This window comes from Diabrotica undecimpunctata, chromosome 4 (genome assembly GCF_040954645.1).
Source record: "Diabrotica undecimpunctata isolate CICGRU chromosome 4, icDiaUnde3, whole genome shotgun sequence".
In the NCBI taxonomy this organism is placed as follows: domain Eukaryota; kingdom Metazoa; phylum Arthropoda; class Insecta; order Coleoptera; family Chrysomelidae; genus Diabrotica; species Diabrotica undecimpunctata.
The window spans coordinates 32,072,841-32,144,929 of NC_092806.1; the positions used below are offsets into that span (position 1 = coordinate 32,072,841).

Genomic DNA, 72,089 nt, shown 5'->3' on the forward strand with positions numbered 1-72,089 from the left:
AAATGTAGATGCATGAAAAATTAAAAACCCAACTTCTAGGAAGAAACAAAAAGAGGCAGTTAAGAAAAGACTGCAAATACAATATGATTCGTTCTTAACAGTATTTTATAAAATTATTCATAAATTTTAGTAACTTACCATTTTATGTCTGTGCGAACTTACATACGCCATAACACTGATGCAATGACGCCTTCAATATGTATTTTTGACGGACTGTTAACAGAATCTGATCATTTAGTTAAATAATAGTTTTTTATACTCGCGTACATTGTTTGCTCTTTTAATAATACATTAGAAAGCAATGATGTGTTTACAATATCCTGCGATATTTGGATAAATTATTTTCCTCTAGTTGAAGTACTCTCTTACTTGGAAAGCTAAATCGGTGGATTATATAATCAAACTATTATAATTTCAAGTTATTTAACAAAATTAGGGAATTTTACTATAATTTTAAAAAATATCGTGTTAAGAATGTTTAGATGCAGATTAACCATCATAATTATTCAGGTTATAGGTTCTAATGTTCCATAGTTCCGGAAGCTGTAGCTGTTTTTACTTGAAAATACTTTTTTTATTTTGGAGATAAGCCTATAATGAGTTTTGTTTTAGAATATTTTTTGTGCGTTCTTGTTTACTAGTATCCTCTACACTTTTCTTTCGTTCTTTCTATTTCATATCCCCCTATTTTGTATCCTCTTCGTCCTAATCCCTAAATTTTATCCTTGGTCTGTTTCTCGATCTACTCGTATTACAATCAATTACTATTACTATGTAATCTATATAATTTCTGATGCAATGTTCCTCATTATCTTTTAGCGATTTTCTTCTTCTTATTTTTATGTAGACATAACTGTGTCTCTTTTTCAATGTGCTTCCACTAAGTTATCGTTCCATCCTTTTCGTGGTCTTTCTATTGATGGTCGTTCTACTGGGAACCATCTCTTGTCGTCTTTACTACCCTATTTTTGATGTCATTTGGCTTAATATGATCTTTAAATTCTATTCTTTTATTTCTTACACAGTCTTTGATGTTCTCCACCTTGCATCTACGTCGTATATCTGTACTTCTAGCTCTGTCCCATTGTGTCTTACCATCAAGTTTTCTAAGTGTTTTTATCTGAGCTGTTTCAACATCATTTTTCTCCTTTCTGTGTCAAGTCGTGTTTCTGCCGCATATGTTATTATTGGTCTGATGACTGTTTTGTAAATTCTGCTTTTCATTTCTTTCCCGATATTTTTATTTCTCCATATTGTTTTATTCAGGCAACCTGCGGCCCTGTTTGCTCTATTTAATTGATCTTCCACTTCTGTTTCGATCTTTTGCGTATCTAGATAATGTGATGCCTAGATATTTCAACTACATCACTTGTTCTATTATCTGACGTTCCAGTTCCAATTTACATCTTAGTAAATTTGCTGTTATAACTACCCATTTTGTATTTTTTGGGGAAATTAACATGTTAAATTTTCTGGTGGTTATATTAAATTGGTGCAGCATACGTTGTAAATGTACATAGAAAATTATTTAACGTTGTTTTTCTCCCATTTGGTATACTTTTTTGGTTATTACTTTTTTTATTTTTTCATCCATAATCAGGTTGATCAATGGAGGACTCGGGGAATGTCCCTGTCTTAGCTCATTGCCAGCTTCAATTGGGTCAGTTAGTTCTTCTTCTCCTTATACTTTTATTGTGTTGTTTTGGTAGATATTTTCGATCGTTTTGATTATGCCTAAAGGTATTTCTCTTGTGTACAATAACGTACAACAATACTTCTCTTCTTGTAGTGAATTTGTGATTTGTGGTTGTTGTGTTGAATCATGTACATAGATTTTTCAACCCGGAAATCATTTGCCTTTCTGGTCCGCGTTTTCCTTCCAATAAGTGGAAACCGTCTTTTAATTTGACCCGGTCAAATGCCTTTTTAAGTTCCAAGAAATATGGATATGTTTGTTGTACTGAAATGATTTTTCTTGCACTTGCCTCATTATAAATATAGCCGGTTTATATCTTCCCGACCTAAATCCTTAATTAATTTTAGTGTTGTGTTTAACTAATTAATTTCTCTGTAATTTTCCGGGTCCGATTTGTCTCCCTTTGTGAAGAGAGGTATTAGGATGCTTAATCTCCATACTTGAGGAATTCTGTATTGTTCTATTATTTTTTGGATTAGTCTTAGTAGTTGTTTGGTCAGATAGGGTCACCCGTACTTTATGAGTTCGATCGGTATTTTGTCCTCTACTGGTGGTTTTTTAATTTCCTTAATGCTTCCTTTATCTCTTTCACCTCAAGAGTTATTTCTTCGTTTGTCGTCACATATGGTGTTGATGGTTCATTATCGTTACCTTTAGCAAATAGGGATAGAAAGTAGTCTGCCATGTTTCCATCTAAATGTGTTTCTTTTTTATTATTTTGCTCATCTCTTTCCTTTGTCCTCTGATCATTCTCCATATCACTTTCTGTGTCCCGTATAAGTCGTGTCCCATCTGTTTTGAAAAGCTCTGCCAGTGTCCCCTTTTTATTTGTCCAACTTAAGTATTTGTTTCATTTCTAATTCGTTTATATTGGTTGTATGACTGTTGTATTTGTTGTGTTCTGTGTTGTAAAAAGGCTTTCTTCTTTTCTTCTAGGCTAGTAAGTTGAACTATATATTTATAATAGTTACATTTGGTTTTTGATAAATTTTAAGAGATCTCTAATCAATTTTATTCCATTACCCTCATGTATGGTCTTGAGTGTAAGAACCCTCGGGCGTGAACATAACCGCGCGTGAATCTAAGCATGCCTTACGACAATTCGCAATTAGATGCTCCTCTGTCTACATTACGGGACTATTATAATCCCAGTTATTTTTTGCCATATTGTCCCGTTGTCAGGATGAAATCGGAAGAGGAAATTGAAAAAGTTGGGGCGAATTTTATATCTTTCTATGTGAAGGAATTTTCAATAGGAGTTATTCAAGATTTTGCACGGTGTATTCACAGTTCTAAAATGCTGCGATATCTTTCCAAAAACGGAAGAGTAAGTCTCTTAGGACATAAATGTTCTCAATAATATCTTACCTCCCTTGAAAAAATTTCCAATTAAATCACTGTCATCTTTTAGATAGGAAGTAATCATTAAGCAACATTTAAATTTCATTACAAAAGATCTTCGTTCACTGAACATAACAGAAGATAATTTTTATTTATATTTTTTTATAATCTATTTTCAACTTACGTAACTTTTTATGTGACGATTTCATAATTTTTTTCTTTAAGAGTTAATCAATGTTTGTGTAGACTTTAATAAACATAAAGTGAAAAATATATTAGCTTTTAAAAGAAATTTAGCAAAAAATAGATAAAAGATAAGCGCAGTATTGGACGAAGTAGAATTCAATTCCCTAAAAGAGCTGTGAACAAAGTTAGAATCGCAGTTAAGATTTTCAATCTGCAATAGAAAAAGGAACTTAAAAATAAGAAGTAATTGTAGAAGTACTATACCATAACAGTGATAGATTATGTTTTGATTCGTGATTTCTTTCGATATATCCATAAGATGAAGATTTTATTCCAGTGCTGTTTATTAACAATATATCTCTTCATCAATTCCATTCAATAAATAGTGTCTGAAAAATTCAGATTGGTCTTTTTATTCTTCTTTAATTTTACATAAATTTTTTTAGTTGGTACAGCTATTCGATACTTATATTGATTAACTCTAAAGTATTCCATTTCTTACAGTTTTTAACGCGCACGAGTCCATAGGTTTTTCAAAAATTGCAAAAAAAAACATGCTCCAGTCCCATAGTGGAATTCTGATTGTAAATCAGCAATTAAAGAGTCAAAAAGGGGTTTTATAAATTTAGAAGGCACCCAACTTTAAATAACAAACTGGAATTCAAAAGATTAAGGGCCTACTGTGGATACACTTTAAAGAAAAATAAGAGAGAAGCCTGGAAAAAATATGTATCATCTTTAAATTCATCCACCCCTACTGGTTTGGTAAATGATAATCAGAATGTGCGGGAAAAATTATTTAACACCATCCATTACCTAGAATGTGATAACCATATTTATTCAAGAAAGCAAGAAATAGCCGCTGTGCTAGCAAACCTTTATCAACAACATAGTAGTGATGAAAATCTATCTATAAGTTTCCTAGTTTATAAAAATAAATTTGATAATGCCTGTATAAATCTTGATGTCCTATCTACAATGCACCAACTGTTAGAAAGTTTAAAAAAAGTTAAAGATACTAGCCTAGGGCTTGACAACATACCTGCTACATTTTTAAAAGCTATGCCAACAGAAGGCAAACAATATCTTCTGGATCTCTATAATTTTATTTGGACAAAGAATACTTTCCCAATTAATTTGTATGACTCAATTATGGTACCAGTTTATAAACCGGGCAAGAATAAATCGGACCCAGAGTCTTACCGACTAATCTCTTTAACTTCTACCCTGTGTAAAGTACGTGAAAAAATGGTAAATAAAAGATCAATAGCTGCTTGGCCCTATAAAAAATTGATTTAGAAAGTCCAGATCTACACTAGACAACCTAGTGGATGTTGAATCTGTAATAATTCATGAGTCATTTGGATGTGGTCAAGAATGTTTGGCTATCTTTTCTGATATAACGCGAGCATCTGATACAATTTGGAGATTGGTTAATATAAGAATTCTGTCAAGTTACTTGATTCAAAAAAATATCAAATTTATTAGTAATTTCCTATATAGACCAAACTTCAAGTTTCGAATGGACAACGTTCTTTCAGAATCGAAAATCCAATTAAACAGCATTCCTCAAGAGTCTACTCTTAGTATTGTACTTTCGCTTATTGCCATTAATGACATCGTTAAATCATTCAGCCCATTAGTCAAAGAAGGTCAACTCTACTTCAAACAATCCCCTGTAGAAAGAGTGACGCACTACAACTACCTCGGCACTATAATAAATGAAGAATGGACCAACAACCAGGAGATTAGAGCACGCATCGGAAAAGCTAGATCCACCTTTAATCGGATGGGGCCTTCTTCAAGAGTCACAACCTCTCTCTTGATACAAAAGTAAGAATGTTGCGATGCTACGTCTTCTCTATCCTTTTTTATGGAATCGTGGACCTTGAACGAAGATATGTGCAGAAAACTAAAAGCATTTGAGATGTGGCTATATCGGAGTATGCTTTAGATCCCGTGGACCGAGTCACAAATGAGGAGGTCCTCAGAAGAATGAATAAGAACCGAGAGGTACTGACCACCATCAAATCTCGAAAGTTACAGTTCTTCGGATATATTATGAGAAATGAATCCAGATATGCTCTCCTTCAAGCCATCCTGCAAGGAAAAATATTTGGAAAACGCGGACCAGGAAGAAGAACATCTTGGTTAAAGAACCTTAGAATATGGTTCAATACAACATCTGTGCAGCTTTTCCGCGCTGCAGCAGATAAGATAAAGATTGCCATGATGTTCGCCAACATTCGTAACGGATAGGCACATCAAGAAGAAGAATTAGTCAAAACTAATCTATTTTCTGATGATCTTGTTATATTCTGTCGAGGAAAAATTTATCAATAATGACGACCCATATACAGCAAGCCATTTACAAACTAGAGAATTGGTTGAACACTACTGGCCTAAAATTTTCTTCCACTAAAACGAAAGCAATCATCTTCTTGATTTCTTAAGAGTAAAACTGAATAATCGACTATCTTGTCAAGACCATATCCACTCACTCCGACTGTCAGCTCAAAACAGCCTTAATCTAATGAAAAGTATCTCTTGTAAACAATGGAATGCCGACTTCCAAACTTTTATGACTGTGTTCAAAATCTTAATTAGTTCAAAATTAGATTACGGTGCTATTCGCTTCAACTCAGCCAAAGATTCACTAATTTAAGTGCTAGATCCAGTGCATTTTGAATCAGGCGAACCATCCCTTTAACTGAGGAGAGAATGCATTAGCCTCATATATGCCTCAAGAGTATCAGCTAACCCACAGGTACCTGTTTATAAAAACACATTTACAGATAGATTTCGATCGATGTTTAATTGTGGAAAAATATTGGATCCTCCGTTTTATCATCGCTAGACACAATAATTTCACCAACTTACAATATTCCAAAAGTCCGTTAACACATATTACCATATACCATTGCTTTCCGTAATTGTAATACAAACCTTTCTACATTCAAGAAATATGACACACTAGCCAAAATGTTCAAACAGAAAGTACTAGAGATATTAAATAGTTTTAATGATTACATACTTTTTTTTACCGACGCATCCAGATCTGCATACGGAATAGAAGCGGCCTTCACAACAGATAAATATAACAGTTCGTACCAGCTCCCTTCTCAAATCTCCATATTCTCCCATGAACTATTTTCCATACTCCAAGCATTAACATTTGTCAACACACTACATTAAAGACTATCAAACAAAGCGTGCTGCCGTGGAAACTTTCTACTAAGAAATCTCCAAGATATCCCAGGATTTTATATTAATGGAGGAACATTCTCCGATGTGTTATGTGTGTGATAGTGAACCAACAGTGCACCATATATTAATAGGCTGTCCTCTCTATGTACTAGAACGACAACAACAGTTACCTAATACCTTTAAATAATGTTTAAGTAAGCATAATACATCCAAAATTCTCTATTTTTTACGTGCTTAGGACTGAGTATTTAAATTTGATATTAACTTTTTATTCCTTTCCCACATTTCATGCATGCTAATAACCTTTTGCAACAAATTGTAAAAAAAATATGCTAAAATAAAAATGTTTCATATATTTATTTTATTAAATGCTAATAATTACAAAATATTTTAACCTATATTACTAACTGTTCACATATATGTATATAAATACACGCTAATCAATATTTAATTTACGAAAACTACCATTTACACTACCAGTTTCAATATTGTCCATGGAAGGGTTTTTTCTCCTTATTATTCCTTGATCACTGAGCAGTTTTATGTTATCGTACGAAAGAATCCGTTCTCTTTTGGATTCCAGTTCTTCTTTAAATAATTCTACCATTTCTTGTAAAGGTACAACACCTCCCATCTCTTTAGGTAGACACTGGGTGCCTAGTTCTTTTTTGATTTTTTCAGCAGTATCATCAAACTAAAAAATTAGTTTTAATGAATATGAATAGAACAAAAATCAAGAGAATGTAAATAAAAAACAATGAAAGTCGATCAAAAAGACAAATAAATAATAATATTTTGATATTAATAAAATAATTTTTAAAAATATAGAGAAATAATATACATTCAGTGATTTGAGAATGGTTTTTGGTACGATAAATGGAATGAAAATTATTAGAAAGAATGTATTTAATGTATGTATGTAACAAAGTAAAGGTAAAGATAAGGTAGAGAGTCAAAAGTCTGGGAACTATATATAAAAGTTAAAACAGGTTTATTATCAAAATCAAACGAATTGTAAAGGATATAAAAGTTTATCCTATAAATAAAATAACAGAATATAAAGAGATAAATAAAACATAAAAAAATCAAGGAAACTCACCAAAAGACGAAAAAATTGAGAAAGCTATATACCGAAACAAAAAATGTATAAAATTACAGCTTGGAAAATACATATTAAGAGTATAGACGAAAGATGAAATAAAAACAGATTACATCCTATGATTTAAAATGAAAATCAGAAAAGGAAATCCTCAGCTAATTAAAAATAAAATAAAAATATTAACTAAGAGTCTACATATAATGACAGCAAAGACTCGATGAATAATAAAAGAGTAGTAGAAATATTAAAACCCAAAGAGAAATAACCAAAGAAAGACTGGATGACATACAACATATTATTTATTCTCACGGAAAAGACGAAATCTCAAGGTTATCATAAAGAATACATAAGAACGCATCATTTATTTTGCATAAATATAGAAGAGGCAAGAGAGATACGGCTACAGGAATCTGTCAAGAAAATTGACCACCTCCAAAACATTCATGATGAGTTTAATTTACACAAAAAATCTAAAGTCAAAAAGAAAAAGTAAAAAATGTATACAGGAATAGAAAAGTATCGACGCTTTGCAAGGACTAGTGGATAATGGACTAAGGACTAATGTATAACATACTACTAATATTTTCAACTATGTATACTTACATGAACTCGTGATCTTAATTTGGGGCTTATTAAACCTTTTACAATTTCATAAATACGTCTAATAAATGGTGAGATGTGAGTAAGATATATCAGTCTATGCCTCATTGGAAAAGATTGCTAAAAATATAAATATTATTAATAATGTACTACAGGTTAAAATTACACGTATAAATATCTCGGAGTAAAGCAAGCGCGTAAAGTTGAGCATAAACAAATAAAAATCGAATTTACTTCAGAGTTCATATGACGAGTAAAACAGCCGCTACGCTCTTTTCTTAACAGTAAATTTGTTTAAGGCAATAAACACCTACGCATGTTCCGCGCTTAGCTATTCATTTGGTATTGTTAAGTGGATTAAAACGGATATAGAAAATCTTAAGCGAAAAGTACAAACACACGTCACAAAGGCACAAAAACACGTATTTAGGAGAAAGATTACTAATGGATATAAGTAAGCAATTAGAAAAACAGATTACTAATTTATGAACTTATTTTCAGATGCAGGCTGAAACATCTACTTTACATCGAGCGATTTGCGCAGTAGATGACACAACACCGCATAAACTGAGGGAACCAGAAATGCCAATAAACCATTTTTCTAGGGACGAAAAAATGCACACCTGGTTGGGTAAACCTCTGCACAGGCGACATTCCAATGAGGTCAGTCAAGATCATGTCGACAATATAGCATCGAACTATTGTCTGACATCAGAAAAGATGTTCCCTGAAACAGAAGGTTCATTACTCGCTATTCAGGATCAGTTTATACCAACCAAAAATTACCTGAAATATATCGTCGTCAAAGACCCTCAGGTCCAAAATGACAAATGCCGATATGGTTGTCAAATCATATAACATCAAACCGGGACTGCCAGACATTTGCTGCAACTGAATATAACGAACGGCATGACTCAGTAGGAAAGATATTTCATCAAAAGATAGCCATCAAACTGGGACTTCTCCAAGCAAACCAGCTTCCATATTATCAATACGTTCCTAAGAGTATACTTGAGAATGACAACTACAAGCTATACTGAGACGCCACTGACTTCACAGACCAAAGAGTGGCGCATAATAGACCAGATCTCATACTGTTTCATAAACTAAAGTGATAAACAACACTAATTGATGTGGCGATAACCAACAACAATAACCTTTGTATTAAACAAAACGAAAAGATCGCCAAGTACAATGATCTGGAAATTCAAATATGAAGAGAGTGGAGAATGAAAAGTACACAGACAATACCTATTATTCTCTATACTACTAGAGTCATTCCGAAGAACCTCCTAGAAAACATAAAAAAGCTAGGTCTAAATGAACATCTCTACGAGGCCATGCAGAAAGCTGTACTACTCTCAACGTCCAGATGTGTACAAAAATTTTTGGAAGATACTCCAGCATACCAAGTCAGTCACCTAGGGCTCGATAACACGGAAAGCGTTCCATCAGAGCTCAATTATTTTGATATCGTAGCTATCTGGGATGAGTGATTTTTCCCCTTTGAGGGAGTGAGAGTCGTAAGGCTAAATCTGGATGAACTACAGTAAAAAATATTGCACAATATATATGAATACAAGAAATTTTTCACTTATCTCTTTAAAAAAAAGCACAATATTGGTATCCTCCTTATAAGTAAATTTTTCACTTATCTCTTTAAAAAAAAGCACAATATTGGTATCCTCCTTATAAGTAAATTGGCTTTAAACTATTATGAAATATATTAATAAAATCATTACGTAGTATTTGATTATGTAAAACAGAGATAGCTGAATTATCTGAAAAAGTAGGAAAAAAACAAGGAAATGATTTGATACTTAAATAATGTCAAGAAAAACTATCTAAAAACAGACAGGAAAAGCAAAAGATTATAATCCAACCAAAAACAACTGAAACAAAAGAAAATTATGCAACATCACGACGAGAAACAAGAAAACGAATTATAGAGAAGAAAGAAAATATGAACAATAGCAATATGAGGAAACGGAAAGTAATAGACAAGAGTAACAGTCGGGAATTTTACAAATCGCTATCTAATGAAAAAAGGCTTTAGACCTGACGTCTTTACTCAGGAAAAATAAAGATAACCTAATAATCAATGAAGAGGAATTACTACCAACGTGGCAAGAATATTTCAAACGTTTACTAAAGATACATCAAGAGGAAGAACATGGAGAAGAGATATACCTTAGGGTGGACCTATCGGCTCCAGGATCCAGAGAGGATCCAAAGATAGATTAAAAATTGCAAACAATTAACAAGTTGAAGAACGCAGAAGCAACAAAATGTCAAAAAAGTGTACTAGTCCCTATACATAAAAAAGGACACAAAACCAAGTGCTCCAATAATAATAGATCAGATTTTTATCCTAAGGCAGGTACTTGAAAAAGGCTAGGAATTCAATAGAACTATCCATAATCTCTTATTAGACTTCCGTTAAATATACGACAGCTATAAAAGAGATTAATTGTGTAATGCAATGACGGAATTCTCGATTCTAATAAAGCTGATCCAGATTGTTAAAATATGTGTAATAGCTGTAGATCCAGAGTACGGATAGACAATCAACCCACAGAGTCGTTTGAAATAAACAATGGCCTAAAACAAAGAAACGCACTGCCATCTCTCCTCTGTAATATAGTCCTGAAAAAAATAGTAAGAACAGCACAAATTAAAACAAAACTGTTGACAGTAAATGGACCAAAACTACTATTAGCATACGCAGACGATCTTAAAATTGTTGGAAACACTGTTACCACTGTAAAGAAAACTTTTATAGCAAAATAGATATAAACGCAAAAAACGGTATTATGGTCAATAAAGAGAAAAATAAATACATGTGCACTAACAGACAAAAGGGACGAGATACAATAGGGCAAAATGTAACAATAGACCCATGTAACTTTGAAAGAGTGGAGTGTTTTAAATATCTTGGAGCGACGATCAACGCAGATAGAGATATCCCTGTAAAGATACAAGGGAAAATTCAGCAAACAGATGTATTTTATACATCCATAATACTATTACATCTAATAGAGCCTAATACAAACCTCAAAAATCAAGATATATAAAAGAGTGATTAGACCTGCGCTCATGTATGGAATAGAGACACTAACAAAAGCAATGGAAAACAAACTTATGTTTGGAGAGGCAAATCTTCAGAAGATTCTTCGGAACCTATCACGACCCGAATACTGACCAATATCGAATAAGCACAAATGCCTACATCAAACAGATATATAACACTAGTGACACCATCCAAGAAATTAAATCTTAACGCATAAGATGTTTCATGTCCACACATTCCCTAATAATTATCAGGGACAACCATGTTAGATAGAAACAAATTTTGCGTTGACCTGCATTAGTAACTGAAAACATGATGAGGAGTAGAAATATTTCGAAACCCTTTAGTACATCATTCAGCACTGGTGTAATATCGTTTAAAAAATGTTTATTAAAAAACCCTTTAAAAAAGGTATATATATTTAAGATAACCCTTACGGGCTAAATCATAGAACGTTTTCGACTAATAGTACATCTTCAGTGCTGCTACTAGGCATGTTTAAAGCCACTTAATATAAAAGTGAAAATTCTTTAAATGTTATTTAATTGGTATTAGATTAAATTGTTGTTGATAAATATGTAGGATTATAAAATATTAAATAGATTCACTTTATGGCAACGTAAGCTCTCAACGAGGATTACTAGTCTGGAATCGTAGGCTCTAAACTCTCTAAAGGACTTAAGGTAGCAACTCGCCTACCCAAGTTGGACATTTTAGGACTCTGCGTTATGTCATTATCTTATGAAATAATATTGATAAGCAATTTATTTTTATAAAAGAATTTTACTTTTTGGATGTCATTTTGATCCATATGTATGCAGTTTGGTGCTTTGAAGTTAGTTGGATATTGCCATCACTTGATCTAAGTTCTTGTCCATTTGGGTGGCCTGGAACATTGTCGAGTACAAGTAAATCTTTTATGATCAAGTTGGATTTTTTCATGACCTTATTCACTCCTGACACAAAGACTTTATGGAAACATTCATTTAATACCTCACTCGTGATCCAACTTTTCAATTGGAACTTTTTAATCTGTAGAAGACTGGCAGACAAATACTTTTGAAAGCTCTGGAATTTTTAACTTTACCAATCACTAACAAATCTCATGTGTGTGTTCTAGTAGCATTTGATCACAACATAAATGAGATTCTATCTTTACTCACTTTGCAAGGATGACGCGGGCGGAAATTGCCGAATTAATAAACGTGTGGGTTTATTGAAGTGCCAGATTAGTGAGACTACTTATTTCTAAATACCATCAAGCATGAGCAATTTATTTTGATACAAGAATTTTTGGATGGCATTTTGATCCATATGTATGCAGTTTGGTGGTATGAAGATAGTTGGATATTACCATCTCTTGATCTAAGTTCTTATTCATTTGATTCGCCTGGAACATTGTCAAGTACAAGTAAAGCTTTTATGATCAAGTTTGTTTTTATATAACCTTATTCACTTCTGGCACAATGACTTTATGGAACTATTTTAATGTGTGTGACGCGGGCAGAAATTGCCGGATTATTGGACGTGTCGCTTTATTGAAGTTCCACACTAGTGAGATTCTACTTATGTCTAGAAATTTATGTCTAGAAATTTTCAAGCACACGAAGACTTTCAGCATTTCAAGTAATTTCGTAATATTTCACAATAGGTTTCATGCAAATGAATTACACTGACGTAGGTAAAATGTTCAAAATTGTTAATGACCACAAAAAAGAAAAAATATGTATTTCAACTTAATTATTTTTAATACTTTTGCTACTTACTGACTTATTACTTTCTTTTTGTTTTATTTTGTAAATCATAAAGATAGTTGCTTACCTCCCCCCATTTGATCAAGTAACCAAATTCATTTGCAGTAAACAATGGTACATACGAAGCTCCAGCTCCTTGTGCACATATAACATGTGTAACACCCATAACTTGGGTTTCTTCCTCGTCTACCAGAGTCTCAAAAGTAATTGCGTCTGCTCTTTGCACATCTAAACTTGACATTTTTTGAAGATCTACCAGTCCTATAAACATAAGTATTGGAAGAGTTGACTAACTGACGTACCAGCAAAACATTTATACAACATAAATTAAAAAAAAAATTTATTTAAAAATTCCTTTATAAAAGGTATAACGTTAAAAACCGGGGCTACATCACAGAACGTTTTCGGAATTATTATTTAATCATCAGTGCTCTCTGGATGTACATGTTTCTTCTTCTTTTTCTTTCTTCTTGTATGTAGGCTTTAAAGCCTGTTTTTTATTTAAGATTAGCCTCTTAAATTGTTTAAAGTATCGCACCATCTATTTCTTGGTCTGCCAATACTTCTTCGTCTATTTGGTGACTTATCTTGTGCTATTCATACTATCCTATCCTTTGCGATTCTAGTAATGTGTTCGTTCCACTCCTGTTTCCGTTTTGTAACCCATATATTTATGTCTTCTGTATTGCATGCTCTTCTTATATTTTCGCTTCTTTCCCTATCCAACAGACTTTTCCCTGATATTCGTTGAAGTATTTTCATCTCTGTTGTTTCCAGTAGTGGTCTCGTTTTAGATGTGTCAGGTCTTGTCTCCGCCGTGTATGTTAATATAGGTCTAATTGCTGCTTTATAGATTCTTGTTTTTGTGTCTTGTCTTAGGTGTTTGTTCTTCCAGATTGTGTCATTACTTGTTTTTAAGCTTTGTTGTCGTACTTCTTCTTCAACATCTCCGTAACTAGTTATATCTTATATCTATTCCCAGATATCTAAACCTTGCTTTCTCCTTTGTAATTTTCCCAATAATTTTGATTTTACATCATAGTGGGTATTTAGATGTTGTCATACGTTTGGTTTTTTCTGCTGATATTATCGTATTGTATTTCTTTGCTGTTGTATTGAAGATGTGTGTTAATTTTTGGAGCTCGTCTTCTGTGTCGGCGATTAATGCAGCGTCATCTGCACAACATATTTGGATTTTTTTGTTCCCCATTCTGTAACCATGACCAAACATGTACATGTTTGAAGCCACTAAATATATGGGTAAAATCCCTTTAAATGTTGTTAAATTAACTTTGAGTTACTTAAGTTTTTACTCATGTATTTAGTAACTTCAAACATGTACAATCCAGATAGCACTGATGATGGAATATTAATTCCGAAAACGTTCTGTGATGTAGCACGTTCTGTGATGTAGCACGATGTGATGTAGCTTCTCGCAGAAGGAATTTCGAAAAATTCTTTGTGATACATGGTATACAGCTAGCTACAGGAATTTAGTTTCCTTGTGGATTATAAATTAAAATATTTAAAAACAAATAGCTACATGGTACATATAATTATTATACATACATTTAGATTGAAAATTATTACAACAAAATATTATTTAGTAATAAATTAATTTTGCACATCAAGATCACCATAGAAGTTTTCAGAAACTCCAAATTAATTCCACAATGCACATGATGTCAAAAGTATGGAAATACACAAAATTATTGTAGAAGGGAGCCGAAATGTATGCTTAGAAAAAACATTTAACAAAAAGGTTATGAAAAGCCACCAAATAAAGAACTCAAATATGTATAACACTGTGGTGGTGCCCATCCAGCTAATTATAGAGGTTTCACTATTGCTATAGCTCATCAAGAGCTACGAAACAAACAGAATCCTACAACCATACCACAAAATAATGCAGCATACATGGAGAATCTTATACAAAACTAACCAAGAGAGGTTAACCAAATCCAAATATAAGCCCATATAGTATGTAACGAGCCAAAACAAATTGTAGAGAATGGCCTCAATTTGATATCAAGCATCCTACAAATATTAATATAACTCATGAATAAGCAAAAAGAATTCAGTAGAAAATCTTAAAAAGACTAAATAGCATAGAAACTATCAGATCATAAAATGAAGGAACAGTTAAGAATATTACATTGGAGCGGATAATTGAAACGGAAATGGCCTTCTACAACATCAGTATCAGATACTGTTTTCCTTACAAAAAAAAATTGATATATGTTTAATATCGCAGACACACTTCACAAAATAAACATCATCAAACAGACAAAACAAAAAAATATGACCTAACAATACAAGCTCCATATTTTCCACCACGACATAATCTAAAATAAAAAAATTACGTCCAGTTGCTCAACACGCTTGGAGAAAAATTTATCATTGGTTCAGACTTTTATGCTAAAAAGACCGTATCAGATTCAAGGTTAATCAATGTAAAGAGTAGAGAATTACATGCAATAGAAAGCTACATGCTGCAATAGAAAGTATCCCAATCCCAAGACCAAGTTTATGATCCCCGATCTGATTACTCTTGAATACTACTATTAATCAATCAAAACTAATGAACTAAGAAAGTTCAAAATTATCCCAAAGAAATTTAAGAACTGGTGCAAAGTTGAACAAAAACCAGGAAAACGTGGCAAAAGAAGAACTACCCCAAATAATCAAAAACAATATTAATCCCAAAAAGGCTCCGGTATATTTGAGTTAATAACAGGATAAATACTACAAAAATTATCTAGGAAGGCCATCGCAAAACTTACAAACCTTATAAATGCAGTATTCAGGTTACAAGATGTATCAATTACGTGGAAAACATCTGAACCAATCATGCCTCCCAAACACGGGAACTCAGTAAATAAAGTATAATTATGTATACCAATACCGTTATTTGACCAATTATTTGAAAAGATATCGCTAATAAGAATAAAACCCATACTCGGCCAAAAAGAAATTATTTCTTTTTATCAATTTGGATTCCGTAATAAACACTCAACAATATACCAAATACATCTTATACTTGACACTTTTAGATTAGAACTTGTACACTAAAAACTTAAACATATAATACCTAGACTGCGTGTTGCAATCTAAACCCGTTCACCAAGTAAGACAGAGAAAAAAAACAGGAGCAATCCATGCTTCTCTTTCTAATAGTTGGGATTTTTCGACCTCGTGACCTTCTAACTGGAGATTGTTTGGTAATTGAAAGGTCACGTCGTCGATAAACCCGGGCCAAAGGTATGATTCCAGCAATGACTGCAGACTATTGATTTGACTGATTTGCTATCGTATTGATTCCGAAGTCAGCAGCAGCTACTTCAGTTATGTAGCGGCATAAAACAGTTTAGGTTAGGTATTATATAAAAAAATATGGATTACGAAATGATGCAAGAGTTCTTGCAGTTTTACTGCAAGAAAAAGAAGATGACGATTTGTTATTGTATTATTGCTTTAGGAGAAATCCTACATAACCAATAACCATTTTACTTAGCTAGACTGGCAGAAGGCTCTTATGAAACATTTATCGAAAGATTTTATTCACTTTTTGGAGAATCCCCCTTTCAAAAATTTTTTTTTGAGATGTGAATTTTTATATTTCGCATTTTTGCAGTCGAATAAACAGGGATATTTAGACACTAGATCAATAAAATAATCACTTTCTTCGACTGTTAATACTTCTATGTTGTTCAACTTCACGACGACATTAACAGGAATACTGTGTTGTTGTGTGTCGTTTGCCGTCGAGCGGCACAGCAACTGACTTTTTACCGGGCAGCAGTTTCAGGCAGAAGTTAGAATCAGTCTCAGACAAATTAATACTGCACCTGCTGATGCCATCTACAGTTGCTGTCTGTCGTCTGCAGTCGTTGTCGGAATAGTACCTTTAGAAAGAGATGCAAGGACTGCCCGTATCTTTTTTCTCGCTGTTTAGGTATTATATGTCTGTTTTCCCGATGAATGTGTGGAAGAAAGAATTGAAATCGGATGATAGCAGGTCATCAGGAGAGATATTTTGCCTTAACCAGCCCTTCCATCTTAATGTCTTGAGTGACAGAGGTGAGGTTTTTATTTGGACGCCGACCATCTCGGACTGGTAACGGGACCAAGTGTCAACGGTCTAGCTCCCTCGGGCATTTCGTCTTAGCACAACTTCGTTAGGATTCTAGGAACCTAACACTACCTGGGTGAGTAACAGGTGTTATTTCTTTTTACCTATTTGAAATGAACTCACACATGCAACATATTCAAGATTTAAAGCTAATAAATTAAAGATCTTAAATACTTACTAAAATTATAAAAAATGACTCTTCTTCCATCTCTATCTCTAAAAGGACTAACAACTATGTATCTGGAATAAAGCAAAAATTATTTTTTATTTGTTTTAGTAGTTGTTAATTTATTAATATTGTTTCAAGAAGTGCTACGTAACTCAAATAGGGTCAAATATAGCAGGATATAACGAGATACTTCGATCCGTTTAGAAGTTGTTCTTGTTTTAGTAACAAAAGTTCGTAGATATTTCGATGAAACATTATTCACTCATTTTTATATGAAGTATATGAGTTTTGTATAAAAACGCTTTCTTTAACTAATATGGCTAGTACTCGCTTTACTTACCACATAGTAGTAAGCTGAAGACTAACTGGAAGACAAAAATACAGGCAACCTACTAATGGTTTCAACTACAAAGTGTACAGAAAATTGAAAAAATTGGTTTTTCCCAATTACGTGCGGGCCGCTAAAAGTCTTAGTAAGTCAAAATGTGTGATAGGTCTAGCTCAGTATTTATGTTACTAGCCTACCAAATCGGACGGCCCGGGTTCAATCCAGCACAGGTACCAGAAATTTTTCAATTTTTAGGTTAACTGAGCCGCCTATGTTTAGGCGGGCACCTAAAGCCGTTGGTCCTGGCTACGTAAGTACTATAACCTCACGTCAAAAGTTTTGGCTGACTAAAAGTTAGCTGGTATCTTTGGTCAAATTCACACGTGATCACCGTTTCAAGAAATGGTAAGTATATATTGTCTTTCATTTATATCTAAAAACATCTACTTTATGCGCATCAATTTTAACTTTTAAAATATTTCTAAAATGTAATCCAAAGGTCTTTACACCTTTCAAAGTGGCCATTTGCAAATGCTAAAGTTTCACTGTTGATGCTATGACAAGTCGGAAAATGTTCCGATGAAAATTTTAATCATTTTAGATATTTTTATTTTAGCAATTTTATAAATATTCCATTTACACCAGAAGTGTTTACTTCATTATAATTTTTTTACAAAGTCAAAACTTGACTAGGTAAGAAATAATTTTGACCAGAAATATTTGGTGTAACTAAATTATTCAAAACAGCACACAACACATTTAAAACTCAAATTGCTTTGTTATTTATAGCTAAACCTTTGTGATTTAGCTAAACTATATTAATGTCGCTGCAATTGCAGCTAATTAGCAATTATCTGTAATACTGTCAGCAAGCTTGCAGATAATTACCTAAACTATAAAAACTTTAATACTCTCCTTTTTGTTTCATTCATAAAAAGAACAAATTAATATAGAATTTAATCTCATGCACTCCTGTTTGCATAAGAAATTTGGCGATTTATTCTACACCTATATTAACATACAGTTATTTCATCATACACGCCTTACAGAATGATTAAGTATGGTTACCGTTAAGTACCAATAAAAGTAAACCATTACTAAGGTTAATACTTACCCAGCATCAATTAATTCACTGGTTTTTTCTTCTTTATAATCCAAATTGCACAACACATGACTGAATTTTTGCCTAAAGTTAAGGTATTTTAAAAGAGTCTGCTGAGCCATTGGAATACTGTGTTTTTTGACACGAAGAAACCTTAATAGGAAACTGTCATCTAAAAATAAAAATTGTTATCCCTTAAGGCTTTTTTTAATGGTTAACAAATACATAGTAATTATCAAGACAAATATACAATTTATCATATATTCGTATACAATTCAAAGTTCAAAACTTTGGTATAAAATATTGATAATTATAGTTAATACACATCAAACAGAGTGATGCACCTCATCCATATGTGAACTTTGAGTATAATACAATAAATGTCTAATATAATTCTTATCACAATTATTTATTAACCCTACATTTGTCGCGTGATAAATTTAGGATACTCTGGTTGGTGCGGTCCCTGAGACCGGTTGTGCTGGGTAAAAACATTCTGTAATTACAAATTATGTTAATTTTTTAAGATTAAAAATTATAGCACTACATATTTTTAACCAGTTTTTATTTAAATTAAAAATACACCCTCGCAAAAGGACAAACAAAATGAAAAGAGGCAGCTCTAAAACTGAGTTGTAAAAAAAATAAAAAACATTTCTGTAGCAAACTACTAAAAACAGCACCACAAAGATAAACTAAATTATTTACAGTCCTTATGCCAAATAGGTGTTCTAAATATAATAAACCCCGCAATATTCGCATCTTTATTTCGTTTATCGGTTCTTCTGAAATTCACAAAATTTGTATCTGCCAATTTGCTTTATTTCAACTGGAGCTTCGGTAGTATCTTGGTTTAATAATTCTTTTAGACGTAACCGCACCAGTCTTAGAATATGTGGTGACTTGAACCCTTTTTAGCATATGTGGAGTAAAAAGGTCATATGATTGATTATGAATGAAATTTCTTCTTAACATTTCATCATTCGGATTATTAGCTGCGGTAATAATTTGGCTGTTTATACCAGCAATAGTCGCATACCGCATAAAATATTACTACAGGCCACCTTCAGGTACCGCGAGCACAGTTATAGTTCACCTTTAGCTTGGCCACTATATTAACACCACTGTTTGTGGAATTATAATCCGTTATTATTATTGGTTGTTTCAAAAGATCACCTGTATCTAAATCTGAATGAGGCGTTAAGCGCAATAGTGGCCCAACCCACAAATTTTCAGAATTTCATTTTTTATCAGAAACGGCCTATAAATATTGCAAAGTTTGTAAAACAATAACAGCCTAACCCTAATTTAGTTTCCTAGCCGAGAGATGTCAGTGCACTTCACTGATGCATTTGCATATATCATTTAGATAATTTCTAGTGCAAAAACAGCCCAAGCCACTTTGGGCCCCTTTTGCATTTGGATTTAATCTGTAATTCAGAATCAGTAGTATTTGAAAGTTTACAGTGTTTACGGAAAGTTTACAGTGCAGAAATCAGTAAACCGTTTTTCGTGTCAAGTTTTCTTATAATGCTTTCTAACGATGAATATTACTTAGGTGTTTAATGAATACCTAAATGTAAAAGCACGCCGCGAAACTATATTAAAAAAATTTTACAATACCAGTTTTTGAAAAAGAGCGTTCGTATTGCACACTCGATATTAAGAAAAAGAAAAATACAAGATACTACTTCTTATCAGAGGAAAATGGACAAGAGCATAAGGTTTGCAAACAGTTGTTTAAAATTTTATTGGGGGTTACTGAGGAAGAATAACTAGGGCAGTTATATCAAATAAATATCTGAAACCACTTTGTGGTAAAGCAACGTCGGGAAATAAGACTTGTACTTTAAAAATTGACGAAGTTAAAAGTTTCATTAACAGGTTTCTCAACATCTCCAGACCTTAAAGCCAGACGACAAAAAAATTAGCAAACAAATTCATTTCAGTATTTCTTAGTACCCACATGAATATGGATGAATATGAATGGTGCCCACGAATTGAATATCACAGGTTTGAGCCACTATTGCGCTCAACGCCTCAAATCATCATTGTGATGCATCGTGGACAAAAGTATCATATTATTTTTTTTTGCTTTAGGAATGTATGATAGAAATGAACATTTACAGTAAAATCCAAACATGCTAGATTTTACTGGTCTGGTTGCAGGAACAGTAAACTACAAGGGTAGTTCTCGCTTATTTTTGCGGATAGTGCTTACAGCTGTCACTTTTTTTAATAAAGTGGTCTAAATAGTGGCAATCTAGTAAACCAATTGTCCATTGTGATATTCCCATTGGTTCTTTGAATTCCTTGTGAGAGCCTCGTGACAACATCTTGAACGCTGTTTGATAGTATAGTAAGATCCTTCTGGTTGAAGACCAACATACACTTCCAAATTACTGTAATAGTACATTTTAGAAACTTTTATACGGTATTTTCTTGGTTTCGACGGAATATACTGATGGTAATTACATTTCCCACAAAATCCCAAAAGCGTTTCATTAATTGTAACAATTAGTGAAATGAATTATAATATCCTTTACGACATCGTTCTACAAACAAATCAAAAATCGTTTCAATTGAGGTGACTCGCCTTGTACTTTCCAGTCAAATACAGTAAACTCAGAAGTGCATAAATTTTATCTGGATTTGTAAAATTTGCATCCCTGTCTCTTGCAAAATTTGCTTGAATACTCTCAATCATTTAGGTAGTATGTAAAACGTCTGTATTAGTAATTTCTTCTGAATAGAAATGTTTTCAAATTGCAATGGGAGTTTTCAAGTTTTTCGTATACCTATACTTGGTACTTTTATATTATTTTCAGATCATCAGATATTTTTTTTCCATTTTGTTTGACTATTTTTACCCAAAAAACTTAAAGTATTGCTAACTAACGGCTCGAAATATGCAATATTAGTTTCTTCCTCTGAGTCTTAAACTTCTAGAGTGTCCTGAATGCAATCTGCTTCATCACATTCCGACTCGGAATCCAAATATTCTTCATCTTTTTCGACAATTTGGTTGGAAGAACAATTTGCTAGCTGGTGACTGGAAATCTTATCTTGGTCAGAATCATGGTCCAACTGCTCAGTGTCTGTGGCGGCAGATTCTAACAAATATTGAAGTCGCTGCGGATCCTTTTCATAAGTATTCATCTACAAATACCAAAATTATAAGAGATTGGCATGTAATTACGGTTATAATTTAATTGCGTTCTTTGCCTTGTTTGCGTTCGGTGTTTACGATAGTGTGTAAATAGTCTTGTCGATGCTTGAGACTAATATTAACTGCTGACCGAACAATATCACACTAACTAACAGTGTCGACAGTCTCGATGAAACGAATGAGTCAAATGAAGCAGGGGAACTACTACAGCAGCGGACTTTTGCAAGCTTATTTTGGTTTTTATGGATATTTACAGTGTCTGTCGGTCTGTGAGACTATACGCAACTAGTGGAGGGTTAAACAATAATTAACTTACAATAAAATAGTTAACTTACACATGCCACAAGAAAACAATTTCAGAACCTATATTGTTATTGTCTACAAACTAAAAACTAAAAATTAATAGTACGTACCTAATATACAGTTTTGAATATCTCGGTTTTGTTGAATCCAATTTCTAAACTGAACTAAACTCTCTTCTTTAACGATATCCGTTTCTCGTAAACTATGTTTTGTCTTCTCAAATTTTTCACTTGATAATAAATTTTCTTTATCCAAAGCAATTTCCTTTTTTCGAGCTATGTAATCAAGTGTATTCCATATACCTGACATTTTAGTTAATTTTAGTACTAAAACAAATAAAAATACTGATAATATAAATATAAATACTAATGAAATAATATCTGTATAAATATATAAAATGCATTTTCCAATATTACTACTTGAGGTTTTTGTGGTCATTGAACATAAATATCATGACAGCGATGTTCTCCTAGGCACCCAGTGTACCTGTACCTCGTCTGGTGTTTTTTGGAAATTCGATACAAAATCAGTGCAAAATAATTACTCAGGAGTTTTTGGGGACGCTGAACACTAATATCATGTGGGGGATGGTCTGCAAAGCACATTATGCTCAGGACGGGTCTTGCCTCCTACAGTTTTGTAGAAATTCGATACACAATCAGTGTAAACTCGTTACTCAGGGGGGTTACTAATATCATTTCGGCGATGGTGTCTGAGGCACCTTGAGTTCATAACAGGGCTGGTCTCTTAAAGTTTTTGCATCGGAATATCGTTATGATATTCGTAGTTAGCGACCTCAAAAACCCCTAGATAATGTATGTGGACTGATTTTGTATGGAATTTTCATAAAACTAAAGGAAAAGTTTCTCGTCGTGGGCACCAGATGCCTCAAAGGCCATCGCCGACATAATATTAGTGTTCTGCCAGCCTAAAAATCACCGAGTTACGAATTTCACTGATTTTGTATCAAATTTCCACAAAACTCCAGGAGACAAAGCCCGTTCTAGGTATCAGGAGCATCGGAGACCACCACCGTCATGATATTCGTTTTTAGCGGTCCAAAAAATTGCCGAATAACGAATTTGGATTTATTTTGTATCGAATAGTAGTAATATTCAACTCATTTCCGAAATTATCCATTTTCATTACTTTACTAAATACAGGCAAGGCTGTATTTTGTCTATTAAAATCTTTAATATGTACCCTAAAAGAATATTTATCGAAGCTTTTCACGAAACTGTAAAAGACATTCTATTAAATGGGTACCGGTTAAAGAATATCAGATATGCGGATAACACCATAGTATTTCCGGATAACCTAGAAGACCTAAAAGTACTTGTGAACAAAGTCACGTACTACAGTTAACAATATGGACTCAATGTAAACGTAACGAAAACCAAGCTCATGATAATAATCAAGATAACAGAAGGCCAACCAAACTCCAGAAGAAAGAGTGGCACACTACAACTACCTTGGCATCATAATAAATGAAGAATGGACCAATAACTAGGAGATAAGTGCGCGCATCGAAAAAGTTAGAACCTTTAACCGGATATTGTGGTTGCCTTTTTCAAGAGTTACAAGCTCTCTCTTGGTATAAAAGTAAGAATGATGCGATGATACATTATCTATGTCCTTTTTTGTAGTGTTTAATCGTTTACTTTGAACGAAGATATGTGCAAAAGGCTGAAAGCATTTGAGATGTGGCTATATCGAAAAGTACTTAAGATCGTGTGGACTCGCCGAGTCACAAATGATGAGGTTTTTAGCCTCAGAAGAATAAAAAAGAACAGAGAAGTACTAACCACCATCAAATCTCGAAAATTACAATACTTCGAACACATTATGTGAAATGAATCCAGATAATCCCTCCTGCAAGCCATCCTATAACAAATAATATTTGAAAGCGAGGTCCAGAAAGAAGAAGAACATCGTGGTCAACGAACCTCAGAACCTGATTCAACAAAATATCTGTGCAGCTTTTCCGCTCTGCTGCAAATAAGATCAATATTGCTATTGGTCACGGATAGGCACATCAAGAAAAAAAACATGATAATCCAGGTTAAAAATTCTGTTATCCTGACATGATATTGAAGAAGTAACCAGATGACCGTGCAAAAGATAGAGTGGCAACCTTCCATAGAGGTATTAATCCGCCAATGAACCAGCAGAATTGCTTATAAAGAGGAAGAAGAATAAGAAGAAGAAAAGTCTTGTTGTTGTTCTGCTATATTTGTGAAAGTATTTATTTTGTTAACTATCAATATGGTGGCCAATTTTAAAATTGTTGTGGTGTGTGTGAGAGAGAATGGAAGAAAATATTTGTCATCGATAAAAAATCGTTTGCCATCGAATAGTTTAGAATTATTGTTTTTATATGAATTATGCTTCTATAACTGGAAGGTGTATGCTTATCTCTTTTAATAACAATGGATACTGCTATACTTAATCTATAGATATTTATGACTTTATTATGTTTTTAATTAGTTATTAAATATTAATTAAAATCATGAATCTTGTGATTTCGTATGCCAATGCCATATTGTAGCAGTTCATGAGATATTTTATTTGGTTATGCTAACTTTTTGTTTTTATTTTAATTTGGTTTCATTTTAATCTCTTGTATTACGAATACAATTATGAGTTTTTCTTTTAGATATTCTGTAAGTTGTACTTTGTTAAGTAGCTGGTCCCTAATATTAGTGATGAAATAATTGTTCCACAAAATGCATATATTTTTACGGAAAATTTTTAATAGTGATTGATAGAATCATAATAAATATAATTGAATATATTTTTAATCTTGGAAATTTTAAAAACAATATACTACACATTACATGTTAAAAATTTTCCTATCAGGGATTTTACACACGTTTTCCACTCAAATAGATCTTTAGATTTGTTTTGGGATACATAGCCAGCCTAGAAAACTAATGGTCGAGGATAAAATGAATGGCAAAAGAAAGGTACAGTAGCTCATTCTACAAGGGACTCGCTAGAGGTATTTTCAGAACAAGAGGAAGAAGCAGGTAATCTTGGTATCCAAATAAACGAGGAAAACACTAAATATATGATAATAACCAAAAATCTAAGGCCCAGAATTAGACAGAACATCAGAACATCTCTTAATAACCACAACTTCAAAATAGTAAAGGAGTAATAGTTAGTTAGTTAGTTAAGAAATAGACGAAATAGTATTCTATAAATAGAAATAAGTATCTGGCGGCCGAAATCACAGATGACAACCCAGAAAAAGACATATCAGCAAGAATAATTACTAAAAATAGAGCATTATACTCTCTTTTAACATTATTGCGATAATGTTGAAAGACATCTCTGTTTAAAAGAGAGAGACTACTCTGTTGAAAACACAACCTAAAATAATACTCTACTAGTCAATTATTCGCCAAGTTTTTACTTATGGCAGTGAAACCTGAACTCACAAGCAACAGGAAATAAATAAGCTGCTGATACTTGAAAGAAAGCTGGTATTTCATAATTTGACAAAAGTTAAAACTCTGTTACATGCTAATAATTACTCACAATAAGTTATCATGTGCGTAGCATAACTCTGAAGATGGCTTTGTAAGCCGAAAGCGCTTAGCCAGGGCTTAAATGCTTTATACACTTTTAAAGTACTTTTCTTTTACATTCATAAATTTAAAGAAAGGCTCTCAGGACGTTATTTGAACCTTAACGAGATAAAATAACACGAGATTGAAGAAGACACTAGAATGCTAAAATGGTATCTGTATGATAGTGAAAACATAATCAGACATTTAAAAGCTAACCGTAGGAGGACAACAGAGTATTAAAAACAGTATTTTTGAAACCAGATGGTAGAAGAGTATTAAGCTGCCCCATGAAAATATGTATAGATGATGTCGAAGCAGATTTTGGTTAGATCCAGGATTGGGGTACAACAATGAAAAATTGAAGCACAAGATCGTATAATATGGAGAGCGATAGCGCTAAGACTGACCCCGTGTTGTGTGGCCAGGCAAAAAGAAGAATACTTTTACAAAAAGGAAACGACCTTCTGTACAAAAAAATGTAGGATACTATAGGGTACCTTAGGACTGCGTACATACCAAAAACAGTCTCATTACTGTGGCTTTTATACCCAAACCTGAAAAAACAGGATACAAAAAAACTAAGTCGCTGAGGCTCACAAGCATGATGTCATTTGTACGAAAGGCTCTAGATAAACTACTAGACAGGCACATTAGGAATGGTATATTGGCTCTGTAACAAATATGGCATTCCAAGCAATGGTCTGACGACTGGACAAAATCTACAATAAAGATAATACATTAAAAAAGAAGCTTCCATAAATGCAACAACTCTGGAACTATCTCTCTTATCTCACATGTCAGTAAAATAATGCTACACATAATTAGTGAAAGACTGAAAACTTTTCTACAAAGAAAATTGCCCCAATAGCAATTTAGATTTACCAAAGGTAAAGGTACTAGAGAATACCTTCTGAACATTGAAAAGAATAATAGAAAATTTAGTGAATAGAGAAATATTGTTAAATGGCAACACTTATGGCAGGTACTAAAAACAGTAGGCGTACCACAACACTCAAATTCACTTATAACTTAACTATATGACCACATTACTAAAACAGGTAAAGTGCTTAGCACTCTCAAATGACTTCCAACCAGAACAAGTTATCAGACAAGGATGTGTACCGTCTCCACAATTATTTAATATATATGGGGAGCATATTATGAGAAGAGCGCTCTAAGGATGGGAAAAGGGTATCTAAATAAATGGCCGAAAAATAAACAGTCTACATCATGCAGATAACACAGCCCAGCTCTCCTTCAAATAGTCAGGAAGACTTAACCGATCTTATACGAGTAAAGTCAAATATTTGGTCTGCAGTTAAACATATTAAAGACAAAGATCATGATAGCGAATAGACTACATTACAATCATCCAAACATAATCACTAATGACCGGTTTGAGGCTGGGAGCTCATACTTATATATGAGATCATTGATCACAAATACAAGGTCACTACAGGAAAAAATAAAACGTCGATATGATCTAGCAAATGTTGCCGTAGGAAAAATGGCCAAAATATGGAGGACTCTTAAATTTCAAGAACTCTTAAAATAAGGTTGATCAACTAACATATGGATGTGAATCTTGGACACTACGACAAGTGAAAAAAGAAAGATAGACGCCATTTAAATGTCCTGCTGGAGAAAAATGTTACGAATTTCGTGAGTCGACCACAGAATAAAAAATTCAATTTTAAATGAGCTAAAAGTCAGCAAACGGCACTCCAGTAAAGTTCTTTTCCAATAATTAATAGACTTTTTACATGTTATGAGAGGAGACACAGAAAACATAGAAAAACTTATTATCCAAGGAAAGATAGAAGGCCGAAGATCACGAGTAAGATCCCCAATAAGATGGATCAACCAAATTACAAAAATATGCAAAAGACATATGCATGAGTTAAAAGAAATGGCCAGAGACAGAAATCTTTGGAGACAGACAATACACGACATCACGATGATCACTCCCTCCAAGAGCTCAGCACTGAAGAGAGAGATTGGCTGAAATTTCAATAAATCAGGAACAGTATGCATGTAGAGAAGGTTTTTTTACCAATCGGGAATGGACCATTTTGTGCAGGAGGTAAAGTACGTTCTGTAAAATCAAGACATGATGTTTGGTGTATTTTTCAATATAAAGGAAGCATTAGACAACATCTACCATGAAACAATCATATGGGCGTTGACCAATAGAATAGATAAAATAAGCTGCATATGGATAGACTGAATGCTAAGGAACCGTGTAATATTCGCAACGGTACTGACGACACAGTGTCAGCGTAGGTAGCCAGAAGTTGTCGAAGGAAAGTAGTTTTATCTTCTTTCTTTTTTTTTGTGAAATTTGGTCATGTATCTGCTGATAGCTAGACTCAGCAATGACAAATAGTATGACCTGAGCTATGGACATGACCTGGGCAGTCATAGATATAATGCAACAGATTCTCGCTATAGTTATAGAATAGACCTTAAGTGTCGAGCTTATCATAAATCTTAGAAGTTCAAAATCATGAAATTTACTGGAAGGAGATATTTAGAGGGATTAGGTCCACTAGCGTGAATGTGTAAGATATAAATCTGGTGGGTGACGTAAAGTACTTTAAAGTAATATGAGACTCGATAATCAACAGATAAAACAAATAATCAAGAAAGCGGTGACTAGATGAATGGTAGTCAGACGCACTCGGCAACGATCAACAAGTACAGCGGGATGATAATATCGAAAACTACATACAAAATATTGCCGACTATCTTGAGAAACATAATAGAAAAAACCTATTCGAAAAATACCAGTAAGGCTTTAGAAAATTGAAGTCGAACATAATTGTTGTAAATTTATTTAATGTAACTGATCGAAAAAGTTCTTAAATATGATATTAAACTGCACCTACTATCTATATATTTTCAGAAATCCTCGAAGAATAGATGGGTCATAACAGGGGAAATTAAATACGGAAAATATCAACATAGACTTACGTGTACTACAAGGGGACACTCTTGTACGACACTTGTTAATGTAGTATTACCTTATCAGCAATTACTAACAATATAGTAAGTACACAAATCAGCGCAATAAAGAGATTTGCTTTGCAGATAACGCGGTCTACCTACTTTGCGAATGAAGATGATCTGCGAAGACAAATTTAACTAAACAACAAGGATATTAACCATGACCGTCTCTTAAAAAACCTAATGCATAGCTATACCAAAAGAAGCCATCAAATGTAAGCTAGTGGTAGATGAAAAAAATAGAATAAATAATGTTGAGATATTATAGTATTGAGGTTTTCGGCTGTGTTAATACTGAGAAGATAGTAAGAAAAGAAGTCTCAAAGTTGCAAGAGTAGCAAGTTGCCTAAATACTACAATATATGAAAACAGAAAAAAATACAGAGGTCTAGTCTAGAATTTGTAAAGAGCGATTCGACCAATAAAGACAGCGGAACCACGATCCAAAAAATCGAGAACTAAGCAGACGCTGAAGACAACACAACAGAAATAAAACGTCATTCAAAATAACAACTATAAAAACCGATTTGAAAAGAAAAATCACAAGCGTCACGAGAACATACAAAAGTCTAAAATACAAACGAATGGGTAATGAATATGAGATATGAGATGAGAATAGGACATGACTGAAAGAATCACATCCGCAGAGTGTCTAACATAAGGGTAATGAAATATTCAATTTAGGGCTAAAATCTTCATCTAATAATCTTTATCTTTCTAAAACTAAGGTTTACCTTTAATATTAAAAAATTATACCATATTTCAATGGCAGAAAAACTTACCTGATCCACGTTTATTTAAAACAAAAGACACGTAGCTTCCAACAAAATAAATTTGAAACTAATTCAAATAACATTAATGGGTAACATAAATTTATTAAAAGTTTCATTTAGTGATACAGAGTTGGACTTGTCCATTAGTTAATTATATATATCATTGTACGAAAAGTAAAGATGAGGATTACTAATTGATGAATCATTACTACTAATTATTATATATAGTTAATTACAATAGTTTAAAAGTATATTAAGAAAAACCAACTTGGTTTCCTCAATAAGTATTTTAGCAATATTATTTACGTGATATGTTTACTAAAGTAGAACCCCGATTATTCGAGTACCACGGGACCGGATGTGGCACTGATTATTGAAAAGCAAGGATAATTCGAACATTTCTTTTTTATATATGTACATGTGTACATACATACATACATACATACATACATACATACATACATACATACATACATACATACATACATTTGTACCTACCATTAAAACATAACAAAAGAGAAACTTTTAAAATGCATAAAAAGATATAAAACAGAAAAAAAAAGATTTCTAGACAAAGTTTTACACTAAAATAAGAAAAATAAAAACCACAGAATAACTTATATTTACATAAAGCGGTTATATATTCTAGTTACGCTTTTGAAAAAAAGTCAGTCACTTTAGCCTGTGTCTTTGATTGTTTTTTAAAATAAGTATATCTAGTATAAAATGTTTAAAATGTTGACGTAAGTTTAAAAGTTTAAGGGAATCTTTTGAATGCAGTAGTGCAGAACTTTTTAGAGCAGCAGTCAACAGAGTCCGCATAGCCATGATGATTTCCAACCTTCGATAGAAGATGGAACTTAAAGAAGAAGAAGAAGTTTAAAATGTCGACAAAGTTCGGCGGTTCTCGTTGCTCAAAATAGTCTAGTAGAACACTGGCAACTTTCTCAGCCTCCTGATTACTTAGTCTTTAGATTCATAACATCCCATAATTTTCTTCGTCTTGACTCTCATTTTCGGATGAATCGAATTCTGACGTAGCGAGTTGATTTAAAATTGGTTCGACTATATTGTCGTTGCTGAGAAGTTGAGAACCTGACCCCTATTTGTCAAAGAGCGTACATATCTTAACTTCAGTTTTATCAATTTCTGCAAAATCATTGCTGTTGCACACTAATGTAATAATTCAGCTTTCGTAGAAGATGGAGCGTCATATTCCATGATGTTCCATCTTCCTTTGGCATAATTTTTTTGTAAAGAGCTTTTTTAAAAGGCTTCTCTATCACTACACTATATGCATTTGCCATTGTAAAAATTGCATCTTTAACTGTAAACGTTTTCTAAAACTTCATCAGATCAACTTCATTCAACGTTATCATCATCAGTAGCCCGACAACCCTTTTTGGATCTTGGTGTTTTTAAGGAGTCTTCTCCTTTCTGATCTATTTTCTGCTTTTTTCTCCAGTTTTTTTTATTGTTAAAGATATTATTGCATTATCTATTTGTTCTATGTATCTTAGCTTCGGTGTTCCTCTTGTTCTTTTTACTATTGACATTTGTTTGAATCGTTTGTTTGATATTTCGCCATTTTCCATTCTTTCCACATTCCAAATGATAAGTGGGACCCAGATGTAGAGATTAAGATCCGAATTGAAATAGCAAGATCCAAATTCATCAAAATGAGAAAGCTCTTAAGCAACCGCCACCTAAGCTTTAACCTCCGATGGCGCGCCACGAAATGCTACGTACTCTCTACGCTACTTTACGGAGTTGAAGAGTGGACGTTAACAGCAGCAACTATAAAGAAGTTAGGGGCTCTAGAAATGTGACTGTATCGACGTATACTGAGAATACCTTGGACAGAGTGACCAACACAGAGGTATTAAAACGAATGGGTAAAGAGGTGGAATTGTTAACAACTGTTAAAAGGAGGAAAGCGTCATACCTGGGCCATGTGTTCCGTAATGATAAGTACAGTCTGCTACAGCTTATCGTGGAAGGTAAGATTGAAGGTAGAAGTAGTTTGGGTAGAAAGAAGAAATCCTGACTGAGAAACTTTAAAGAATGGTTTCAAATACCAGAAGCTGCGAACATAATACATGCGGCACAAAACAGAGAAACCTATCGTTTGATGGTCGCCAACCTTCGGTAGAAGACGGCACATAAAGAAGAAAAAGTTCCACATGTCCCATCCTATTTTACTGAATATATGATATCCGGATACTGATATATTTTGTATAGTTCGAAGTTGTATCGTCTTCGCTAAATTCCATTTTCTTTTGCGCCTTTGTATATGTGTTGCAAGATTTTTCCTTCAAAGATGACTAATAATATTTCCCCACTTTTATAGAGTGTATACGTTTCTAAACCATACGTTAAATCAGTCTTATTAAGAAAGTTAATTCATCAAGTTCATCATAAATTATTTTTGGTAGAAGCGTTCCATTGTCTCAATAAAATCCTGATTAATTGGTTGAACAATTGGCTGGAAAAAAAATTGTCATCGTTAGATCTTAGGGCTGCCTCATTGGGATGAGCACCAGGATTATCTAGAAGAAGAACCACTTTTTATGGCAACTTTTCTTTCTAGAGATTTTAGATTAGATTTTACTGCAGGAATGAAATTTTATGAAACCAATCTTGGAAGATATTACGAATTATCCAGGCAGCTTGCTGATTTTATTAGTGAACTGGGAGATTGTGCAGTTTCATGGTTTTAAAAGTGTGTGGATTCTTTGACTTCCCAATCACAGTCAGCTTTAGTCTATGGCTGTCAGACGCGTTGGCAAAACCCAACACTGTTATCCTACATTTATTTTGTTAACACTCTGGTCTACACATTTCATTACCTGCAGCTAATGCTCGTAAGTATAAACCTGTTTCGTCGGCGTTTAAAATTGGAAAAATTGAAGATTATTTTCTGTAGTTATGGTCTTCAGTTCATAGCAAAATTTCATAATTGCACTGGATACATTCATTTTTATTGATATCGCATACTGTTTGCTTGCAAACTTCCATAGATTTGTAATAATGATGCGACACTTTCACCCTTTTCACCTCTGATTAAAATCTGTAGTTTTTTTTTTTCACTTGCTAAAACATTTCTCTTCGACTGTTTTCTTCATTTAACTCCATTCATGGTCACAATTCTCCAGATCTTATCCCCACTTTTTGTAGATCTTCCTTACATACTTCAAGATACTTCTTTTGTGGTCGTCCCCTTATTTTCTTTAATTCACCTCGCAGCAAGGAGTCCTTTGCTCATCTTTCGGCTTTCATTCTTGTCACCAGGTCCAATGATCTAATCCTTTTTGATTTAACGATCCGGGTAGTTTCTGGAATGCCGCATCACTCACTGATTTCTGCATTTGTCCGTCTTCTACAAATGTTTTGTCACTTCTAACTCCCCCGAAAATGTTCCTGAAAACACTACTCTCCCAGATATTGGGCATATTTTCCTAATTTTTGTTTATAACCCAGATTTCGCTGCTGTAAAGGACTTTGTGCTGGATCACTGTTCGCCATAGTCCCAATTTCGCCACCCTCGAGATGTTTTATGCTTTCAATAGTTTGTAGAGCGTTTTAACGGTTCTTTTATCCTTCGTAATCCTCTTCTCGATTTCTTGGTTTTTTTTGCCATTTATTTGTCATAGTAACCCCTAGGTATTCCAACTCCTACACGTTTTTAAAACTTTACTCTTTAACCTCATTATTTATGACAGTCTTTAGTTGGTTCTTATTTCTTGATTCTGTGTTTCTGCTCATTAATAACAAGCCATATTTCTTTGCATTTTTCTTATATAATTTAAATATTTTTCTTGCGTCCTCCGGTGACCAAGTTATCAAGGAATTATTGGTATTTTTTATTTAACAGAACACCTCGAAAGCATATGCCACCCTCCGGGGGTCGCATATGCTTTCGAGGTTTTTGTATCAGTTTGACACTAATTTTATTTTGATGACTACAATTATTTCGTTGCTGTTATAATTTTGGTAAATATAATCATGGTCTCCTTTATTGATATAATGTTATATTAAAATATTAAATATTAATAAATTCCACTTATGATTTATTCTTTATTATTACTACTACTACTATCGGTTCACAGCGTTCTCTGATGCCTTCCGACTCCTAACCGCCATTCTTCTCTATTTAACCATAGGCCTGGAGGGATTTCTCTTTCCTCTAGTTCTTTTACAATTCCCTCTCTCCAGCTTCTTTTCGGCCTTCCTCTTTTTCTTCTTCCTTGTGGTGTCCACGTCAAAATCTGTTTCGGAATCCTGTCACCTGGCATTCTCTGTAAATGGCCGTACCATATTAATTGTTTTGTTTTTATGTCATCAACTATTGTATGCTTGACTCCCATCATTTCTCGTATTCTCTCATTTGGTATCCGATCTCTTCTTGATTTGCCTGCTGCTCTTCTCCAGAAGTCCATTTCTGTTGCTAGTAACAGTTTCTCTGTTCTTTGTTTCATTGGCCAAACTTCACTGCCATATGTGATTACACTTTTAAGTATGGTGTTGAATATGAGTTGTTTGTTCGCTTTAGATATTGTTTGGTCCCACAGAATGCCGTTCATCATGGATATGGCTTTTCCACCCTGTATGTTTCTGTCTTTTATAGCAGCATCGAGTGTTCCATCTTAAGTTATCTTCATACCCAGGTACTTGTATTCATCACAGTGTCTAATTTCTATCTCATCGTCTAATATAATGGACTGCTTTGTCCCTCCAATACACATGGTTTCAGTTTTCTTAATGTTGACTTCGAGACCCCATTTGTTATATTCTTCTATTAGCTTTCGAGTCATGTAACTCAAGTCATCATGATCCTGAGCAATCAGTATTTGGTCATCAGCGAAACATAAGGTGTACAGTGTAGTCTCGTCGTTGAGAGGGATTCCCATGCCATTACATTTTCTTTTCCACAGCTTGAGTACTTGTTCCAGATATATTTTGAAAAAGTTAGGCGAAATACAGCAACCCTGCTTTAGTCCTTTCGTGACCTTAAATCCCTCAGATATCCTTGATCCAGTTTTAATTTTTGCAGTCGTTCCATTATACAGACTTTATTATTTTGGTTATTATTTTATTTTTCATCACGATAGGTTGTTAATTGTTCTATTGTTACAATCTGCTTCATTTTTTAAAATGGTCTTTATTTTTTTAATTAACATTTAAAAATTATTATAATATTTTATACCACCATTACTACTTCTTTGCTCAGTTTAGTACTTAGTAAAAGTTGATTGATTTTAAATGAAGTTATATAACTTCCATTTAACTTTAGTTACTGGAAGCAAAGTCGCGTTATTTTCATCTAAGAACTTTATAGTAACCCGTTATAGTATGTGTATAATGGGTATATAGTATATAGTATAGGTATAAGGACATGAATTATCTTGTTAGAAGACAGGCTGAATTAACTCTCGTAGATATATTGCAATATGTTCCCTGTATTATTAACATTAAAATTTCTGTCTATTATCATAGCTCATATAATGCCCTATGTACGGCTGATCGTGCAATCAGACTCAAGGGCAGAACCTAAATTCAGTCGAAGAACACACTATTCCGATTCCATTCGTCATCCCAGTTTGATCTACCGTTACACCAGTCAAATTGGGAATCTTCCTATTGGGAAACCGTCTCTTGCCCTCTTCACTACTATATTTATTGTCATTCGGCTCATATGATCGTTTTATTCTATTATTTTATTCTTATATGATATTCATCTATTTATTACCCAGTCCTTGAGGTTCTCCACCTTGCATCTACGTCATATATCTGTACTTCTAGATCTGTTCCATATTTGCAGTTACAGCCATGCGTTTTGTGTTTTTTGGGTAAATTACCATGTTAACTTTTCTGGTTGACAAAATGCATAGATATAACAGCAAACATACTAAGATGTAAATCGGAGCTGAAAGGTCAGATAATAGAACGAGTGATGGAGTTTAAATATCTATGCATCACATTATCTAGCTACACAAAAGCTCCCAACAGAAATGGAAGATCAAGTGAATAGAGTAAACAGTGCCGCAGGTTGCCTGAATGAAACAACATGGAGAAATAAAAATATCGGGAAAGAAATGAAATGCAGAATTTACAAAACAGTCAGACAGCGAGGATAAAAGGATGTTAGAGACAGTAGAGATGGAAAAGTGATGGTAAGACACTATTAGACAGAGCTTGAAGTACACATATACGACACATATGTAAAGTGGAGAACATCAAGGACTAGGTATGAAATATAAGACTAGAATGGAACGATCATATAAGTTGAATGGTAATAAATAGAGTAGTAAAGACGGCAAGAGACGGTTCCCCAATAGGAAGATGATCAGTAGGAAGACCACGAAAACGATGGAACGACAACTTACTGGAGGTGTTTTGAAAAACAGACAGTAATGTCTACATAAAACTAAGAGGACGAAGAAGAACTTTTCTGGTGGAGTAAGTAGTATTGCGTTGTCTGTATAGCAAATTATTTTTTAAGTTATTTTTCTCCCATTTTGTATCCTTTTTTAGTTCTTAGTTTTTTATTTCACCATTATTTCATCCATAATCAGGTTAAGCAATAAAGGACTCAAGGAATCTTTTTGTTTTATCCCACTGCCGGCTTCAATAGTCAGTTAGTTCTTCTTCTACTTTTAGTTTTATTGTGTTATTTTGTTAGATATTTTTGATTATTCCTAGAGATATCTCACTTGCGTACAATAAGTGTATAATATCCTTTAAGATGATTAGGTCAAATGCTTTTTTAAGATCCACGAAACATAGATATGCCAGTTTGCTGTATTCTAATGATTTCTTTTACACTTGTCTCATTATAAATATAACGTCGGTGCATGATGTTCCCGACCTAAAACCTTGTTATTCTTCTGCTAGTGCTTATTAATTTATTTTGATAGTAATTTCATTCAGTTTATTTGTTATCACTTTGTTATGGTAATCCTTGTTATTTGTGTTACTAATGATTGGAATCAATATGTTCAAATTTTATTAAAAAAACAAAATGTATTATAATCTCTAAGAAGGAACAGCAAATTGAAAGAATCAGTGTGAATGGTCAACCAATACCTTGGTCACATCATGAGGAAAAGCGCGAGATATGGGTTGCTGCAATTAATTCTAAAAGGAGAAGTAGAAGGCAAAAGCGGACCAGGAAGGGTTTTCTGGCTGAAAAATGTACGTACGTAGTTCAACACAACAACCACAAATCTTTTCAGAGCCGTAGTTTGCAAAATACAGATTGTCATGCTGGTCGCCAACATCCGGAACAGATAGGCACTACAAAAAGAAGATGTTCAATTATATAATCAAAAACATTTTTACCATATGATGGTGTAAGGTTTAATTTACTTCTTAACACATTTCTTTCTCTTTCAATATTTACGGTTTTGTGTCAACATCCTTACGTCTGTCCATATCACTCCCCTTCTCTTTAATATCTTTTTGATTACTTCATCCCATGTCTATTTGATCTGCCTCTTTTTTGTTTTCCGAGATTTTTGCTTCCCACACTCTTCTTACTGGTATGGTATCTTTTATCCAGTGTGAACGACCCCATCAAATCAGCTGTATCTGTTGTATAAACTCCAACGTGGATTATATTTTCAGTTTATTCTTTATATCTATATTCCCTATTCGATACCTTTTTGGTAACGCCTTTAACTCTTCTTAAAATATCCATCTCTATAGCCTGTATCTTGCTCTTTTGCCGTTCGGTTGGTACTCATGATTCGCTTCCAAAACTCATGACAGGTCTATAAACTGCTTTGAAAACTTTTATTTTTGTATTCCGTGATACTTCTGTTCTGCATATAAATTTTTTGTCATTGTATCATACAGTGGTAGCGTTTTCTCCACTCTGCTATTATTTTCTTCTCCTAAAGATCTTGTTTCTTCTATTATTACTCCTATATTAAGCTCTTCTCTTGTTTCTCCTATCTGCATAGCTTTTGTTTTCTTAATGTTTATCTTTATTCCATTTTCGGTGAATACTTCTTTCCATATTTCCAAATTATTCCGAAGTTTTTTATCAGTTTTTGCAATTAGCACCAAATCTTCAGCAAATACTTTTTTCGAGAATTTTATTTATTGCAGATTTCTATACCCTATATTCAGTTTTTTACTCCTTGTTGTGCATTTCTTAATAGTTTCCAATTATATTAATCTTAATTTTATCCATAAATATTATAAATAGTGTAGGGCTCCTTTCTGTCTTTCTATATATCTTTAGCACCTCTATCATTATGTTCATTTGAAGTATAAAATCTCAATATTTTTTTTAAATTTAAAAGTTTTAAAATCCCATGAAAGCCTAAATCAGGTCCTGCCTTAACAAAAATCCAATCTACGTAATGGCCTAACTACTTTCAATTACTAATACTGTGTAGTTTTCGATGAGATATACGTAAATGTAATTTGAAAACCAAAAATTCACAAAATTTTCGGAATACCTCGAATAATCTTAAAAGTTATAATGAAAATTGAAATGCATCAAATTAAAATGAATTTTAAATGGAAAAATATATATTTATCAGCAGATAATTGAGAACCATATTTATAATTTTTAGGTTAGTTGTTTTAAGTTCCTGGGAATGGTTCCGATTTTATATTATCTTTCCTTACATAGTGTGTTCTGAAACCCTCCTGCCAGATACAAAACGCAGATAGTGGACGTGATTCTCTGTCGATTTAACATATACGTATTAAAGTAAGTCTAACACGTTATATAAAAAAAAATTATTAACAATTAACTTCGAGTTTTTTCGAATTTGATTAAAGTTCATTCATTCGAGCACTTAACCATATATCACTTTATTGACTATGGCAGTCTTGGTTGATACTTACAGAAGACTATTATGCAAGAGAATGATTATATTCTTGAACATTTGGTTTGTTAGGCAGTGCATTTCACATCAAGTCACTCATACTTTTACATAAAGTAAAATATCAATAAATGTACCTGAGAAGGAAAAACAGATTTTAGACAAAAAGATCCTGAAAAGAGAACTTAAGAAGTACTGTAGCCAAGCCTCATCATATTAATGTCAACCTTGAAATTACTTATGATCAAATTGTGCAACAACATCCTTGGTTTCTTGTTAACGACTCCTTTAGCCACATAGAAGATGAGGTCTCCTGCTTACAATCCACCAAGAAGAGAAGTCTTACCAACAAATTAAACAATTTGATTTTGCAAAAACAACGTAAAATTACCTCAACACTTATGCATAAATTTTCAGGTTACCAATTTCATTCTAGAGTCTTAAATCTAAGTAACACTAACGTTTCAGAGGATGAATTGTATTTTTATCATTAGGCCCTAAGTTTTCTTGTTAGAATTTTAGGTTAACTGACTCAGTGCTAGGAGGCTTTGCAGTGGAGCCCGATACTCTGATAGAAGGTATGACAAACAATAATGAAATTAAACAGTAGTTGAGAAACTCTTACATTAGCTTACTTCAACAACAACAATGTAAGTACAAACGCAATTTTCATAGAAATCACCATATTTTTAAAAAACAAAACGATTTGCTAAAATCAATTAAACTAAAAAATCGATAGAGATTCTCTAGTACTTAGCAAGCCTGATAAGGGAAATTGTGTTGTAATCCTACAACATAAAACAAAAGCAATGGTTAAATTGTTTAATGATATTATTACTAAATATAACAACAGAAAGTTAACTGTATCTAATTCTTTAACACCTAGGTTAAATGGGCTTTCTAAAATCCATAAACATAGTGTCCCATAAGGCCTGTTGTAAGTTTCTGTAACACTCCAGTTTCTATATTATCAGAGTTTATTTACAACACAATTCAGTCTATCACTAATTTTAAACCTAAGTTTTCCATTACAAATTCTTTAGATCTAAGAGAACTTTTAAATAACATCAAAATAGAAGAGAGTTTTTAGTTAGTTTCTTTTGATGTTTCCAATTTGTTTACTTCTGTACCAAGAGATGAAACTTTATCTTTAGTACACAACCTTACAATTGCAACATATCAACAAAAGACAAAGATGCCATCTTAACTATGTTTAAATCTTGTCTTGATCAGGACTTTTTTCCAATTTCATAAAAAAATATATAAACAACCAACATGTTTAGTGATGGATTCCGCATTTTCACCTTTTTTAGCTTTTTTTTTCTTAGACAGCTTAGAACATAAATTTGTTAACAACAACAATAAAATAATTTTTTGGTCAAGATATGTTGATGATTGTATAGCTCTCAAACAGGGAACCCGAGATAATGCCTTGCAGATTCTGGATGATCTTAATAACCTCCATCCTAACATCTCTTTTACACTGGAACCAGAATCTGACTATAAGTTGAACTTCTTGGATATGACTATATCTCATTAAAAAGATTCTCTAGAGTACAATATTTATAGAAAACCTGCTCAAACAGATCATATTATACATTAAATATCTAATCATCCAACCCAACATAAAATGGCTTGCAGCAGTTACATTTATAGGCTTCTCAAATTTTCACTTTCTAATGATAACTTCAATTTAAAACTTAATACTCTCAAGTAAATTGCTTTCAATAATGGTTATGATCCCAACATCATCCATAAGCTTCTAAATAGAGCAAAACTTAAAATTGCAGCAAAGCTTGCTTATTCATCACAATGCTTGCTTCAACACAATGCCACAAATAACATCAGATCTTTCTCCTTTACTTATATCATTTCACAACATTTCTAAACATTATTTCATAATCTTTAGTAGTTTTTTGTAATATCCCCCTGCAGGGACATTACATGTTGGCGAACTGAAATAATTCAAAATAATATTTGCAATACATAGGTACATAAAAATAATTACCTAAAAATGATCAAACAAACATTATTGTAAACGAAATTTTGAGAATTGTTTCACTTAATTAGACACAGATAAAGTTAACTATTTGAAACAAAATATATGAGTCTTATTTTTGCATATAAAAATTTTTTCGTCTACATTGGGGGTATTATTGTAGCCATCATGTCTTATCTCTTCAAAAAATGTGCTTCACACTTTTTCTTTGAACTGGCGAATCCTTATCATCTGGACTTTCCTTCTTAGGGGGATTTTTAAATAATATTAGATGCTCTGCTACACTTTCGCGAAATACCAGAAGAGCCATTAACTTGTTTTTGTTCATTCCTAATGCAATAGCTTGGTATTTGTATTCCAGCCATAAATTCACTAATGCCAGAACAATTGCGTGAAATATTATCCTAATAGTCTATTTTATCTTATGAATGAGCGATAAGTACTTAACAAAAAGTCAACCTTATCCACCTCTTTATATTTTCATTATACTGTTTTATTTTCTCTTGTCTTGAGATTTGGAGGTAACTTTTTGATTTCGTTCCATCTAGTACAATGGTGCCCTTTTCTGATTCCAATGAAATTGGTAGCTGTGATAACCGATTCGTTATCGTAACATTTGTTAAGTTTAATTCTTTCTCAGAACAAAAATTGATGTTGAAAAAGATTAAAAGAAAATTGGAAAAGATGATAATTTCCGAAGTACTCATCAAAGTGAAGAGCATTATTTTTATCACTTATTCTTCCTGTTAATTGCATAAAACCCCTGCGGCACTCCCGAAAGCAGATTATCTGCTACTTTAACTCCAGCAAATGGACGAGTTCTGATACCCGTACCATAACCAAATTTTTTATTGTGTTTTGAGTCTTGTGTACAGTCTTTTAGGTGTCTTTTCAATGAAATATCTTAACCTAAAGAAATAACCTAATAAAGATTTTTTAACCATATGAGCTCTCTTCTAACTTGTGGTACTTTTTGAAAACTTGACCATAGCCCTGAAGATGGCTTTGTAAACCGAAAGCGCTCACCTACGAAATAAATGTTTTACACACTTCAGAAATACTTTTCTTTTTAATTCTTTGATATATTTTTTTACCAGCTTCATTTATCATTAATAGTACCATACTGCGCTAGAGATTTTGTTGGGGCCTTTTTCTTCCATTGTCGGGATATAATTATTTTCATCTTTGGATACTCGGTTTTGTTTCTAATAGGGGTTTTCTCTTGGGTTTTTTTTGTGGCAGATGATTGATTTTTTTAAATGTGATATGATCTTGGGGTCCGAATTTTACCACTACTGGCATTAAAAAGAGATACAACAGGAGGCCCAGATCCAACCTTTCTCGAGGACTGATTGACTTGACTGGAAAAGTACTAAGCTGAATATTATCTTTATTTATTTCATACCGGTTACCCCAGATGTCATCTGTTAGCCGTACCATTTCCAGGATTCTGGAACCCTGTACCAGCTTATACGGGTCCAGTGGATGGGGACCATATATACTTCCAAAGTAGTCCCTTCGTTGTTTTCAAAAAGTGTTTGCCGTCTGCGATTCCATGTCTCGCAGTCATGCAAGATACTGTTAACTGTTTCAGGTTCGCCGCTACAGAATCTTCAGTTCAAGTCTCCTTAAAACAGTTCCATTATATGCAGGGGTTCTTTAATTGTCGCGTGTGCAATAAGGAGGCCTGTTATGACTCTGATCTGATTTATGACTACTTCAGCCCTATTAGCATATAACTGTTCAATATAAATCTTGCTATATGTTTGACTGGGTACAATTTCCCACGGCTCGCTATGGACCGAAGTATTTTTTAGCTAATGCTCTTCTGGTAAGTGTATTAGCTCATTTATTGCCATATAATCCCCGATAACCTAAAACCCAATGTTCCGCCAGTCTGTTGAGTCGTGTCGGCATTTCAACATTTAACTAGAATCTACCTTAGGGCTTATAAGAGCCCCCATTGCTACTTGGCTATCTGTGCATATATTGATCCACTTCAGTTCGAAAGCCGTCATGTTAGTTTCTTTTGCACACTGTACGATTGTAACAATCTCCGCCTAAAATGTAGAGGTATATTCTCCTAGCGGAATAGAACTGTTTAAATTTTCACCACTACCGAATATTCCTGCACCTTATCATTTTGCAGTTTTAGACCCTGGGTATATTCCTGTAGTCTTGGTACTTCAGGCTTGTATCTGGGTGCCATATGGTTAGAAATCATATCCATTCGGTATCCCTAGTTTCATTTATTATATTACTATGTTCTTATCTAATCGGTACGTGCTCAGGTTTTTTTGCAGTCTATTATAACTCTTCGACGAAGGTGTCAGATTCAGTAGGGCCTCCATAAGCAAGTCTTTGCAGCTTGCTTAGTTTGAGGATGGCACTTTTTTGCTGCACCGTTGACCACTATATATCACTAATGAGTATGTAGTTGTGGCTTTTACCACCTTGTTATAAATACAATAGAACATGTCTGGTTTTAAAACTCATATTTTTTCATTAATAGGTCTGGCTATCATTAACGTAATTACCGCTCTCTTGATTATCGGATCACAGCTTTGAAGTTATTTTTTTTTTCGTTTGAAAATATATTTTGTTAAAACGACAACGTATTAAATAAACATGTAGGTACAGGCTTTATAAATTTTTATTTTCTTTTCCCTTCTGTAATGGTTTTGCGAGGAATATAAGCAGGGACCGAACCCAAGGCCGAGTTTCTTTTTAATGTGCTTAGAGATGTTCAGTATGATATTGCTTAACGACATTAGACGTACCACGATTTGAAGGTTACAAGTGGTATTATTGCTTTTTTTTTATTAAACCTGTATCGTTATAAACGTTAAATGTTTATTAGTTTTTGTTAGATAATTATTTTATTTTAATTTCCTTCGATTTTATTTATATAGTAACTTGTCTCTTTCATTCTACTATTTTTATTCTAAAAATAGTTAGCGCTCAGCCCTTCGATTAACTTGCTATTTACTAAATATTTTGACATAATTCTAATTTCCATTTTCACTAATTCCTTTATTTAGACCCTATTATGTTCTATGGGATTCTTCTTATGGTGCCTATCCGTTACGGATGTTGGACACTAACATGGCTATTCTGACTTTGTTGACTGCCACCCTGAAAATTCCGGTAGTGGTTAAGTTAAACCATTTTCGCAGGTTATGCAGCCAGAATATTCTTCTTCGTCCTGGACCTCTTTTCCCGTGCACTTTACCTTGAAGTATGGTCCGAAGTAGATCATATCGTTGTTCATTGCGCATTATATGGCCCAGGTATTCTAGTTTGCGACGTTTTATGGTTACGACTAGTTCGCGCTCTTTACCCATTCTATGTAGTACTTCTTCGTTGGTAACTCTGTCTATCCAAGAAATCCTCAACATGCGTCTATAGCACCACATCTCAAATGTTTCTAGTCTCTTCAGTGATGCTTCAGTTAAGGTCCATGACTCCACGCCATATAAAAGAACGGAGAATACGTAACATTTTAGTAAACGAACTTTTATTTCAAATTTTATATCGTGGCTGTTAAAGATTTTTTCATTTTGACGAAAGCTGATCTTGCCTTCTCGATCCTTATCTTAATTTCCGTCGATTGGTCCCACTATTCATTTAAGTTTGCACCCAGATAACAAAAGTTGGTGATTTGTGTTATAGGTTGTTGGTTAACTAGTAATTGACCAGGTGGTATCCTATTTTTGCTTATAACCATGTATTTGGTTTTTTTGATGTTAAAATCAAGCCCAAACCTGCTACTTGTGTCTGCAGACCTTCAAAATTGTCTGCAAAAATGACAGTATAATCAGCGTATCTTATGTTGTTCAATCGTTCTCCGTTTATAAGTATTCCCTCGTCTATGTCCGTTAGTGCTAGGTTCATAATGTGCTCTGAATTTGTATTGAATAATAATGGGGACAATGTATATCCCTGTCGCACACCTCTTTTTATCTTTATGTCGTCTGTTAACTGATCCCCAACTCTAACAGCTGCAGTTTGTTCGTAATAGATATTGTTTATTATACGGCGATCTCTGCTTTCTAGACCAATTGAATTTAATATTTTCATCAGTTCGTCATGTTCCATTATATCGAACGTTTTCTGGTAATAAATAAAACACACATATACATAACAATTTATGTCTCTTCATCTTTGAAAGACAACTTGTATTGCAAAAAGTGCGTCTCGAGTACCCAATGCATCCCTGAAGCCGAATTGTGTGTTTGTTATGTGTTCTTCACACTTTTTATATATTCTTTTATGTATAATTTTTTAAAAAGTTTTCAGGAGATGGCTCATAAGGCTTATTATTCGATAATCTTTACATTTTTTGACATTGGGTTTTTTAGGAATTGTTATAAAAGTTGATCTTGGCCACTGTTGGAATATATTTCCACTTTGGTATATGTTGTTGAAGATCGATGTAAGTCTTTTTATTTCGTCTTTATCCATAATTTTCGAAAATTCTGAGTAGAACACATCTGGTCCTGCAGCTTTTTCTCCTTAATGTTGTTTATAGCAGCTTCTATTTGCTCTTCGAGAATAGGTGGTCCGTCCGGTATCGTCATTTTTATTTTGTGTGATGGTGACACTCCAATCTTCTTCAAATGTTGTCACGTAGTTCCTCCATGTTGTTTTTGTTTCTTCAATATCAACTATTGGATTTCCTTGAGCGCCTGTTAAGTGTCCCGGCCTTTTTGATTTATAGATGCACCATCTATGGGATAGCACGTATATAAATTTCTATGCCTCGATTCACTTCAATAGACAAAGTATATCTGTAAGTTGGCTTCTCTTAATTGTCATGTCACTTGTATTTCAAAATAGAAAGGCAAATTACTGTTTATCTATAAAAAGGCATGCCTCTATTCAAAATTTATTTATATATTAAACCTTTCTCTGGTTCAAGTACATTTTTAGTTGATCATTTTTTTTATATATGTCTTATATAATTTCGTTTTTGACTTTTTATACATATCTAACCTCCAATCCATGAGTTTCTTGTCAGACCATGTGTAGTTAGTATCTTTAATATAATTTAACTTATTTATTTAATAATAGGTAATTGTAGTCATTTTATCCTTGCCAATTTGTTATTTAATATGGTAATTATTTTTAAATTTCATATGGGAAGAAAATATTTTAAAGTCTGCGCAGTTGCTAACGCAAGGTTCATTATTCTAGTTTTTTTGGGCTAATTCAATTTTTGTCCACTTTTTTGGGTGAAGACTTCTAGAAACACATGGTCGACTATTGGAAGTAAAATACTGCAGTAGGTGGTCGCTGCTACGAAAACTCACCACATCCCTGGAGTTTAATACCAATATAAACAACTGGAACTAGCAACCAACAACTACATTCTATAGTATCATTTAAAAATCTTTTATTTAAAGCTGTAGGCAAGATTTGCTCTGTTTTTTAAATTCAATATTAAAACTTCAATTTTATATTTATTTATATACAATAAATATGAATAGTTAATGTCTTGGTTTATTTGTTCCAACCCAAAAAAAAATTCAGATTTACTTTAAAAATAAGACGTTGTCACACCTTTGACACTGAGCTAAACGAGGCCTAACAATTGGGCCTCAAAGAAAGTTTTGAGTTTTATTGTTTTACCTTGGCTCCCAACTTTCGGAGGTAGTTATATTGTTACCCATTCGCACCCACCGTTTCTGATGGGGCGTTCTATGGTTACTAACCATTTTAGGTATTTCTGTTTTTCTTTTTATTTTACCATCTTTGAAATATCTTTTTTTCAACCCCTTTGATTACTATTTTTTACACTCACTTGTTTCCTTTGGGGCTCGTCAGAATCTTATGAATATATTTTCATATATTTGAGAATTTGTGAATATACAAGAATATACATAATATCCTTATCATAATCTATATTTTTCAGATATACCTATTTTACGAACAGTTTATTATACTTTATCAATTAACTACCTATTTATATTAATTTTCTATTTTTAGAAATAAAATAAAATGCTTCTTTTATTTTTTATTGTGATATATACAGTTACAAAAGCTAAAGTCTAAATAAATTAAGATCTTACAATACAAACATAACATTTATTGTTGTTTAGTAAATAAAAGTGTTTGTAGCAAAAGTATACCGACAAAGCAATCAACAAGGTATGAGAAACTTTGCAGTTTTATATTCTTTGTGGGAACAAAATGGGCAAAATAATTTCTAGAAAGTTTTGACCCAACTTATAAAAGTAATTTTAAAATAACAATAAACCTATGTTTTTATATAAATTATGGAAAAAGATACTATATTACTATTTATATATGGGAATAAAGTACTGTGTGATGAATGTAGGGTATTTCTATATAACGGTAAAAAAAAATATACACAAAAAAAATCACTCTAAACTAAGTCTAATAACTAATGTAGGAATGTATCACTAGATTATATTATCAGCTATATAATGAAAATAGGAATAATTATATTTTAATCTACTATTGAGTTGGTACAATATAATTTTTTTGTAAAAAGTGTTTTTTTGGATTTCTAATGCACTAAACCTTTTTTATTCGATTCTATATAACGGGTGGCCGAAAAGTCGCTTTACTGAAAATAGTGTAACTTCCAAAATATTAGAATATATTTATAACTTGATAAAAAAAGTTGCTGAAACCACACACTTACTTCGAAACGTGGCAACAGTGGTAGTTACGAGTGAATGAGATGACTTAATGTAGGTAACACCGCCATTATATATTCATCTAGTATTCATTGTGCAAAGCGCAAGAATTGATTACCAGAAATGAACCGCAAATTCACAACAGATGAATGTGTATTTGCGATGCAGGTATGGTGGTAAAAAAATAGCACTATTATAAGAACAGTATTTGAGAAGGAAATTTCCTAAGACAATGCGTCAACACGGCAGCCCTTATTTAACTTAAACAAGAGATTTGAGAGCGCTGGCAATGTTGCTGATTTACCTTGATATAGTCGTCCACGCATTTCACGTTCAGAAGTAAATCTACAGTTAGTTGCGGAAAGTGTTGTTAAAACTCCTCGTATCAATCAGAAGACGGGCTTTAGAACTGGACATGTTTCCGTCAAGTCTTCAAGACATAAAGGCAACTTTACACGGATCCAGTAACTTGCGCCAGTCGCAATAGCACGACGGCACTGACATAGAAGTAGCATCATGTAAACACGTTTTTGCGCCAGTCCAGCGCTATATCGAATAGAGAGCTGGTCTATTTTTCACGCCAGTAGCCCTCATCCGCGTCACCTCTATTCCCGCGCCAGCGGTTGTAGACACGTATTAACACATAGTTCCAGTCGCTGGAATACCTGTAAAGAGTACAACAAACGACTGACTTCGCCAAATAGGAACTGGCGTGCCAGTGAGATTGACACCAGATACTGGATACGTGTAATCGAGCCTTAATGAGAGAGTTGAAATTAAAATGCTTCAACGCACCACTTCTGTATACTTTACATGAAGATGATTTTGACAAGAGAGTGGAATTTTTAGAATCGTTAGTAATTCAGTCTAAAGTTGAAAATAATTTTTTTTATTGTTAAGAGAGGCGGTGCAAGCATCTGGCAGCAAGATCTGGTAGCAAGATGGAGCACCACCACATTATGGTTTACAAGTAAGAGATTTTTTAAACAAAACATTTGAGGAATAGATCAGACGGCGTGAAACAATAACCGGTCCCTATTGTGGGGCATAATAAAAAATGCAGTATACAAGCGAACGCCAAAACATTAGAAGGATTAAAGGAATACATGGAAGACGAGATCCTTTTATTGCACACACAATTGCAACTTGTAAACAATTTGAACATTGATTCTAATAAATTATATTTTTGAAATTACATTTTGTTTTAAGTTATTTTCGGTAAAGTGACTGTATATGACACCGCCATAATGACAGATAGTCTAGAATGCCTTCAAACCCTGATAAACGCTGTAAACAACGAATACACTGAAAAGGGCTTAACAGTCAACGCAAAGAAAACAAAATGGATAGTAGTCAGAAAAATTAATATCGAATATCCTGGAAAGAGTGAAACACTTTGGATATCTGGAAATTGATAGCTGGAATAGCTGTATTGACTGCAGGATTGAAAGTGACTAAGAAATTTCGACCAGAATAGAACTTACACGAAAATTTTTTGTGCAGTAGAAGTCTGTCATTGGCCACACGTCTAAAAGTATTTACGTCCTAAGTTTGTTCCGCTTTTTTCTATGTATGTGAAACCTATACAACAAAAATAAAAAATCTTAACAAATTAGAAGTGTTTGAGTTGTGGTGTTAACGTGGCATGCTCAGAATCCCGTGGACAGCACATGTATGTAACGAACATGTGCTAGAAACCATGTACAAAGAACGAGCATTGATCAACATCATTAAAATGAGAAATATTCAATACTTCGCTCATATAATGAGAGGACATAAATATCGCTTACTCCGGTTGATCATTCAGGGCAAAATCGATGAAAAACGCTGGATCGGAAGAAAACAACTGTCCTTGTTGCGTTATATTAGAGAAACATTTCATCAGCCTCTTAATACGACGATAGCCAACGCTTAAAAAAAGCACGGCAAACAAAGAAGAAGATGGTATTTTTGCCAAGGAAATCCTTTCGGATTGTTCCGGCGTCAATTAGATCTTTAACTCTTTTTCACATTAGCCCAGGGGACCGACAACTTTACGTGCCCTCGGAAGTACGGTGACGGCTAGTTACATTTTTGGAAATAAAAATGTTGCAGGAAATTCAATTCGTGTGTTCTGGCTTATAATGCCAATATCTTGACTGCTGAGCTCCGGTTGCCACGGCTGTTATAAAGCAGGTAAGTAAGAAATATAAAAATGAACGGAATACATATTTGTTATAAACATTATATTAAGAAAAGGACTGTGTAAAAATGTAAAAGATTGAATAACAATTAATTATAACTAAAATCAAATTACACAAATACCTGTAAGAACAATTAGCATGCCCCGTGATTCACAGTATTAAACGAATAAAAAGAGCTCCAAAAAAAACGTCAATAACAGTTTCACTCGGAATGAAGCATTAATATTGATGTGATAATGAATAAAACATAGACACATTACTAACTCCAAAGTTAAATCGGTGGACTTTTATCGTTATAGTTCAGTTCAATCTGTTATAGATTGTGTAAGATAAGTATTTATAATGTAGTCAATTAATACTATAAATGGTGTAAAATGGACTGATTGAATTTCATATGAAAGTATAACTAGACCAGTACGTTTTGCCAAGCCCATATCTAGTATAAAAATATTATTTGATGTATGTCTCCTAAATATTATTTGATGAAGGAAATATTCCGTGTGGTTTCTTAGTGCAAATATAATTAAAAGAAAAAGAGAAAATGCTTTAGTGTGACTAATCCTTAAAGCAAATGCCACAAAACTAAGTACATAAAATATCTAAAATGTTGGATAGAGTTGCAATAGATGTATCTAGAATGGTAAATTAAAATGGTCAAAAATTGTAAAAGTAACAGTTTTAAATAAATAGGATCACATTTTCTAGCTATACTATTACAAAAATAGAGTAAAAGGTATATAATAAAACTAGAACAGAATAATATCAATAAAACAAAGCAACTTCTACAAGATCGCTATGCTAAACTAGATTTAAATTATAGGTACTATGATATTAAGTACTTGAATCACTATCAAATCTACAGTTTAAAACTTTGGTAACTTATACAATAATTAACACAAAAAATTTTAAAACAACTATTATCTAATCTACTTGCAATTGTCTAAAACTACCAGCTAAACTTCCAGTTTCGTCTATCGATGGTGGTTTTCTTCTTCTAATAATACCTCTATCACTGAGAAGATTCATCTCATCGTAGCTAAGAAGACGTTTCCTTTTTGCTTCCAATTCTTGCTTCCAGAGCCTTATCATTTCTTTCTCGGGCATATCCCCTCCAAGTTCGGCTGGCAGGCAGTGCTTGCTCACTTTTTTATGAAGTTGTTCTAAAGACGAATGGATCTAAAAATAATGTAATTATAATTTTATTTTGAATAAAGTTAAGTTCGAAAAGTGGTCTATGTTTATAATTTATCTAATAGGTTTTTAACTCGAAATAAGGAAAAATCTCAATTAAACTATGTATCTAGCAGCACAAAAAAATAAAAAAATAATAACGATACTAATTAATAAGAAAAGACAGGAAACATAAGTTGCTATTATCGTAAACCAATATTTAGGTACGAAATTTTATGAGTAACTAAGGTTTATAAGTTAATTATGTGCGTAATACATTACAGATAAAGCTTCCGGTGACATATGACAAGAAAAATGGTTAAGTAATCTTCTTCTGGTGATCGTACTTAATTTGGGAGTAGCGAACTCCTCTCGTTAAAGCGTACAATACGGGAAATGCTACGAACTTTATATAGTAAAGAAAACGCAAGAATAATAGAGAGCAAGGTTAATAAACATTGGAATAACTATTGGCAAAATATCCAATATTGAATAACAGACTAATTGCTGTAGTCGTTATCTTTATCACTTGTTAGGAAAGAGATTTTTATACTATGAGAGATACAACAAACCAGCATATCTATGTTTCGTGGACCTTAAGAAGGCATTTGACCGGGTCAAATTAAAAGACGTTATCCACTTATTGTACGCAAGAGAGATACCTCTAATAATCAAAACAATCGAAAATATCTACCAAAACAACCCAATGAAAGTAAAAGTAGAAGAAGAACTAACCGACTCTATTGAAGCTGGCAATGGCTTAAGACATGGAGACTCCCTGAGTCCTCTATTGTTCAACCTGATTATGGATGAAATAATAAAAACAGTAAGAACTAAAAAAGGATACCAAATGGGAGAAAAACAACTTAAAATATTCTGCTATGCAGACGACGCAATACTACTCTCTCAAAGTAAAGATCATTTACAACGTATGCTGCACCAATTTAATATAACCGCCACAAAATTTAACTTGTTAATTTCACCAAAAAAGACAAAATGCATGGTTACAGCAGCAAATTTACTAAGATGTAAATTGAAGCTGGAAGGTCAGATAATAGAACAAGTGATGGAGTTTAAATATCTAGGCATCACATTATCCAGCTACGGAAAGCTCGAAACTGAAGTGGAAGATCAAGTGAATAGAGCAAACAGAGCCGCAGGCTGCCTAAATGAAACAATATGGAGAAATAAAAATATGGGGAAAGAAACGAAAGGCAGAATTTACAAAACAGTCATCAGACCAATAATGACATAGGCGGCAGAAACAAGACCTGACACAGAGAGGACAAAAAGGATGTTAGAAATAGCAGAGATGAAAACACTTAGAAAAATTGATGGTAAGACACTATGGGACAGAGCTAGAAGTACAGATATACGACGTAGATGCAAGGTGGAAAACATCAAGAACTGGGTAAGAAATAGAAGAGTAGAATGGAACGATTATATAAGCCGAATAACAACAAATAGAGTAGTAAAGACGGCAAGAGACGGTTCCCCAATAGGAAGACGATCAGTAGAAAGACCACGAAAACGATGGAACGACAACTTACTGGAGGCACTTGAAAAACAGACAGAGTCATGTCTATATAAAAAGAAGAAGAAGTTGAAGAGCGTAACACTATTTATTTTCATCATCATCATTCTGGCTTTACAACCCTGCGTGGGTCTTAGCCTTCTCAAGAATTTCTCTCCAGTCATCTCTATCTATTGCCTACCTCCGCCAAGCACGTATTTCCATATATCTTCATGGATATTTTCAAAAAACCTTATTTTGGGTGGTCCTCTTTTTCTTTGACGAATGGGTCTATCAAGGAGCGTTTTTCCTTGACTCCTTTCCCTAACATTCATGAATATGTGCTCACACCAGCAACCCTTTTATCAGTATAAAAATTATTATTCTTTTCACCTAAATTGGATTTCCACCTCAAATTTGAATCCTTAACAAATTAATTCTTATTACCAAGAGCAACGTCCTTTGCAAACTGGTCTCCTCAGTCCTCTATAACTGTTTTCACTCCAATATTCGTTTACACAAACTGAATGCAAGTATGTCTCATCTTTAAAAACAATCGTTTGGGTTTCCCTACGAAATTGTTTAATTTTTTAGAGATAATTTAGTACTAACTTGCGTATACTGTGCCTTTCTGTTAAGACGTGACTACAATTTTGGGTTTTTTCCAACTGCATTCTATATTATAAATCTCTTTTCGGAGAGTTATTCTGCTTCCATTGTAATTCATTTCTTCTACAACTTTTGGTTTGGATAATATCTGTTTTATTTTTTAGATGGAAAAAAGAACTTATTTTGAGTTACCATTTTTTATTCCTCAGCCTACTTTCATTATTCTTTGACCTGCTTTTAAGCTCACATCTGCAATTAATATTTAATTTTTGATTTGCTGAAGTTTGACCATATTTTTTTATTTAAAATAAAAATGACATTTATTGCTTCTATAAGGTAAAAATGTTTTTCAATACAATATAGTAAATTATAAATTTACCAATATTACATGTATATTTATGTTTTATATTGATGTATTATGTTTAATTTAAGGGCCTGCGTAGCGCAAGCGGTAGGATGCTAGCCTCGCAAGCCGGTGGTCCGGAGTTCGAATCCCACCGCCGGCAAGAACATCTAGACATTTTAAAAATGTCTATAGGCCCCAGGTCGACTCAGCCTGAATAAAAATGAGTACCTTGGGTAAAACCAGGGGTAATAATAGACGGTTGAAGCGTAGCACTGGCCATGTTACCTTCCTTGTATACCGTAGGCCCTAGATATAGCAGACTACCCTGCTATACTCCCAAAGCCGCGACAGCGGTATAAAACGGGAGACTATCATTATGTTTAATTTATTATTAAATGAATTTCCCGTTATAACTGAGTAGAGTAGATTTCCCACAGTCTATTGAACTTTTTTCAGATTCACTATACTCCATTTAATTTGAAGATAAACACGAGGTAACCAATTTCAGACACGTGATCGGAGGGTGTGTCGTGTCCTCGTAGCTTGTCATTGGTTAGCACTTAATTTCTAATTAATGACAAGCTGTGACAACATGACGCACCCAACGATCACTTGTCTGAAACGGTTTACATCGAGCTTATCTTGAAATTGGATGAAGTATAGAAGCCTATATAAAATAGGTTCTTCTATGGTAAAGTTCAACACAATAAAAATAATTGCTCGTTCTTGGGATCCTAAATATTTATTTTTCACTGAACTTTCCACTTTCATTTAAAAATGTACTCAGTTGCTTCAATAAAATATAGATAGTCAATTTAACGTCAGGAGCTAGATCTCTTTCGCTTGACGGTCAGACGAAAAATGGTGAAATATGTAATAATATAAAATTTGGTCAACTCACAACAAGGCACTTTTCGCTTGTTGTACTGTACAATAATATCTCTTAATATCTATGCTTGTTGATTTGATAACTTTCTTTCTTCTCCATCTCTTATGTATTTTTAAATATCGGTTACATTGATACATTAATATTTAAAACTAACAAATACTTACATTGACTCTACTTTTCAGCTTCTCACTGGCAATGGATAACATAAATTCATAAACGAATTTTATGTATGGAGGAAAATTAATTATATTGATCTCTTTATGTCGCATCGGCATTGATTGCTAAAAAACAAACTGTTAGATAATAGCTATAAGAAAAAAAATTATATATATATATATATATATATATATATATATATATATATATATATATATATCTATATATTCCTGCAGTTGGCTGTATGCCATGAATCATAAAAACTTTTATTTAAAAAATCCTTTCTAAAATGTATGTACATTCTAAAATACCCTTTCGGGTCACAGAACGTTTTCGAAGTAATACGTCCATCATCAGTGCAGTTTTGATGTATACATGAGGGAAGCCACCAAATATGAGGGTATAAACCCTTTAAATAATGTTAACTTTGTTAATTAATACATATTTAAATATAAGGTTGAATGCTCGAATAAATGAACTTTGATCAGATAAAAGGCATATATCGAGCACAGTTTAATTTAATCTTGCCCAAGTACTTTCGATCCCTAGATCATCTTCAGGGGCATTTCGTCAATTGTGGCCTATCCGGCAAGAACAAGATGTCATAAACATATAAATGTACATTACACTACTTACTTGTAGTGTAGTGTAATGTACATTTATATGTTTATGACATCTTGTTCTTGCCGGATATGCCACAATTGACGAAATGCCCCTGAAGATGATCGAGGGATCGAAAGTACTTGGGCAAGATTAAATTAAACTGTGCTCGATGTATGCCTTTTATCTGATCAAAGTTAATACATATTTGTTGTTAAATTTAAATTATTTAGTTTTAAACACATAATACATGCGGCACAAAACAGAGAAACCTATCGTTTGATGGTCGCCAACCTTCGGTAGAAGACGGCACATAAAGAAGAAGAAGTTTTAAACAGATTTACACCATGGCAACACAAGACTTCCAGGCGTTGCCAACCCAAGAGGAGGTATCTCTATGCTTCTTTGAGAGTTGTTACAAAAAATCTTGTACTCAGTGGACATATATGCGTAGGAACAAGATCCATAGACCAGGTAATGGCCTGTAAATAAGTAGGTCACGAGATTAGCATAGGAAAAGATAACCACAGTTGAGCTTTTCCGTCGTATAAGACTGACTTGCGCAGCCTTCGGCAAGTTGAACCACATTGTCAAGTCGTCCGAAAATACTTCACTTCCTCTGGACTATCTAAATTAGTAGTTTTATGAAATGTAAATATATATATATATATATATATATATATATATATATATATATATATATATATATATATATATATATATATATATATATATACCCGGTATTTAGGCGGCACACGCCCTTCCGGTAGGGATCTATGGAGGAGTATCACCAAGCCACAAGCCCTTATCTCTTGCCGTACTGCTCCACCATAGGCCGATCAGATACCAGCATATTCTAGACTAAGCCGCAGATTAATTTAGAATTTTAAACTGCTGCGTTAGCCTTTTTGTTTTCTGTACACCGAGCTGGGGATTGAACTGACATCTCTCGCAGTGAAGCGAAGGAGAAGCCAGTCGCCCAGCCCGCTTGGCTATCCGATCGACAAATGTAAATATTGTGTCTGAATTATACAAGGGTACATTTGAACGAATATAAATGTTTCAGTAAACACTTACCTCGCCCCACCTGATCATGATTGCAAAATCGGTAGCAGTAAACAAAGGAATATAGTTTAAACTAGCCTTTTCCAAATTTCCTACGTGTTTAACTCCCAGTATCTGATTCTCTTCGTCGTCCGTTAGGGTTTCGTAGGTAATGGCAAACACCTTGGCAAGATCGGCTCCGTTAAATTTCTGAAGATTAAATTTTGCTAAAAATGAAAAGTACTTTCAATAAAATTCATCAACATATATTTAACAAATATTCACAAATTTATGTCAAATAACAGAGAAGAACTTAAAATATCCCACATTATACCAGTCAATTAAAGGCTCTGACTTGCGCGTTAAGACTGGTTTGGGATTGCAGATTATCCTTAAAAAATTAAGGAATGAAATCTAAAAAGATTTGAGGTCCAAATGACATCAATAGTATAATTATAGTAATAATCTAATTAAAAATTATGATTTAGAAATTATTGTTGAAGTATTTAATAGCATTTAAAATTCTGGGATAATACCTAAAGATTTGGTTAATAATAATAACAGTAATCATCAATCACATATATTAAAAATGTTCTTAAAATCATCATTCATTGTAAAATATATATAAAAAATTAGAAGCCGAAATCTGACAAACACAATTTGGGTTTACAAACATATTAGAACGAGAGAGGTCTTTTCTGGTTTCAATGTTTTAATACAATCATGTCAAAATATAAATCAAGACGTATGTTGATTTTCTGAATTGCAATAAAGCCTTTGATACAGTAAAACATGAACAGTTGATGTAATTCATCATCATAAGTGGCTCGATAATCAGTTGTGGATCTTGGCCTGTCGATTCCTGGCAACTTCCCTCCATCTTCTAACCCCTAGAATCTGTAGGTCTTCTTCCACATCATCAATCCATCTCATTCGTGGTCGTCCTCTGCTTCTTGTGCCCTCTGGGGGATAAAGGGGTAGAATGCAAAAACATGGAGTTGAATCCAGTTTACTACAATTAGCCTCTTCTACTCAAATCCGACTCTCACCTTCATGCTGGTATCCCCTGTAAACCGAGCAACCCAACTGGAGATCCGGTATCCAACCCGGGTGGAAAGTTGGGTCGGGAACTGACGAGAGCGGGTGAAATGGCCCTCCGAAAAGGGGGTTTGGCGTTGGGTTAACTACCCAACCCTATAAAAAACCTTTTGTTATGAGAGCTACAAAGAAGTTGATGTAATTACTCAGAAATAAAAACATTCACACAAGAGATATCTGAATAATATGATTCTTATTACGAACAAGAAGCTAGGAAAGATATAAATAATTCCGGATCAGCTAAATTAAGGAGAAAATCGCTGTTAGGCAGCTGGGTGATGTCTGTTTAATAGAAATAATTAACCAAGCCGTTGAGAATAAAAAACTAGAATAAACATTAACAATCAAAACATTTCTAATATTCAATATGTAGATAATATTACCTTATTGCAGAGAAAATAGAGAAATATTAAGATTATCAGCTAAAATAATAGAAAAAAGTAAAGAATATAATACATAAACAAACAAACAATGCACAAGCAAACTAGAGGCATTCACAATAGAACCAGAATACGAATAAACATGAAAATACTGTGCGCACTGGCGCACAGTTTATGAATTTTTTGTGACTGTGTCTGTCGTAATATAGAATAATGCTTTCGTCGATACTTATATAATTACCAGGTGTAATCTGCTTAAAAATCGAGTTGAGGAAATCAAATAATGGTCGAACTTTGTACAGAGAATCTGTATATACAATTGCATCGGATACTAATGAGCATTTAAGGTCTGGCTCTCGTGACCAGTACAACCTTCAATATGGTAGTGGATGATATCCTGACAAAAGCATTACTCCTGCAAAAGTTAGAATGTCATATTCGGAAGTTTAAAATTGTGATTTAGCTTTTGTGCGGCATATATGTTGGTTTCTGTCACAATATGTGTAAGTAGCGGTCTTGAGAAATTGGCAATAAAAGCATCAAATGGGCATTTTAAATGTTGACGCAAGAAATCTTCGGCCTCCTCTTTCTAAGTGCCTTCTCTATTGAGGTTGGCGATTAATATGGCAAATTTCTCTCTATTCTGGGCTTGATGAATTAATTCATTTCCTTTTGTGTGGGTCCAATCTCTAATGTTTCGTAGCCAAGATTTTTTCTTTCGTCCTATGCCCCTTTTATCTTCAATCTTGCCTTCTAATATTACCTGGAGCTGCTCAAATTCCCTTCGGCATTTGGTAGAAATTCTTTTTCTTTTTCACCAATTTTTGAATTTAGAATGTGGATATCCCTTGCCCAGTTTGGTGCACTTACAGTTGAAACGTTTGATTTTTTGGTTTTTTCGGTTCATTTGAAGTTTTACGTTTGCGCTTGGCGATCCTTACATCCTGTTGAGATTAAGATGTGCTTGCTAAATTAGAGTCGTATTTTCCATTAACAATTTCATCGTCTTCAGTTTGTTCAAAATTAGGATCATTCCCATATGTAATATCAACTCTTTATCGAAAAATACGTCTGGGTAGATGGTTATCGTTACCAGTCACCTCCCCATCTGACAAATCGGAATCAACATCTGTATCTGCGCTGTCAACCTCAGTGGGAGGACATATTACGATACTATCAGGAATGTTTTCATCGTCGTTTTCTATTAAGTCGAGAATTAGAAAATATAAGCCTCTACCATGACATATCTGGAATAATAAATTCCATCAAAATCTAGCATGCATAATCCCATCGGCAACTTTAGTTGCCAGTAATGTTCCCACTTCAATAAAACTAACAACAAATACTCATACTCGAAGATAATTTCACAGAACCTATACTTGACCATATTACTGGACAGTATGTATCAATTAATAAATTTAAAATAAGCAGAAAGCCATTCTACTTACAATGATTCATCAAAGGCCATCTCTAGAAAAGCACAAGCGCGACAACGAGACAAAAATAAAAAGCATTTACTGCAGACCAGACTGCAGTCTTGTGGTATGATTGTTTAGTCAGAACCTAAACGAATCCCCTCCACACATATTTTCTGTCGGATTCGTTGAATTGTGACTGCTATAAATTCTCTAAGTCAAGGCCAATAAAGTGGCTAGTGGGCTTTAATAGGTTAAAACAATATTTTTGCAGTTTTAAAAGTTTTTCGGTTCTAAATGGTTTTACGTTTTTTTTTTTTATTTATTTACGCTGTAACCACCAGGGTTATTAGCGACCTAAAAAATATAATACAGGTAAAGTTAGAAAAAATTACAATAATTGATACAGTCCTGAGTCTTTAAGATAACTTATTGTGTTTTTAATGTTCATGTTTTTTCCTAAGGCTTCCTTTATATTATTTGGGATAGTGTGCTACTTTCTTGCTGCTTCATATGTTTTGCACTGAGTATATGCTTCACGGAGACTGATACTTGACAATTTTGACACATTGGCGGCACAGTTCTCGTAAAGAGGTGTTTATGTGTAAAGTTACTGTGTCCTAGTCGCAAACGTGTTATTCTCACTTGGTCGTGTCTATTCCCTGTGGGTTGAAGCCACGGTTTCACTTATTGTTTGATTTCCTTGAGTTTATTTTGGGATGCATTCTACTTATTTTGCCACGCACTTAACACTTAATATTTTATTTCTGACTTGAAGTCATCTGAAGAAACCTCATTAATAAGAATGGAGTCCTGGCTGAAGGATGCTAAGCGGGCTAGTTCATCTGCTTCTTCATTTCCTTGTATACCTGAATGTGTTGAAACAAACATGAAGTCAACAGTGATCTTATTATTATTTAGAATCTATATTTCTGATTTGATATGTGAGGCAATTGGATTATTGGTATATAAACGTTTGATAGTGTGAAGTGAGCTTAGTGAATCAGTTATTATGAGAGACGGGGACTAGATTCTTTTATGTGGATAAGTGCTTATAATATTAAAAACAACTCTGCAGTTTATGACGAAGTAATGGGATTGAATTTAAATTTTAAGGATGTATTGGGTGTGACGATGGCTGCACCAACACCGTCTGAAGATTTGGATGGGTCAGTGTATATCTTATAGTGATTTTTATAAGTTTCCATTTCCATTAAGAATGATTGTTTGATCAGGTCTGTTATAGTCTCATGTTTTTTATATATACTAAGGTTAGTATTCATCTTGGGAATTGGTATTAACCAAGGTGGAGAAGTTGGGAAATTTGTTGGGAGAATTTCGGGAAATTCAAGATGTAGGTCATGAAGGTTCTTTCGTAAAATGGAGAATCTAGTCTTATTATAGAGGAAGTGTCTTGAAATCGATCTGTGAGCGTATTGGTCTAAGTAGGGTGTTCTTTATTACTAGCTATTTTAGAAGCATATGAGACAGAAAGGTATTTGCATCGTAAACTTAGGGGTGGTTCTCCTGATTGTAAACTTTCAACTGGTGTCGTTCGAAACGCACCTGTAGCTATTCGTAGAGCTGTGTTTTGAACAGATTCTAAGGTTTTCAATACTGATACTTTGCTTGATGAATAAACTATCGCACCATAGTCGAGTTTAGGTTTTACGTTTGTTTAAATGTTATTTTAGTTACCTATTTGTAATATCGTCCTTTATCATTAGAAATATATAGATATTTTTGTTGAACTGTGGACTTAGGCAAAATGTATATTATAATCAACAACACCATGTTTTAATCAAATTTATAAACTAGTTTAATACTTGCATAACGTACTGCCTGTATTTATTTCAGTTAAATTCTGATAAATCAATTTAGCTTTTCCACTCAAAATTACAACGTTTCATTGTAACTATAAATATAATTCATAAATAAACAAACCACAAAACCACTATCCAAAAGTAATAACATGTATGAGCGAATTTGTAAAAAATAATAGACTGGAAATTTGAGTAGCAAAATCAACAATTTATTTTACTAGAATTATTTCCGTGGAAATGGTAACTAAAAACTGTTTAATAAAAACTGTTGTTGATTAAAATGTAGTCAAATATATGTAAAATAATAACTTAATTATTTTATATTGTTTGTTTTATAATAAATATAAAAAGGCAAAAAAAGTAGAAAGATTTACAGGAAGTATGTGCTAAAATAAAATTCAAAATTCCAATTCTGTTACAATGAGTAACTTAAATATCAAGTATGTGGATATGCTGGCAAAAAAAAGTGTAAAAAATGGTTTGACCAATAAACTACCTGTAATTTTTTGTGATACAGTAGTTTATATTAGAATGAAATATCTCAATATTTGGAACGAATGTTGGTCACAACATACTTATACCAACCCTTCTAGATACTGGAGTATACAAAATCAAATACCGAATAAAACGTGGTTCCAGCCATATAATTATTCAAGAAAATATATCACAACTGTAACACGTCTTATATTTGGCCACGCCTGTTATCCCACACATCTACATAAAATTCATGCTCTCGAAAGTGATCTTTGTGAAAATTGTGCCAAAAAAGGTGATTTAGATCATATTTTTTTCGAATGCCAAAAATATAAGGATGAAACGGATCAATTTATTCAAAAATTACATAATCTTAATGTACAGACCCCGTTCAATATCCTTAGTCTCTTAGCTAATGGAAATGAGAGAATTTATAACGCATTAGTAAAATTTCTGTCAAGTACCAAAATAGTCTTGTAGTGTCAACTATCAAAAAAATATATGTATATGCAAAATTGTGGTGAGCAACTTGGACAGTCCATAGCAAAGCAGCTGTCGGATTGAGTAGATAGCTGCTCAAGAGTTTGCTGTGGAACTCTGAGAACCTAATCATCTTGTTTGTATGTAAATATAGATAAAAAGGAGTTAATACAAAAAAGTGTTTTAAATTATTCTATGTGTACCTTTTTTTGAACACACTGGTGATGTTGAAAAGATGCTATATTTAACTTGTGTCTTATTTTAATTTTAGTTCTTAAAGTATATTTTTCAGCTCTTCGTTATTGATATATTATGGACTTTACGGTCATAAAATTTTTATATTGTAAGGTATTAGTCATGTTGTAACTGGCTGATTGACACCTGGTCTATGCCAATAAAAAAAAACTTAAATATCAAGCTGGGAAAAGAAGTCATTGTAAACATGTTTGAAAAATAGTTTAGAATTCGATTTAGAATTGCGATTCAGAAAATCGAAATAGGGTCAAAATGAACAAATACACGACATGGAACTAACTATTTAAGACCCAAAAAACAAACAGCAATATGATATATGTATATTCAGGGATTCTACAGTATTCACTACCTTCCCTTGCTCAACCGTTTCCATCTCTCTCTGTTGTCCCATTCTCCATCGTTTAGGCCTCTCATGTCGTCATCTACTTCGTTCCTCCAGGATCTTTAGGAGAATAACCATTCGGTTATTCTCTTTATCCATCTGCTATCGCTAGTTCTTCTTACATGCCCATACTACTTTAGTCTTTTTTGTTCTATATATGTTAGTATGTCTGTTTCTATTGATGTTCTTTGCTTTATGTCGTCATTACTTCTCCTATCCATTCTTGTTACTCTTTCTTGTTACTTTCCATATATCTTTGCTACTATCTTAATGCTGTTTTTCTTTTTTATAATCCAATTTTCATTCATATGTAGGAGTCTATCCCACCATACTAAGTTAAGTTGTCGGATTGCTGTTCTTGTTTGTCCTAATATTTGCTAAATTTCTTCCTTTGTTATTGCCTTTTTCGTGATTATAAACCCCAAGTATTTGAATTTATCCTTTCCTTTGATTGTTACGTTGTCGTCAGCCTGTGTCTTCTTGACTTGTAGATAGGTACTCTGTTTTCGCGAGGTTAATATCTAGGCCAGCCTTGGTATATTCTTCTTGTAGTTTCTTCATCATGTAACTGAGGTCTTTTTGGTCTTGTGCAATCACTACTTGATCGTTGCAAAGCTTAACATATACAGGTATTCTTTTCGTACCAGTACTCCCATGCCTTCGAATTTTCTACTCCATGTAGTCAAGGCTTTCTCTAAGTATATTTTGTAAAGGGTTGGAGATGTGGAACAACCCTGCAGGAACCCTTTTGTTGTGGTGAAGTCTTCTATGATTCTTGTTCCCATTTTAATGGACACTTTATTTTCTTTATATAGAGCTTTTGTAGCTTTTATGAGTTCCGTCTGTATTTCTAATTTGTACATTGCCTCCCATAGTTCTGACCCTGGTACAGAGTCATATGCCTTTCTCAGGACCACAAATGTGAAATGTATATCTCTATTATTTGCTTTTTTTTTCAACGGTTGTTCGAGTGTGTATATTTGGTCTATGCATGTTCTTTCTGCCGTGAAGCCTGTCTGATCCTCCCCGATTTTGCCTTTTATCGCTTGCTCTACCTTTACTCGCAGTATCTTCCCATATAATCTTTCTATTGATGATATTACGCTTATTTCTCTGTAGTTTTCGCATCGTTTTCTATCTCCTTTCTCCTATCTCCTATCTCCGTCCATTCCTTTGGGAGCTCTTCTCCATTTATGCCTTTCTGAAATATCCATTTTATCATTTTAACAGAGTAATTTTTTTGAGCCGTACTTAATAAGCTCAGGTGAGATGTCTCCAGGTCTCGGTGCCTTCTTATTTTTGATTGTTTTTATGGCCTTTCTTATTTCCCTATCTGTTATTTCTATTTCTTTTTGTGGGGATCTGCTTCGTTTTCGCCTGTTTTCTTTTCCAATTAATTGTGGTCTTTGTTCTGTTAACAGTGCCTTGTAATAGTTCTTCCATTATTTTTCTTGTATATTTCTCAATTTAATTTTTTCTTTTGAGTTTTGTTTCAATCCTTTCAGTACTTTCCATGACTCCGAAGTTCTTGTACTTCCTATGTATGTTTCAATATTTAAGCAGATTCTATCCCATTCTTCATTCTTTTGTCGCGTTATTTGTTTTTCACTTCTCTATCTTTTTCTCTATATTCTTATAAACTTTGTCGTTGTTTGTAGTCAGCCATTTTCTGTATAGTTGCTTTTTTTCTTTAATTATTCTTTTTGTTGGTTTATTTATTTCATGATAGTGTTGTTTGTTTGTTATATGTTCTTTCTCTCCAAGGGCTTCGAATGCTGCTTGTTATATACTCGCCTAATATGCTCGTATATGTCTTCGATGTTGCGAAATCTTATCGATGTTGTTCTTCGATTGAATCAGCAATATGATTCAAAGTTAAATAAAATTAAAAAAAAAACTTAATAGAAAGAATAAATAAAGAATATAAAAAATAATAAGAAATATAGAATACGAGTGCTGTTCGAAAATAAAAAAGATGGTGCAGTAGGCAGTACAGTAGACTAGCGCGAAGCTTCATATCGTGTTTTCTGTATTTTGAACCCTATCATGACTTTCTATATGATCTCCTCTTTTCTCTATCAAGACCAAATTGATGACATTAATAAAAACATAAATAAAAATATTCTCGAAGCCGGACTACAGATCGCAAAGGAAACAAGAACTAAAGAAGAAAAAATAAGCAACGAAACTAAACAACTAATGAAGGAAAGAAGACAACTACTAGAGGAAAACAACCGCCATTCTCAACTTAATAAAACAATTAAAAAAGAAATAAAACGCGACACAAAAAAATGGGACAAGAACTTAATGGAGCAAGTCATTAAAAACAACAGAGTCCTAAAATGTCTAGGATCAACACAATAAAATCATTAAAATTAAAGATACCAATAGTAAGGAAGAGAAGAACAAATATATAATTACAAAGATAATCGAATACTTTTACAAAACCTTGTACAGCTCGCAAAGCCAGCCTAATAAGTCAACAAAAGAGAACGTCAAAAGAAAAAAAACCGTGGGATCAGAGGTACTACCAAATATATAGGGATTCGAAATAGAAAGAGATTTAAAAAATTATAAAGCTCCAGGACATGACGGTATAATTGCCGAGCTCTTGAAAACAAACAAGACAGTAATAATCCCTATACTAACAGATCTATTTAATAGATGTCTCCATAATAGCAAAATCCCTAACGACTGGAACGAGAGTCCAGTAATACAAAAAAAGGGGACAAATGTGACCTAAAGTATTATAGACCTATACCGTTGCTCAGTCAAGTGTACAAACTGTTTAGGAGTATACGTACGTGTACAAACAATCGATTGACTTACAAAATGAATAATTACTAACCGGTTAAACAGGCTGGCTTTCGCAAAGGATTTAATACATCAGACCGCTGACAATGAGAACAAGGCAAATGAGTACCAACTACCCGTATTTCTTGTTTTCGTAGACTATAAAAAGGCAGTTGATAGTGTTGAGATTTGGGCTATAGAACAAGCTATTAATAATTGTAGAATAGATTTGAGATATAGGCAACTAATATATAAGATATATAAAAATGCAACTATGATAGTACAACTAGACTAAAATACAAATCCCATCCCCATTAAGAGGGGAGTCAGACTGGGTAAGATCAAAACAAAAGTTGAGGACATCACAACAAAAATTGCCAAATGGAGCTCCGCAGGTCACACTGCTAGACAAAAAGACCAACGTTGGAACGCCACAATACAACAGTAGAGACCTTACAACGGTAGACGACCAAAAGGAATACCACAGATGAGATATGTAGATAACATAAAAAGAATAGTCGGAACAAATTGGAAGTATGTTGCTCAGGATAGAGATCGATGGAAAGAGTTGGAAGAGGCCTATGTCCAAAAATGTATGATAGAAGGCTAAGAAGAAAAGGTAATTTATTAACATGTGTATCTTATTAGGTGTTTATAATAATAAAAAAAAGACATTTTTTTTTGGCGCGTTTTCCCTATGGTGAGAATGATATATGATATATGATTATAATGATATAATTTTTGTTTGATTACAAATGTAAGTCAGTCTCTTCAATTGTTGTTTAATTAAAAAAAATTAGGAAGTTTGCTGATGTCTGACAATTAATGCAAATAAGTAAAAAATAGTTAATATTAATATAATTAAGTATGTAAGAGTTCAAAGGGAGAATACGTTCCTCAGTCGTAGTTTCATTAATTTATTTCTAAAATTAAGTTGCACAAAAATGTAAATAAACCAAAAACTGTCAGTAAAAGCTGTAGGAAATGTTTAATCAAGTTATATTATTTCTTTTAGGTACATTTGAAAAATAAACTAAATTGCACAGTGTTTGATTTGAATTCACATAGTAATTATACAGAATATTGTACTGCATTGAATTTCCAAATTACAAATACCCTGTATAATAATTTGATACGTTAGTTAGTCAAATACGTAAAAGCTGTAATTTAAAATGAAAAAGCAAAAATATGTTAACAGAAATGTTTTGAAATAAAACGTAATTATTTAATTTCCTGGAAACTGTATTTGCAGAAAATCGCAAATAAATAGAAAACTATTAAAAGTAGGTGTAGCGAATATTTAATAGGGTAACATTATTTTTTAGTATATTCTAGTCAAATACAACGTGATCCATGAAAAATATAAAACTTTATACCATAGCTCTAAGTTGAGATAGATCTACGTGTTTCTGCTGAGGTACCTTGTAACATCACTAATAAACTGACAGTTTCCTAATAGACTCTGTCCCATTCTAATGGAACATAAACAACGAGGCTATATCATACTAGCTTTTGTACATTAGAATCTCACTAATCCGGTACTATTAAAAACCAAAGAGTGTCGGTTTATTGGGATATCAGCAAAAAATATGCGTTCATTAGTATTTATGCTTTTTGCCTGAGACATTGACAAATTTAACCGATGCGCATACAGTGGCGGATCTAGAAATTTTTGTCAGGGGGGGCCATGGGTCTTGAGGGTGATTTTGATACAGGATTTAGATTTTTGCACCTTTCAGTAGCTGATCCCCAGAAATTTTTTGTCGGGAGGGGGGGGTCATGGGAGAGTAATTTTGATATAGGATTTAGATTTTTGCACCTTTACGATTGATATGATTTGTGCCTCATGTAAGGGAATCATTTTCTCAATAATTATTTTAAGCGATATATTAAACCAATGAGAAGTTATTAAAACCCAAATACCCTACGCGTGCAAAGAGTGGTACAACATTAAGGGGTCTTAAACTTAAACAAACAAAAATAATTTAAACCCACATACTCAGTAAAATCAAGTGTACAAGACTATTAAACCAAAGAAAAGTTAATAAAATATAAATACTGAACAATCAAGGACTGTCAATTTAAACTAGGTATTTTAAAGACAATTAATTTAAACTCACCCATCCTATAGCTACAAAATCAAGAACAAACCAAGGATAAATAAGTATAAACCAAAGTTAAGTAATTTAAATGCAATAACTTAATGTAAGTGTAAACATTAATGAATGTATTTAACATTCCTAATAAACTCTATCTTATCGTTGGATATCCGATATCAATTTGTAACAACATTCATTTATTCCTTATTGCTATACGGAGTGGAAACATGGACTCTCGGAATCACAAGTATGAGTTAAGAATAAATGTAAACAGCATTTTATTTAAATTAATTTATTTAACAAAAAACATAATATAATTAAGGAATAGTTATTTCTATAATTAGCCACATTAGGCTATAAGTGCACGAATCATGAGCAACAGCCGGCAACGAGTGATAAATAAAAGTTCAGTGATTAAAATTACTATAAGAAAAGTAAATATTATATAATTTTATAAAAATGTATTCTTTTCGCCTATCCGATTTAGCAAATCGCTCTATGATTGCATCGACATCTAGAGAAATTTCAGGATGCACATTGATGAGTGCTAAACCAGTTAACAGAAGATGCATTTCTAAGCCAAGTATTTGGACGCTTAAGCATAGAACGCTCTGTTGTTGCTGCACTGACTGGCAGTGTAATTAATATTTGCAGAAATATTCTGATATTTGGATAGAGTTGCCTTTCCTATGAATATCGCAGTTTTCTAATACTTCTAAAATACAATCAGGAAGTTTTCCATTATTTTGCACGACTCTTTTCCACTTTTGAATCCACAGTGAAAACTCTTGTTCTACTGTGGAATATGCAGTAAGTAGTTGGTCCAATAATATCCTGAAATGTGGAAGTTAAGATATTGTCTAAAAGGGGTAAATAAATAGATCTTCGGAAATATTCTTCGCAAGAGTTAGCAGATTGGTTTTGGCGACAGGTTTGACGAGAAACTACACGAGGCATCTTCACTCCAATGTCTAGTTGATGAGCTATTTGTTAACTTCATAGTAAAGTTTGCTAAAAACAGATTCAGCATTTGATCTTTTATTTTGAAGAATGCATTTAGTGTCCTCTATGGCCTCAGTAGCCTACTTAAAATCAAATTTTGGTGACTGAAGAAGACGACTAAGTGATACAGTTGTACCTAAAACGTCACTAAGACAAATTACTGTTTTACAATTTCACAAATACCTTGTACAGCAGCCCCCAGTTCCTTTATTTGTATTTACTAACGTATCAGACAGAGCTAATGCAACAACAATGTTCACTTTGATATTTATTATAGATAAATTATAAAATGTAGCACACAGTCTCAACAATTATAATACATATTCATATTACAAACAACCAATTCGTAGACAAAACTGGAGATAAGAAATACCTAATAAAAAATAAAAATGTGCCGATTTCGTGACAAAAGTCATGTCATGTACATTGAATGAGCAATAATGTGTAGTCGGTAATTCTATCTCATCGATAATCGAACGATTCTCTGGCACTCAAATGACGAATTGTCAAAATTTAAAAATCGCGTAACTCTGAATTCGCGAAAATCAGGTTGTTAATCGAGGTATTGCTATATTCAGAATTGTTGATTTTTTTAAAAAGCAATTTTAAAAGGCTTCCGTATAATTCTACACTTATCCCTACAATAAATGAGTTTGAATCATTTTAACTCTTGACTTCCTGCTTATGGGGTTGATGGGTTTTAAATTATTTTTTTTTTTTTTAGGATTATTTAATTGATATTTAATTTTGTTTTGGGGGTGGTCATGACCCCCGTGACCCCCCCCCCTGGATCCGCCACTGTGCGCATAACAATTTATATAATTAGAAAATGTTTCCTGAATTAGTTTTTCGACACCATCCTGAACGCCACACATAACACTTGCTCCGTCATAGCTTTGACAAATTAACTTATTGGAATTTGATAACACGCAACTTAAAGATTCTTGTATGCATCCAGCTAAGGAAACAGTATCGTTGTTATTTGGTTAACTTGCTGGACATGGTTATTGAGAGCTAAATTCAATTCAGCAGAAAAATGTATGAGGCCTCCAAATATACCTGGGTTTAATAAATCCTTTCTTTATTAAAAATTCCTTATTGTTTCAAACTTAATAAGCAACACAGCAAAATTTAAATGTATATGTGCCGTACACGTTTTAATCACAATAAGATCACATTCAATTTGTGCATACCAGTCAATCTAATCCGCTGGGCTATCGCATAGAAGTTGGAACTGAGGTGGATGGTAATTGGGCCCATGAGAATTCATTGCAAGCTGAGCAGTGCACTGGAGATTGTGTCTCATGTCTCGAACCCGTGAAGTTTCCACATGTCGAAATAGAAACAAATAATTAAATATTACCTTTTACTTATAAACTGCTCGAATCTATGATTTCTGATTTTAATTACTAAAATATTATTTTAGTAATTGAATAACAACCGCTACTGATAACCTCTACTCGTACCTGATAAGGTACGGAGGGAGGCGCGAGCGGTGGGTTCTGGGACCATATGGGACGTGTCGGTTTATTTAAATGCCGGATTAGTTAGATTCTACTGTAGTTTATTTTAAATCTCTTAATAAAATTTAAATTATACTTACATACATCGTACAGAACAACTCTTTTACCACAGGTATCTCTAAAGGGGCTCACATATATAAATCTGAAAAATAACGAAACCATGTTAATAATTAGCCAACAAAAATAATGTAAAATTATTTACATTTTTAAATCTATTTACAATAAACGCCAAATATGATGAGAGGGCAGACGATCATGTAGATCGACTAGATTCACCGCATTTTTTTCACCAGCGAAACGATGGGAATTTTGCCATTTATTCAGTGGCGTATCAGCGAAGTATTAGTTACTGCAAAGTGTAAGTATTATCTGAATTAAAGACAAACTTGCATTCGCCATTATTTCATTGCCACAATTAAGTTAACTGCTGCTAAAATATGTCATTTTAAAACATCCGCTACGAAATTTCCCTCCTAATAATTAGCGTTTGCTGTAGTTTATTAAAAAAATTATTATATACATAAAAGACGAAAAATAATAATATATGTATCGAATAAAGACTATATATTTTCTTATTTTGTACTTACCCATCGCCTATTATTTCTGATACGTTAGGATGACAACAATCCAAATTGTCCATAAAGTAGCTGAATCTTTTTCGAAAATTGAGGTACTTCAAGAGAGTCTGTTCTGCCATAGGAATGCTGAACTTCTTAACTCGAAGAAATCGAAGTAAAAAAGCATCATCTTAAATAAAAAATATATTTATTAATAAAAATGAAAATGTTTTTAACTTACAAAATTTATCGAACATTTTTAACGTAATAGTTCGAGTATTTAATACATAAAATTGTCTTATATAAACTGGAAAATAGTGAAGAAAAGTTTGTGACACTAAAAAATTACTTTGAAAGAAAAGTATAAAATTTATTAGGGGCTAACATGAAACTCTATCTCCTATTCTATTATTATGAAGTTTCCTATTTTTTCACGAAGTTAATTCCGATACCTGATTTATTGTTATTTTTCTTCTACATTCGTTATCGTGTAACTCAGATACTCACAGTCAGTCGACGAAAAAAGAAAAAAAAAAAGATATCCAAAAAACTCTTTGGATATAAAATGAAGCTTATAAAACAAAGACATTTGTTTTCTATTCTATCTATCAAAGTTATGGATGTTCGAAGTTATTATTATATATAACATAGTTATCGATTCCTTAAACCCTGAAAGGATCCAAATATTGTGAGTTCATATAGACCAATATCCTTACTCTCTTGCGTATTCAAAACCCTAGAAAGGATTATAAAATTTATATTAGATTGGAGGATACAAAAAGAGAATTTACTACCAGTAAACCAGTTTGGCTACAAAATTGGCTACTTAAATTTATCAATTGCCAAATCAGCAGTTTCTACAACCTTTCTCTAAATCAAAATGTACTTCTTAATAATCAATCTTTTACATTTAAAAACCATTTCAAATACCTGGGCCTTATCCTGGATAAAAAATTGACTTGGAAACAACACATACAATATATGCTGGATAGATGCAACAAAGGTAGTAATTTTCTTAGAATGACAACTAAAGTGTGGTGGGGTTGCGATGTTGAAACATTCTTATTGTTTTACAGAGCTTATATACGATCCATTATAGATTATGGTGCTACTCTCTATGGTTCTGCGTCTAGAACTCTTAGATCTGCCTTGAGGGTCTGTTTAGGTGCTATGAGATCTACCCCTATACAACCACTACATGTGGTTGATGCTTATGAGCCTCCTCTTGCGATAAGAAGAAATTTATTAAGCGAAGAATGGGTACTCAAAGCCCACTCAACAAATCCCAAATTATTTTCCAGTATACGTCAACTTAACGAATCAGATCTCACTCACAAATATTGGATTAAAAAGCCATCTCCAACTTTGTGCACTGCTTTACAGAACAATTCTATTTTTTCAAAGAATTTAGTCAAAGTGGACAAAAATTTAGACTTCTTTACTCTCTTCCATAAAACTGAGGTTATAATACTAACATACAGTGACAACAACAAAATGAGCAACAATATTCTGAGATCTGTTTTGAACTGTTATAGTGATGCCACAGTTATATACACGGACGCATCTAAATCAAGAGACGGGACTGGCTGTGTCTATTTTCTACCCTCAGGAGGTTTTGAATTTAAGTACAAACTTTTCAATGAGTTTTCAATTTTCTCGGCGGAATCATTGGCCATACTCGAAGCTTTGAAATATGTTAAAAACTCTTATATTAAAAAATCGTTAATTTGGTCAGACTGTCTTTCAGTTCTACAAAACATAAAAAACACTTTTTTGCCCGAAACATTTAGTAATCCTTATATTTTTTAATAAAGGATCAATTAAAGCACTTAGCAGACTCTGGCTTTAATATAAAATTTATTTGGGTTAAGGCACATATTGGACTCGAAGATAATGAATATGTAGATTACTCAGCTAAAACCAATATAATATCAGGCACTTTATTGTCATATTCTTTATGTGTATCAGATGTCATTACGATTTTCAAAAAAAAACAGCTATCGACATGATAAGATCAATGGAATCTTTACTGCTTTACAAACCAAACAAGATACACCACTTTACAACCAGTTATTCCACAAACTACTTGGTTTAAGAATTTTAAATCTCCACGTAAATATATTACCGATATATAAGAAGAAGAGTTGAAGATATTTTCAACGTCCATGTCTCCATGCCGTATAACAATATGGACCATACATAGCACTTAACCATTCTGTAACGGAGATTGAAGGAAAGATTGCGGTTACAAAGTAGCGGTTTAAATTTAAGAAAAGCTTGTCTT

The 72,089-nt window shown here is 33.2% G+C and overlaps 2 protein-coding genes across 2 annotated transcripts in view; both read right to left on the reverse strand.

Moving 5' to 3' along the window:
* Positions 1 to 6,772: 6,772 nt before the first annotated feature.
* LOC140438201 (retinaldehyde-binding protein 1-like) lies at positions 6,773 to 29,670 on the reverse strand. The gene is made up of 7 exons (XM_072527911.1): positions 29,520 to 29,670; positions 22,267 to 22,482; positions 18,697 to 18,856; positions 17,264 to 17,325; positions 13,021 to 13,214; positions 8,133 to 8,249; positions 6,773 to 7,124 (listed from the first exon to the last, which is right to left on the reverse strand). Exons 2-7 carry the CDS (start codon positions 22,463 to 22,465, stop codon positions 6,867 to 6,869), a joined length of 990 nt encoding a protein of 329 aa, XP_072384012.1. The 5' UTR covers positions 22,466 to 22,482; positions 29,520 to 29,670; the 3' UTR covers positions 6,773 to 6,866.
* A 16,682-nt stretch (positions 29,671 to 46,352) lies between these two features.
* Cralbp (Cellular retinaldehyde binding protein) overlaps positions 46,353 to 72,089 on the reverse strand; it is an 84,371-nt gene continuing 58,634 nt past the window's right edge. Inside the window, exons 3-7 of the mRNA XM_072529294.1 lie at positions 69,836 to 69,995; positions 69,329 to 69,390; positions 55,558 to 55,751; positions 53,889 to 54,005; positions 46,353 to 50,373 (exon numbers count right to left, since the gene is read on the reverse strand). Coding sequence (XP_072385395.1) covers positions 50,119 to 50,373; positions 53,889 to 54,005; positions 55,558 to 55,751; positions 69,329 to 69,390; positions 69,836 to 69,995 — 788 coding nt within the window. The 3' untranslated portion in view covers positions 46,353 to 50,118. The remainder of the gene's footprint in view (positions 50,374 to 53,888; positions 54,006 to 55,557; positions 55,752 to 69,328; positions 69,391 to 69,835; positions 69,996 to 72,089) is intronic.

Bases quoted from the DNA above. Each gene is read 5' to 3' on its own strand.
- LOC140438201 (XM_072527911.1), bottom strand. From the start codon at position 22,465: ATGTCAGGTATATGGAATACACTTGATTACATAGCTCGAAAAAAGGAA. The intron at 13,215-17,263 runs GTAAGTATTTAA...TTATGTTTATAG, and splicing joins AGTCATTTTTTATAATTTTA to GACTGGTAGATCTTCAAAAA. The intron at 7,125-8,132 runs GTAAGTATACAT...CTAATTTTTTAG, and splicing joins AATTAAGATCACGAGTTCAT to TTTGATGATACTGCTGAAAA.